The 72,089-nt window shown below is 41.3% G+C and overlaps 3 protein-coding genes across 3 annotated transcripts; all 3 read left to right on the forward strand.

The window, feature by feature from the left end:
- Nucleotides 1–5,335: 5,335 nt before the first annotated feature.
- Nucleotides 5,336–6,977, forward strand: LOC139285114 (E3 SUMO-protein ligase ZBED1-like). Its single transcript, XM_070905581.1, has 2 exons — nucleotides 5,336–6,210; nucleotides 6,323–6,977. The coding sequence occupies exons 1-2, from the start codon at nucleotides 5,336–5,338 to the stop codon at nucleotides 6,975–6,977; spliced, it is 1,530 nt and encodes a 509-aa protein (XP_070761682.1).
- Nucleotides 6,978–28,900: 21,923 nt separating this feature from the next.
- Nucleotides 28,901–30,714, forward strand: prmt3 (protein arginine methyltransferase 3). The gene is made up of 5 exons (XM_070905619.1): nucleotides 28,901–28,928; nucleotides 29,210–29,345; nucleotides 30,171–30,253; nucleotides 30,345–30,394; nucleotides 30,694–30,714. Exons 1-5 carry the CDS (start codon nucleotides 28,907–28,909, stop codon nucleotides 30,712–30,714), a joined length of 312 nt encoding a protein of 103 aa, XP_070761720.1. The 5' UTR covers nucleotides 28,901–28,906.
- Nucleotides 30,715–38,813: 8,099 nt separating this feature from the next.
- Nucleotides 38,814–39,714, forward strand: LOC139285143 (E3 SUMO-protein ligase ZBED1-like). Its single transcript, XM_070905631.1, has 2 exons — nucleotides 38,814–38,947; nucleotides 39,060–39,714. Exons 1-2 carry the CDS (start codon nucleotides 38,814–38,816, stop codon nucleotides 39,712–39,714), a joined length of 789 nt encoding a protein of 262 aa, XP_070761732.1.
- Nucleotides 39,715–72,089: the final 32,375 nt, after the last annotated feature.

The raw sequence follows: 72,089 nt of genomic DNA on the forward strand, positions 1-72,089 counted from the left end.
CTTGCTCAAGGACACTTCGACATGACAGGGGCAGCTGGGGATCGAACCCCCAACCTACTCTACTACTCTGTCTGTTATGAAACTACTGTGCACCACCCTAGGAAAAGCGACCGGGCTCTTAACTGTCGTAGTTGTTGTCATTGCAGCGGTTTTGAATTATTTCGACGACCCTGTTCTGGTTAAATATACCAGGTAAAGGACAGCGGAGCTTCTCTGCCAGCACATTAACGTTGATTTAGCTGCTATATAACACCAGATAACGCTAACGTTACACGTAACGTAGCTAAATGCGAATATAACTAAATGTTTTTAGCTGTTTAGCATATCTACTATCCAGACCTGTGGACCACAGCAGGACCGGTTTTTGCTATGGGCAATGTGGGCGACCGCCCAGGGCGCAATCTATGTGAGGGCGCACGAGCGCCCTCAAAAAAACAAAACAAAAAAAAAAAACTAAACTCAAAACAAAACTCGCCAGTTTTCTAGACTACCGCTCATTTGTCAAGTTAGTGGAGTGGGCGCTGGGGCGCCCTCATTGTCACGTCAACTTGCTGCTGAGAGTCATACAGGTTGTGTGTGTCCGAAGAGGCAAGGGGGAGGGGGGAGGGGGATCAACTTGCGACTGCAGAGGTTGGCAAGGGGGAGGGGGGCGAGGGATAGACTGATGCCAGGCCACACAACACAAACTGCTTCCAAATAAATTGTATTTCATAATTAACATAGACCCATATGCCTACACGTAATTGAGTGGGTTATGTGAAAAATGTAAAAAAAAAAAAAATCACCTACGTAAATTTGTCATCATCAGCATCAATCATACAGTTGCACAACAGATTTCGTATGATGATGTAATTGATGATTTTGCATCAAAGAAGGCTAGAAAAGTCAAGTTTTAGATTGCACTTCACACCTGTTGTTAATGTTAATGCCAGTTCTAAACAGGGCGAAAAACCCAGGTTGAAAAATTGTTTACTGCAGGAATCTTTTTTTTATGCTCCATAGAGTTGCCTTTTTTTTTGCTTTCTTCAGGGATTTTTCAAGCATGTGCAATTTATATACTGTATTTTATTTATTGATCTTGTTTTTTCTTTGTTCTAGTTCCGTTTTTGTATTTAAGATTATATGTAATAAAATAATACAAATAATATAATATATTGTTGTGTTGGTGGCGGGGTTTGGGGGTAAGTCCTTTTTTTGTGGGGCCGGGGGGGGGACCGCCTCTGCTCGGTCTAAACTGTATGCTCAAAAATACAGAAAGGAGTGGGAATCAAACCCTGAATTCAAAGGCTGGTTGAAGCCGTTTATTGACGATGATACACGGGCATACTGTCTGTATTGTAAAGCTGATTTCTACTCCGAACTTTGTGATATAAAAAAACACGACAACTCAAAAACATACTCAAAAGGCAAAGCCTTATAACAGTTCCACCCAGAGAATCAGAATCAGAAACTGTTTATTGCCAAGTAACATACATTGAAAGGAATTTGCTGTGGTCTGAAGGTGCTATTGTTTAGATAACAAATAAGTAGAATATAAAAGCTAAAATAAGAATAAGAATGAAAATAAAAATTAAAAATAAGATAAGATAAATAACAACAGTGCAGTTACCAGAATAAAGTAAAGTGTCCAGATAAAGTGTCCAGTAGGGGGTGGGTGCGTTAATGTAACGCAGTGGGGACAGGGGTGATGTACGTTAATATAACGTATAGCTTGTGTTTGTGTTCTGGGGCGGGGGGGGGGGGGGGGTGGTCAGTGAGAGTTTTTCAGGTTGACTGCAGAGGGGAAGAAACTGTTTTTGTGGTGGGAGGTTTTGGTCCTGATGGACCGCAGCCTCCTGCCAGAGGGGAGGGGGTCAAACAGATGGTGTCCGGGGTGGGAGGGGTCGGCAGCGATCTTCCCTGCTCTCCTCAGGGTCCTGGAGGAGTACAGGTCCTGAAGAGATGGAAGGTTGCAGCCGATCACCCTCTCTGCAGAGCGGATGATACGCTGCAGTCTGCGTCTGTCCTTGGTGGAGGCAGCAGCGTACCAGACGGTGATGGAGGAGGTGAGGATGGACTCTATGATGGCAGTGTAGAAGTGAACCAGCATTGTTTGTGGCAGGTTAAACTTCCTCAGCTGCCTCAGGAAGTACATCCTCTGTTGGGCTTTCTTGATGAGGGGGCTGATGTTCAGCTCCCACCGGAGGTCCTGGCTGATGATGGAGCCCAGGAAACGGAAGGACTCCACAGTGTCCACTGGAGAGTCACACAGGGTGATGGCTGCCATTAATGAGTTAAAAAAAAGTGACTCTGCAAAAAAGGCTGGAGCCACCATGGCATTAGCTATTGCCGAACACTGTTCCATGCTGGCATGTGATCACATTGGGGAAGCATGTAAAGCTGCTTTCTCAGACTCCACTGCTGCTACTCACTTCAAAATGCACAGGACAAAGTGCACGGAAATGATTACTGGTGTTCTAGCACCATACTTTCTAAAGTTGTTTCAGCCTCCTCCTCGATGAGTTGTAAGTGTTTCTAAGTCCCTGGGGGTTGTGATAAGGTACTTTAGTGACACCAAACACACAATTGTCTCAACATTTCTGGGGCTTGTTGAGTTGGAGGGAGGAGATGCCAGATCTATAGCTCGAGCTGTTGTGGCTTTCCTGGAGAAGTGTTGTCTGAAAAAAGAGAAACTCCTGGGGATAGGGACCGACAATGCCTCCGTTATGACGGGGATTAACAATGGGGTCCATAAAGTGCTGAAGGAGGAGTATGGCCTCAAAGATCTGGTTGATCCATCCTGTATGTCCGATATGCTCTGAAGTTGTCTGGTGAGGCTTGCTATGAGCACAAGCTGCCTGATAATGTTTTGCAGCATTTTGGCACATCAGCTGCTTACTCATTTAAGTCAGCTCCCTCAGTTGCTGAACCTGAGATTTGTTTTGGTGTGCATTTTTTATTTATCCTAGATATATGGGATTAGTAGGACCTAATTAGTATAATAACTAAACTTTGTCTTTGTACAGGAAGTAGTTTTTCAGAAAAAGTATGGCCTCATATGAGGACAGTCGATTTATTTTTGCATTTAAAAACGATACAAAATAATGTCAATTACTTTCCCTGAACAGCCTTTTGTCTTTAACCTTCTCTAACAAGCCTCCTCTAACAAGCTCCTCTCCCAAAAGCAGTCTGTCTGCCTGTCCAGAACAGCCCTACTTGCCTTTGTGAAATGCTGCAAAGCAGTTGCGTTCACTTTGCAAGCAAAGGAACACATTGCATTTCATGCACCGCACACGGGATTTCCCAGGGCAGCCTTGTCCTCGGCAACGCATTGGATTTTTCAGGTCGGCCATCTCCGGGAGGTGAGCAGCAGAATATGTGCGGACAGAGACATGTGGGACTGGGGTGATCCGAGATCTTTTGCCTGGTTGTGGAAGGTGTGCATTCTCTTCCTCTGCATGTGCGACATGAGCATCTTCATCAAGAACGTCACACTTATTGAGGAATACCTGAGCCACTACCATGCGAAACTCAAGAAACTTCATGATAGCCTTTCTTGGAGTACCATTTTTCTGGTTATCTTGGCGATACAGCAGCCAGCTGTTGCCAAGAGCAAGATCCGTGAAGTGCATCAGCATGCGAATTGTCCACTTCTTGGTGCGGACACTCATTCTGTAGTAGCTTATCATTCTGTCTGACATGTGTTAGACATGCGTTATTGATGGCACAATCAATAACGTAAAATAGTCCCAATGTCCTCAAACGAGGACTTCATGTTTAGCGACGTAGCAGTTTGCTACTACTGCTAAAATTTGTAAAATTTGCATGCCATATGAAACTACAGACGTTATTGTGCAAAGATACACTAGTTTCAACCATGAAATATGATTTGGATTTTTACCTTGCCCATTTTTCTATCGGGAGTTGCTGTAGAAAGTTCTTGTTGGTATTCCTGCCATCTTGCTTTCACTGAAATGGGTGTATGTCGTTATGTCACAACTAGATGATGCGGGCAGCGTCTCTAAATGAGGCCAGTGGGTCGAAGTTTTCAAAAATGAAGTATCATGGTGTAGAAAGCCAAAAATGTAATGTCTACATATGAGGACACAGGGTCTCAGGAGGATAGAAAGCCTTGACCAAAATGAAGATGAACTACTCTTTCTGTGAGCCAGCACAGCGTGTGTGTGTGTGGAGGGGGGTCTGAAAAAAGCAAACAATGAACCTGAATTAGGGCCAGACTAGTTACCATCATTTTCTCACATTGCCATTGACAGTTTTTTGGAGCATAAGGTTAGAAACTAAACCAAACTTAAGAAAACTAAATTAAAAAAAACAGAAACCTGGATACAGGAGGAGGGTTGGACGTAGAGCAATTCCACCCCACATAACAGTCTTTTGATTAAATTTGATATTCTAACATTTAATACAGGAAAAATTAATTTATGTAACGTGGGTCTAGACACAGCATTTAAGTCATGAAGTTACTTTGAGAAGTGATGGCCTATTTCAACGGCAAAATAAAAAAAAACAAACCAAGAATCAACAGAAGGAAGTTCATTTGTAGTTCTAAACATCTTTAGGGTGTTTTTTACTCACTTTTTGGACGTTATTCTTCTCTCCTACAGCGTCCATTACAATGACATGCAAATAGCCAATTATGCAAATTAGGCGTCATTCAGCGACTTTTAGGACAGCCAATAGCTACTTTCCTTCAAAGTAAGGGGGGAGAAACAAATATAATACAAGGGTTAAAGAGGACCTATTATACTTTTCCATATTTTCTGTCATGTACTTTAGTAATAAAACAAGTGCGCATGCGCCGACCGTGCATGCAGCCTGTTACAGTTAGCGCAATACATGTGTGTGTGTGTATATATAAATATGTGTGTGTGTATATGTGTATATATATATATATTAGGGGTGGGACTTTAATGCGTTAATTACGATTAATTAATTAAAAAAAAAAAAAACGCGTTAAAAAAATTAACGCATTTAATTGCAGTTTGCATTCCAAACAACGCGGAACGTTTGTCACTGCACGATTTCCTGGTACACCGATTACACTGGTGCACACAGCTGAGCTCGGCTAACGGCTACCAAAATGGAGGAATCTGACGAAAGCTCTTTGCTAGGACTGATGGAAGGAAAATTTAATTTCAAAAAATTATCCGATGGAAGTATTGACAAAAGTGTGGTTTTATGCAAATTGTGCAAAAAAGAGTTTGCATACCACCGAAGCACGTCAACCCTACGGTATCACCTTTATGCAAAGCATGTTGCAGCGAGCACAGAGCCAGGCACTAGCAGTCCCGGTCCGAGTACGAACAAGCGGTGTCGGCAGCCCAAACTCGATGAAATGTCTGGCTTCAGGACCAAAATGAGTAAGACAACATCGGACAGACTCACAAGTTCACTCGCAAAATGGATTGCGCTGGACTGCAGACCGCTATTAGTGGTGGAAGATAAGGGGTTAGAAAATGTGCTACAGATAGCGACATGTGATCCAACTTTTCAACTGCCGTGCAGAAAGACTATTTCCGGCAAAATTCAACAGCTTTATGACACTGAAAAGCAAGCAAAGTTGGATGCATTGCAGAAAGCTGAATTTGTGGCTCTGACTGGGGATCATTGGACCTCCGTTAGTAATTCTAATTACGTCGGTGTCACTGCACACCTTGCTGATGTCACAGAAGGAACATGGCATCTACAGTCTTTTGCCCTGACTGTGCAAAAGACAAACACCAGACACTATGCTGAAAACTGCGCTGAGCAGTTTCTCTCTGTGGCAGAGGAATGGGGAATTCAACAAAAGGTCACCACAATTGGGACAGACAGTGCACGAACCATGATGGCTACAGCAAGACGTCTCCCATTCCAACACATGCCTTGTGTTGCTCACATCGTGCAAAGAACCATCACTGTTAGCCTTGCTGATAGTGGGTTTAGTGATGCTTTAGCAAAATGTCGCAAGATAGTGGGTCACTTTAAACACAGCCCTGCTAATACAGATGAACTACACCAGGAGCAAACTAGACTGGGACAAGAAAAAGAGTCACTCATTCAGGATGTTTCCACAAGGTGGAATTCAACGCTGGATATGATTTCTCGTCTACTAAAGAATCAAGAGGCTGTTTTTGCTGCTTTAGCCAAACAGAAGCACAAACTAGTCATATTGACTCCATCAGAGCTGGTAAAACTCCAAAAGCTGGCGACTGTCCTTGGGCCATGCAGGTAAATAAAACTATTTTTTAATAGGATTTATTGTTACTGTTTATTTAAAAAGCTCTATAGTTGAAATTTATTTTGTAGATTAATAATTACTTTCCTGAACTGTCTCCTGCAGATTTGTGACAGAGCTCCTTGGAGGAGAGACATATGTCTCATGTTCAGTGGTTTTACCTGCTCTCTGCCACCTGTGCCACACGATGGAGGTCTCCGATGATGACTCAGCCTACATGGTGAAATTCAAGACTGCGTTCAAAAAGGACTTATCCCAACGTAAAGCTACACTCAACCATGAATGGCTCAAAATGGCTACTGTGCTCGACCCACGCTTTAAGGATTTAAAGTGTCTTGCAAGGGGAGAGCGGGCAGAGGTTTGGACCAGCCTTGAGGCTCTGCTGCAGGAACAGCGTCAAGGTACCACCACACAGGAGCCAGCAAAGAAAAAGAGCCTCTTTCTCTCGCCATTGTCTTCAGAGTCTGATTCAGATGAGGAAGCCCTGTGTAACAGGGCCCTGAGTTTGTACAGAGCAGAATCCACCATCAGTGAGACAGACTGCCCATTGCAGTGGTGGTCCAGTCGAGCAGGGACCCACCCACAGCTGTCTGTCCTAGCCCACAAGTATCTGACTAGCCCTGCCAGTTCTGTCCCATGTGAGAGGCTGTTCTCACTTGCAGGTCACATAGTAACAAAAAAGAGAGCTGCCTTGAGCTCTGAAAATGTGAACAGGCTAGTTTGTCTAAGCAACTGGCTGAAACAGAGGGAGGCGAAATAGGCATGGAGGTATTGGGAGGCCAATGGGTTTGTTATTTTTTGCACTAAAATGTCAATTGCACTGTTATAGCGCAACTGCACTGTTATAGCCTAATGTACAAAATAAGTTGTGCTCAGGGTATTTGGAGTTTAAAGGAGATTTAAGCCTGTCAAATGACCATTTATATTTCTGGTTGTTTTACCAGAAGAAGAGAGAAGTAGAGATTGCACTTTATGTTGAATTGTTTGTTGTTGTTTTTTTGTTTTTTACCATTTAAAGGCAAAACTGTTCTGAAAAAGTACTAAAGTACTTAAAATGGCACTTTAACTTTGGGTCAATTAAATTTTGGCCAGAGATATTTTCTTTCTCTGATTTGAATTGAAATGCAATTCAATTTATTTTTTCAGACATTAAAAGAGCTTGGGTTTACAGTATTCAAGTCTGTGTCTTTTATTTGATTCAGTGTTCTACTAAAATCCATTTAAATTAAAAAATGTTGCTTTTGGGGGCAAATATTGTTATGCGATTAATCGAGATTAATTAATTACAAAGCCTCTAATTAATTAGATTTTTTTTTTAATCGAGTCCCACCCCTAATATATATATATATACACTTCTCACAATAAGTTAGGGATATTGTTATTTACATGAGTGCTTGTCCTATTTGGTCTGAATTTTAATGAAATAAGTAAAAGTTCCCTTTGATATTACTAATAATGAATGAGAAGAAACACCATTTTCATTAGTTTGATATTTATTACCCCAAAAATTTAGACAATAACAAGGATAGCCCCAAATAACAAAAATTGACAATGTCAGTAGCGGGTGTTTCCACCATTTGCCGCAATGACAGCTTGACAGCGACGTCTCATGCTCCTCACTAGCCTCATGATGTTGTTCTGAGGCAATGCGTTCCACTCTTCCACAAGTGCTACACGCAGTTCTGCCAGGTCACGTGGGGGTGGGGTACGATCATCCAGTCTCTGCTTCAGCTGGTCCCAGACGTGCTCTATGGGGTTCAGGTCAGGGGACATCGCCGGCCATACCATATGAGGCACTCCGACTTCCTGAAGTCCAGCTGTGACAATTCTGGCACGATGTGGTGGAGCATTATCATCCATGAACAGAAAGTTGGGGGTGTGCTGGTGGAATTGGGGGATGATGATGGGTTCTATGATGTCTCTGAGGTAAGAACGTGCAGTGACTGAGCCATCTACAATAACCAAATCTGTTTTGCGCTGACTGGTGATGCCTGCCCAGACTGTTGCACCTCCTCCACCAAAGCGAACCCTGGGGACCATGTTGACCTCGGCGTATCGCTCACCTCGCCTTCTCCAGCAACGCTGACGACCATCATTTCTGTGCAAGGTGACCCGACACTCATCAGTGAACAGGACGGTAGACCACTGCTGCGTTGTCCAGGTCACATGGTCTTGTGCCCACTGCAAACGTTCACGGCGGTGTCTTGGTGTCAGTGGAGTCACCTGCAACGCTCGTCTGGCATTCAAGCCAAAGCGGTGGAGTCGGTTGCGAATGGTTTGTCTGGAAACCCTAGTACCCCTCACATCTCGTAAACGGGCCTGCAGCTGTGTGGCAGTTACATAACGATGTCTGAGTGCATAGGTCCTTAGGTACTGGTCATCGTTGCGGTCTGTCACTCGTGGGGCTCCACTCCTGGGTCTGTCGCGAACTCTGCCAGTAGTTCTGTGTCTTGATGCAAGTCTGCTGATGACACTTTGAGACACACCAAGTTCACGAGCAACATCTGACGGCCTGCCACCGACCCGAAGGCGCGCTATGGCCAGGTGGCGCTGCTCGAAAATGAGGCGTGTCTATCACCCCAATACAATTGCCTCCCTATCCCAAAAATCTCTGAAGTGAAACAAACACTGTATGTATGACATCCACTGAGTCTCTCACAATATCCCTAACTTATTGTGAGTAGTGTATATATATATATACACATGTATGTAATGTCAGCACCCACTGTCATCCCTACAATACTGATATCAAGGCATTCAGTCAAAGGTGTCATATTTGATTTTGTCCAGGGCCTATACTGAAGAGTAACCAATGTCCTGCCATGTATCTTTGTTGTTGGCTAGTTTGTAAATGACACTATGGAATAAACAAATTATACAATGCTACTGAACGTGTCCTTTTAACTGGGGATAGCACAGATGTGTAATCTTGAATATACTAACTGTTGGGGCACAGCTGATTCAGTGTGTGTTACTGAAATCACTAACCTTTTGTTTCATTAATTTTGCCAAGTGAACCAGTTTACTGTCCTATTAAACCTATATTTGGGGATAATGAAAACTTAAAGCCTTTAGAACTTGAAACACTCTGTCCCAGTATCTTTTAAAATGTTTTGGAAAAATGTACCTGATCGACGTCCCTACAGCAAACATTCTCCAAAGCTTCTGGCATGGAGGCATAGTGGCCACACATGCGCCTGTTTATACAGATACTCAGTTTTACTACAACATATAATATTCTATACAATTTTCTATCCATGATTTGGAGGCTATGTGAAATTGTAGCCACAGTCAAGGAGGATTTGCTATAAAATAAAGCACGTTGTCAGTGCTTAGGATGGATGATCCATCAGTAAAGTTGCATCGTCTGATTTCATCTGTTACTGACGTGTAACCTCTGAAATAGAAGTGTGCTGTGTATTGATTCATTATTGATTAATTCCTGGCGCTGTCCATGGTGCTGAAGTAGCAGACGGATTTGTAATTGTGACTGTTTCCTCTCTGTCCCAAAACAAACCCCCCCCCTCGTTAAAAATGAACAAATCGGTATATGTGTAATGTATAATATCAGTAATAAGTTACCAGTGCGCTGCGCTGGATCTGCAGGTAGAGAAGCCGTAGAGGCACCGGCAGCGTCTCCCACATTGTTTATACATATCATGTACAAGTGAATATGGTCTGATGAGCCTGACCCCCGTCTCATTGGTGTCCTCGTTTTCAGGAGAAGGAGGTGGTGAAAAAACCTCCACCTCGTAACTTGCGTCAGACTGACTGCTATCGCTATCCATCGTAATATCCATGCTAATGATATTGACTATTGACCACACCCCCGTTCTCTGTTTGAGAAAAAACGTTTACTGACAACCAGGACGTGACACTGGCTGGAGTGGGGCTTTAATATTATTATGTCACTGTTTTTCCCACTCAACCACAAAATCAAAGAATGCCAAACTGCAAATATAACACATTTGGGGGGCCTGACTTTGATTCAAGTAACGTGGACCTTGAGGTTCCAGGTGAAAATGACCTAAAAGGGTCAACTTTCTTTTTCGCCAACCTCATGTAGGTTTCAAACCACTGATGTTTCCATAAGCAGGACCAATTGTTTCTTTGAGTGCTTCTTATATTTGGTTTGTTTATTGTGACTGAAGCTGTTGTATGTTATTGCATGATTCCTGCTTATGCATTTTTTGAAATATGTCACTTTCTGCCTCATTTAAGTTTCTTTTTCTATATAAAGCCAGTATTGTGGCTTTGCAATGATGCAGCATATATGGGCCATTCTACCGAATTGGTTCAAATTCAGAGTTGGAATTTTTGTGAAAAAAGATCTTAGGGGCACATATATAGTATTTGAACAGTCAACTTTCACATTGTATTTTCTAACTTTTCCAAAATATTTTTCCTTTCCTAAATTTTGTCACAACCGAAACACAAACTTACATTAGAATAAAAATAATTATATTAACCTATTCATATTTTTTTCTATTCCCTACTGTACAGAGTATTTTCAAAAATTAATATATATGGTTTCTGCATCAAAATTAATTTAAATTAATTTTTAGCAGAATTTAATATTTATTTTTTCTAAATGTATCAAAATTTAAACGCTATCTTTCCTTGTAAAATGTATAAAGTTGATCATATTGACTCCATAATTCATCATTGCTTAAAGCACACATACACTTAACCAATCATTATCATAACATCTGGGTTGATGATTCAATACATTTTATTTTTGTTAGAACACCTGTTTTTTCGGTAGTGACTGCACTGTTTCGGTAGTGACCATACTGTTGCTGTAGTTACAGTCGTACTTTTTTTGAGAGTGGCATCCTAATCACTTAACTCTTTTTGCTATATTTTAACTTTTTACATGTCTTACAACAACTGAAACTTATTTATTCATCATTAAATGAATAACAATGGTTTATCTTCCAGATGAAATTTTTATTGGAATGACAAACAATAATGTTCAATAATCAATGAAATAATTTTTTTGTGTGGCAAACCATTTAACAAAACCATGCTTTCAACACTGCAGGGCATCACTGCATGACATTTTTAAGTAAAAACAGTAAGGTGCAATCATTAAAATAAAGTTTTGCAACTTAAACAGTGTTCTCTCAAGGCAGACTATATGCTTTACAAGCATATAAAAAGAAAGAAAAGCTTATTTTCTCAGGTCTGGTGTCAACTTCAACTTCAACCTCAGACATTGTTTTCTGTATTTTTCCTTCTTCTTCTTCTTCATTTCTTTGAACTTCATCTTTAACTTCTGTATTTTTCTGTAGTTGCGTGTTCTTGCACTTTTCAACCTCTTTTGTGCTGAAGAGCTACGCACTGGTGTCTGATCTCCTTCGCTAGAGGTGCTAGGTGGTGAGGAAGCTCGGCAAAACATCTCCATCTCTATGTTTTTTCAGGGACATCCTATGGTCTTGCTGTCTTTTCCTCCATGCTCTTCTGACATGTCTTTGCTCTCTGATTGATAAGTCGTTTATGGATTTCAGCTTTCCTTCTTCCCTCCGTGTCTTATTTGTTTCTCTTTCCTTTTTTAAATATTCTTGGTATTTCATTGGGTCATTCTTTACTCTTTGTCTATACTCTCTCAGTCTCTCTGCTTGACTTTTTGCCATTTTGGTGTTATCTCTCCCTAAATATAAAATAAAATAAAAACTTCATCAGAATTATCTATTTATGAGATATGTATAGATGTATTGTATTATGTAAGACTTACTTTAATCAAAAATGAACATCATATTGTCACTACCGAAACCATCATGTCGCAACGAAAACCTTTTCATATGTTTCGGTAGTGACTGTTTCGGTAGCGATGTTTTATGCTAGTTTTTAGCATAACTCAACAATGCTTGGCACAACATGGCTACCAAAAACAGTTTTGAACATGTATACAGAGATAAAAAACACAACATTAAGCATTAAAATCAAAAGTGCTTATTTCATTGCAGAAATTATGTGTTTGGTAGTGACAGTCCTTAAAACCACACACTGATTTTTAGACTTTGGAAGGCATGTACTTAAAAATGTTGTAAACTAACTACTCACCATGTGGCCATGGATGAACAGGAACGTAATGTCTCTTCTTGGTAAAATTTCTGGGGGTGTGGCTAAAACCAAGCCCTGCCTACATGCTGAAACTCTTTGTGTTTCGGTAGTGACATGAAAACTTGGGACAGGATTTTTTGCATAACAAATTTTAATTTTTTAAAAATCTACAAAATCAATCTAAAATTCCAACTACCCTTTAATAGAAATCAAAAAGATCTATTAAAATAAAATATTTAGGAAAATTTCAAAAATCATTTAAATGTTATTTTCATGAATTGAAATTTAGGAGTCAGAGGTTGGGACAGCCACCTCCCAATAGAAAGTGACATATAAAAGATAATTTTTTATGTATTAAATTTAATGGTATCTCAATTTATGTCTTGTGATAAAATAGATCATAACATGATATTAGTATGTATGTAAGGTCTGAACACTTTATTGTTTTTTTAAATATGATTTTCATTGCGGGACAGCAATTTGAACCAATTCAGTATAATGGCCCATATAACAACGTGGAATTCTTGCACATTCTGTAATTTGTACAATGTTTGCACTATACAATACTTGTTTGAAAAGTAGGTTTTCTTTTGATGTACATTAAAGCTATGTCATGGCACCCAAAACCCCGAAAGTTTCTCTGCAGTTTATTGCTGATGTTGAAATTCAAGGAGGAAATGTCAAAGTGTTTCCTATTTGTGTTGAGTTCAATCTTTTTTGTTTCATGGTTCCTGTTTTATTTTGTTACTTACTCTCCTTTCGTTTCGGTCTACTTCACTTCCTGCCTTTGTGTGTTTTCCCGCCTGTGTGATTGTCTTCACCTGTCCTGATCAGTTTCACCTGCCCCTCGTTATCCCCACCTGGCTTCTGTGTTTAGTCTGTGTTTCCCTCTCTCCGGTGCCAGTTTGTCGTATGTTGTTGCCGTGTGTGTTACCTGTATTGGCTGCAGCAGCCTCCTGCTTCCCTGGCTCCACCTATCTCCAGTCCCGACACCGGCCTCCGGCTCAGCTTCCCTGTCGCCGGTCGCTGGTCTCCGGCCCTGCCCTCCATCCGCCTGTCCCCGGCCTCCTGAGGGACTCCGTGTGTCTGATCATCCTCCAGAGCATCTACGCATGTCCTCCTGCCCGTCCTCCACCCATCTGTCCAGCCCAAAGACGGTCCGCCTGAGGCTTCCTGCTCATTCTGCCTAGCACTTTGCCATCACAGCTGTGACAGGAAATATGTAGATTTTAGGGTACTATTGCAAGATCAAAAGGATGTAAGTTGTTTAGTTATATAACTGAATGTTAAAATATCCAAAGTTGTGCATATTTTTATATTATATTGTATGTCTATACTTTTGAAACACCCACTATATTTTGTATTCATTGGGGATGTATATAGTTGAGTTTATACTTTTCAGAGCCAAGTTTGCTTCAACATTTTAGAGCAAAAATATAAGAAATGATAATGAATGTATTAAACCAGGGGTGTCAAACTCATTTCACATCGCGGGCCGCATACGGCCTAGGAAGATGTCAAGTGTGCCGGACCATTAAAATTGTAGCATACTCAGCTATAAATAACAAAAATGTCATGTCTTTCCTTTGTTTTAGTGTAAAGAAGTACAAGAACATTAGGAAAAAGTTGATATTTAATGAACTATTCTTTTACAAAACATTTCATGAAACACCTCAGATTTCTTTAGAGAAACGTGCAATTTACTTTTATCATTCACATGTATGCATTGCAACTGATCCCATTGATTGTACAAAGGCACAAAACTTTAACAAGCAATTGGTATTGAAAAATATAGTAATGCACTTTAAGATTAAATGAGACTTATAAAGAAAGGACTTTTTAAACCATTTACACATGTGCATATAAAATCTAAATTGAATCCCTGCCTACACCTTACAAACTAAAGAGAGTGCTATTAAATGTGTAAGGAAGAAAGTATTCACCTGTCCTGTAAACTTCAACTTGTGTAAACTTCATACATGAAACATACATACACACACAATGCATGCTGACAATTTATGGAGTTGCATGAACAGTAGCATTCCACCATACTCTTTGGTAGTGAAGCTGTTGAATAACATTAAATTGCACATTTATTTTCATCACCACAGTAAGGATTCATTTTCACAGAGCTGTATTCTTTCAGTGCAAACAGTGTCCAAGGCAGCATTTTAAAGGCGTTAGTCTAGTCTAGACTGCTTTGTTTTTGTTCCTGAAACTTGGCATCTTTTGGCCTGCACAAGTGCATCAACATCAGGTGTCATGTCCTGACTAGCTGTCACTCTCAGAATGTCATTTAAGTGCTTGTGTGTGAGCCTTGAACGCATTTTTGTTTTATTGATGTTCATTACTGAGAAAATGTGTTCACAAAGGTAGGTTGTCCCAAACATGCACAAAATTGTTGCAGCCAGGGCTGTTAATTTGGGGTACCCTGGCAATAGATACTGATAAAATGTGTCCAGACCTACGGAGGCAAATTTGCCCTTCAAATCTGCGTCACATTGCAAATCAATTATTTCTAGCTGGATGTCGACAGGCACATCAGAAGCTTTAACTGTGAAAGGTGAGCGAAAAACTGAAAATTCTGTCTCAAGTTCACCAAATACCTGAAAACGTCTCTCAAACTCCCACAGCAATCCTGCAATCTTGTCTTTGTACCGTTTCACGTCCGCATCAGGTCTGGTCACACGCACGTCTCTCAGACAGGGGAAATGAGCAGGGTCGCCACTTGCCAGTTGCGTCTCCCACAAAGTCAGCTTCAACTTGAATGCATGTATGTTGTCATAAAACTGTGTGACAACTTTTTTGCGGCCTTGCAACATTTTGTTCAGATTGTTCAAGTGTTCAGTAATATCAACCAAAAATGCAAGGTCCTGCAGCCATTCCTGAGATTGTAATTCCAACACCGGTTTTCCTTTTTTCTCCATCAACTGTCCGATTTCCTCTCGTAGATCAAAGAAACGCCTCAGCACAGCACCTCGGCTTAACCATCTCACTTCAGTGTGGTATGGCAGGCTATGGGTAATGTTACTGTCACTGAGAAGGCTGTCAAACTGACGATGATTCAGACCTCTGGCTCGGATGAAATTTACAGTTCCAACAACCACCTGCATTATGTGGTCCATTTTTAAGGACTTACAACACAATGCCTCCTGCTGCAAAATACAGTGAAATGTCCAGAAACCATCTCCTCCATTAAGGGCTTGTACTTTCTCTCTGAATTTTGTCACGACACCTGCTTTCTTTCCGATCATTGATGGCGCACCGTCTGTAGCCAGGCTGACAGCGCGGGACCAGTCCACTCCGACTCTGTCCAGTGCACCGACGACAGAGCTGAAAATGTCCTCGGCTGTTGTGGTGTCAGTCATAGGCACCAACTCAAGAAACTCTTCACTGACAGTCAATGTCTCATTAACTCCACGAATAAATATGGCCAGTTGAGCCACGTCTGTGATGTCAGTGCTCTCATCAATTGCAATGGAAAATGCAACGAATGACTTGACTCTCTGTTTCAATTGGTTGTCTAAATCTGCCGATAGTTCCGAAATCCTCTCTGCTATGGTATTCCTCGTCAGGCTAATATTGGCAAAAGCTTGTCGCTTCTGGGGACATACGAGTTCAGCCGCCTTCATCATGCATGTTTTAACAAACTCACCGTCGGAATACGGCTTTGATGCTAATGCTATTTCGCTAGCAATTAGGTAGCTGGCTTTTACTGCTGCTTCACTGACTTCTCGGCTCTGGGTGAAAGTGGATTGCTGTTTTCTCAGACCCACCAGCAATTCATTAATCTTCTCTCTTCTCAGTTGTCCTTGCAAGCTGTTGTATTTTTCGCCGTGAAGAGTCTCATAGTGGCGCCGAATATTATATTCCTTAAGTACCGACACTTGTTGCAAACACACCAAGCACAAAGGTTTCCCGTGTATCTCCGTAAATAAATAAGACCTGGTCCATTTTTCTTGGAAAATTCTACACTCTGTATCCACTTTTCTTCTTTTTGATAATGACATTTTGGCTAATGAGGGTGTAGCGGGCAGGTAGAGAACAGGGTAGAAACAACGTTGTACCAAACAGCAGATGGCGCATTGATACCATCTGCTGTTTGGTCTGTCTCAGCGATGCGGCGTGTCTTCTACTCTGACCAAAACAGTGCGCCCCTAGCGGATAATTCTTGAAAAGCATTTCATTTAAAAAATCAAATCCAAGTCTTTTATGGATTTTTTCACTTTCAAATTCATCCTGCGGGCCTGATAGAACCTCCTTGCGTATGTTTGACACCCCTGTATTAAACTATATACACAGATTTTGAAAGTGACCATGAAGCGATTGAAACTGGTTACAATGGACACACCAAAATAATAAATGTATACAGTGTTTGTTTCCTACTTCATATTGTTGATTTATTGAAAGGAAGAGAAGGTAGGAGCTGTTTCATCAAGTTTACATTATTTAAGTTCATAACAGTTTCCTTACTAAGATGAAACAACAAAAACTGTCGGTATGTGTAGGTAGTTTTTGAAATAGAAAATTTATTACAACTAAAAAAGTTATTTTACAACACCTGACAACATTTAGGTTCAGCAATCAAAGCCAGACAAAGACTCAGGTTCATCAAGTATAATGCATCTTTGTCTTTAAATGTTTCAAGTATTAATTGGAATATTAGAGATGACAATAAATAAAAAATAATCATTTAAAAATGTTTTTCTCTACATATTTTTATTGTATATTTCTGTTTTAAAACAATGTATATTGAACATTGTTTTGGTTGCTGTAATTGTTCATCCTGTCAAAGAGATTCCCTTTTTAATGCCGTTTCAATGGAAGACATGTGAGACTTATGTGAGTTTCTTCCAGGTCTTCACCAAAGCGAATGGCTTCAGCAGTTGCAGTTGGTCAAATTAGGTGGGCATCATCCAAGTCTCTTTTGTATATAGCACACTGTGAAAATGGTGATTAGAGGAGCTGAAACTTGAGGTACTCCAGCATCAGTGGTAGAAGAAATATTCAGATCCTTTACTTAAGTAAATGTATCAAGACGACGCTGTGAAAATACTCCATTACAAGTGAAAGTCCTGCATTGACAATGTTACTGAAAGTATTAAAGTAAAAGTACTCAATGCAGAAAAATGTCCCCTGTGACTATCATACTAGTATAGACTATATCATTAGACTATTATTACTCAGGCATTAATGTAAAAGCAGGATTTTACTGTTGTAGTTGGTTGAGGTGGATCTAACTTTTACATTTTTTAACTATTTTGTATAAGACTACAAGTAATGATTATCTTCATTATGGGTTCATCTGCTGATGAACCTGCTGATGAACCATGACATGTTTTTGCATGAAAAATGACTTAAATGATTATTAAAAGTGCCGGTTATTTGTTGACATTAGCGAAAGAGAGGCTCGGCACTCAGGAGCGTGCATAACGTCACCACCTTTCAATTTTCCTTTACATAGAAATCAGACCACAGGCTCACACATTGGCAATAAAAAGAGATTAATACATGTAAACTGCTGCCTATTGTTACATATTGTACCTTTAAGTAAGTTTTACTTGCGATGGAGTATTTTTACAATGTGGTATTGCTACTTTGATTTAAGTAAAAGTACATCTTCCACCACTGGTGATATATGTTTAACCTTTTACTAATCTACTTCTCCTGCACCCCTGATGAAAACTGTGCAGGGCTGGATATCATATTATCAAAGGGTCTGAGTAAAGATCAGTATTCAGTATCAGTGTTGATTTATAAGAAAAGAAAACAAACATCGACAGTAGATTTAGAATCCTGGTGTTCTATTCTCTGACATCATAATCGACTCATTTGCATATATGCAGGTGCACAGAATTCCGGCTTCATTCGAGCATCAACCTTTGAAGAGTTAGGTAAGACCTCTTTACACCTCTGATAAAACTACGGTTTTACTTGGCTTTTTTTGTTTCGTAGTACTGTACTGTATTGGGGAAGGAGTACGTGTATATTCCTCATGTTGTTCTGTCAAGTAAATTACTTTTTTCATTAGTTACTTTCCAAATGACATTACAATAAGATGTGCATCTTTTGCTGTGATCAGGAGGTGCGAATGCGCTTTTTGTCTCGCACAACATCATTTTAAGTTGTAAACTTTGCTTTACTTGTTGCCTAAATTGCATGTGTGCAAAATGGACTGCATTTGTAGTGTGTCATTGCACTAGAGGGAATTTCACATTGACTGAAAGGTTTGCAGTCCTTGCACTTGTGGTCTTTTGCAGTTCCTTTCACAGATACCATGAAAATGAAAGATTATTTAATGGGTATTTTACTAAATATGACTCCTCCATTCTGCCAGTTTCCTGATCACAAGAAAAGGTTTTCTTGTAATGTGACAGAAAAAGCTTCTCTTGAACTAATAGTGGAAAACAGTGTTTTCTGTTTTCTTGTAGCACTGGGGTTCATGTTCACTTTTGTTTTCTTCTCATTATTATCACCAAATGTAGTTATATTATTATTATTTGTATTATTGCTGTAACCACATTTGGTAGTAGTGGAAGTTCACTGTCATTTGTTGTATTAAGTGCACCAGTTCCAACAATACTATGTTAATGAATATAATGATTTAGATATGTAATATGTCAGTTACATCTTGAATACTGATACTATTAAATTTAGGTCAGTGAGAATGTTAGTCAGTTGATTATGAAAGAATTTGATCAGTGTGCTTCTTGAAAAAAAATCAGAATATCAGTCTAATGATTGCTGTTTGTGTTTTTGTGTCTGCAGTTCAAAATGATTGCGAGAGCGTTCAAGCAGCAAGTGGTACCACTAGCAAGACCTCGGACTCCAGGAGATACCAAACAAGGGGGTGAGAGCCCTTTCTCTCCTGGAGTCCTCAACCCTCCCATGATCTGGAAGGGGCCCGAGCGAAGGGGTGTAGGTCCTTCGTCTCGTGGCTCTGCCAACCCTTTCCAGATCTGGGAGAAGCGCGGACGGAGGGGTGTAGGTCCTTCGTCCTCTGAAGAAAATCCAGGACAGAGGGGTGAGAGCCCTCTGTCCTCTGAAGACAGTGGAGGACGAAGGGGTGAGAGCCCTTTCTCTCCTGGAGTCCTCAACCCTCCCAGGATCTGGAAGGGGCCCGAGCGAAGGGGTGTAGGTCCTTCGTCTCGTGGCTTTGCCAACCTTTTCCAGATCTGGGAAAAGCGCGGACGGAGGGGTGTAGGTCCTTCGTCCTCTGAAGACAATCGTGGACGGAGGCGTAAGAGTCCTTCGTCCCCTAATTACAGGCCTTCCATTTCCTGGGAGGAGCATGGACGGAGGGGTGAGAGCCCTTCGTCCTCTTCGGACAATCGAGGACAGAGGAGTGAGAGCCCTCTGTCCTCTGAAGACAGTGGAGGACGAAGGGGTGAGAGGCCTTCGTCCTCTGAAGAAAATCCAGGACGGAGGGGTGAGAGCCCTCTGTCCTCTTCGGACAATCGAGGACGGAGGGGTGAGAGCCCTCTGTCCTCTGAAGACAGTGGAGGACGAAGGGGTGAGAGGCCTTCGTCCTCTGAAGAAAATCCAGGACGGAGGGGTGAGAGCCCTCTGTCCTCTTCGGACAATCGAGGACGGAGGGGTGAGAGCCCTCTGTCCTCTTCAGACAATCGAGGACGAAGGGGTGAGAGGCCTTCGTCCTCTGAAGAAAATCCAAGACAGAGGGGTGAGAGCCCTCTGTCCTCTTCGGACAATCGAGGACGGAGGGGTGAGAGCCCTCTGTCCTCTGAAGACAATCCAGGACGGAGGGGTGAGAGCCCTCTGTCCCACATGGATATCAAAGAGTGGATGAGGAGGTCCTGGCTCCGTGTCCTGGACTGGGAACGGAGCCGGGAGGAAAGAGAGAAGAGACAGAGGGATGAAGAGAAGAGAAGAAAGGAGCTGGAGGAGCTTAAACGCGAGAAGGAGAAGATGAGATGGTTTTGGTACGAGATACATGAGTGGGACAAGAAAAGGCAGGAGACAGAAGAGACACTGAGGGGTGAAGAAGATGGAACACAGCGTGAGAAGGAAGAGTGCATGAAAAAGTTAGGAATAGAAATGCAGGAGTTGGGACAGAGAATGCAGGAGAGCAAAAAGAGACTGAAAGATGAAGAAAAACAAAGACAGGAGCAGGAGGAGCTGAGACGTAGGAAGGAAAAGGAAGAGAGGATGAAAAGGGCCTGGTTGAACATACTAGAGGAGGCCCAGAGAAGAATGGAAAGACAAAGACTGGAGAGTGAACCACAAAGAGTGGAGAGTGAACGACAAAGACCAGACAGAGAAAGACAAGAGCCGAAGGGAAAAGAAAATCAGGAGCCGGAAGAGACAACCAGCCAGCAGAAGGAAGACAAGTGGGAAAAGAAAAAAACAAAACTATGGGAGAAGGAGAAGAGGAGAAGAGAGAAGTGGGAGAGGAAAGAGAGAGACAGACAAGAGAAGGAGGAGAGACAAAGAGAGAAAAGGGCAAGGAAGGAGAGACAAAGACAAGAGAAGAAGGAGAGAGAAATAGAGAAAATGCAGGATAAAGTGCTGCAGAAGAAGGAGAAGCAGGAGAAGAAAAGAGAGAAGAAGGAAAGGAAGGAGAAGAAAAAACAGGAGAAGCGGGAGGAGAGTGAAAGGCAGGAGATGGCCAAGAAGGAGAGGAAAAGACAGGAGAAGGAAGAAAAAGAAAAAGACAAGAAAGAGAAGAAAGAGAGAGAAAAACAAGCCAAAGAAGACAAAAAACAACAGAAGGAGGAGAGAAGAAGGGCTCCAGATGTTGGCTTCCTGAAAAAAGTCAAATTCAGACTGAACGCGCCAAGGGCAAAAACCACCAAGCCCAGCTGGAGCTACGTGGAGGACTTTAGCTCACTTAATGGTAAGAAAATCAATTCTCCTTCTTTCACATTAAGTTTCATAGAAGCATGCATTGCCTCCCATAGATCCACGGTCAATTGTAATTGTTGAAATGATGCCTGATAGGTTTGAATGTTTGGTATTTTGTTTTAATTAAGCAAATTAATTCATATTAGCTACATGACCAGCATGACGTCAACATTGTGGGAAATACTATTTGGTTTCTTGCCAAGAGTTTTAAGATCAATACCACTCTCATGTCTGTACTTTAAAGGATGGCTTCACATCTTTCAGTGGTGAAAAACTGAATCCAAATACATTTACCCAAGCACTGTACTTGAGTGCAATTCTCAGGTACTTGTACTTTACTTGAGTATTTACATTTTGTGCTACTTTATACTTCTACTCCACTTTAATTTGGAGGCAAATATTGTGCTTTTTACGCCACAACATTTATTTGGCAGCTTTAGTTACTAGTCATGTTGCAGATTCAGATTATTAATACAAAATATTAAACAACAATACAAGAGCACAGCTAGAATAGACTGAGGACAAGGTGTATTTGGACAAGTGTGTTATGTGTCGATTGTTTGATGACAAAATGAAGCCAAACCAAACCAAAAAGCAGTAGGAACAGTGGGAATAATATCCAAATACTAAAAGTAGGGCTCAGTTATTATATAGGCCTTTCTTAAGTATGGTTTGCATTTTTCATATGATCTGGAAAATAAATGGATAATCCTCCTGTTTTTTATTTTCGTATTGAAGAAAAATAACAAATCCCTGACAAGATGCCCGTGACCAAACGTGTCATTCATAATTTACAGAGCTAATTAATAATGTGTGGATTCTTTTTAAAGATAACAATAAGTATGACTTTTCTCATTGTGTCTAAAAAGATTTAATTCTCACAAAGTTGCTCATGTTATCCTAAGCTGCAGACATGGAATAATAGTGTAGAAGCTGCAGTATCTGCAGGAAACCGCTCATCAATGACAGGAAGTTAATATGCATCTATAAGCACCATTGAGACTCCTATTTGTTAGAAGCCTTGTTTTAATCCCACAGTGGGCACATGTTCCTTCTGTCTCTGATATAATCATCATGGAAATCAGTCATCTAGAAACATAGATGACTGATTTCTATTGTTGACTCTTCCCTGTTGGGAGGGGTGCAGGTGTGAAACTGGACTCCAAACTTAACCTATCATATGCTGTTCATTTCAGGCGACACTGCACCAGACCGTTAGACGAGAGGCAAGGAGAGAGGACGAGAGTAGAGGCAGGCGTCAACATGGCAGGAGGTCAGATAACAGCGCAGAAAGACAGCTGTGTCCAGGTGACGTGAAAATAATGTTCACTTTGAACGTTGGTACACTTGTACAGTCTGTTAGGATAACATATTTGGTGCCAGCTCCAGTACTTGTCCTCAACAGTGTCCTCCTTGGTGCACTGCTCTTTTGGGGTGCTGCACCAGTGCATTCTTAGTTGGGGGGGGATTTGCTCCATTCTTCATCCTTTCTTCGCGCACAACTCAAGACGAACTCGATCGATGTTGAGTTGGCTGCTGGTGCAATGTCCAGCTCTGACGCATGCACACTGGCTCAGACCACAACATCTGTGTCCACAGTGCACAGGGTGATCCCTTAAATCCTCTTCTTGCAGCATCCGCCGCATGGAGCAGCATCCTTATCTGCCTCTTTAAGCACGCAAGGGGCAGATAAGGATGTCTAACCATGAGCTCTATGAACCTGTCCAATCTGGATTCAAAGCACAGGACAGCACAGAGACCGCCCTCATCAAAATCACCTCCTCATCGCTGCTGACTCCGGCCACATCATCATCCTCATCCTCCTGGACCTCTCTGCAGCCTCTGACACAGTTTCCCACACCATCCTCCTCAACTGCTTATCTGAATACCTAGACCTCGCCGGCACGGCTCTCTCCTGGTTCCAGTCAAGCTTGGACCCCTCCTTTTTACCATCAGATCACACCACCACAGCGTCAGCTTCCACTGCTGCGACAACCAACTCGACTTCAGCACTAAACCATTGTCGCGGCAATCCGAAAACCTGATGCTGTCTGGAGTCGGTGAGATGATGGCAGGGAAATACCCAAACACAATATCAATTTCTTTATTGCTTGCAAGCAAGAGTGACCCCATACGTACATGGGAGAGACTGCAGAACAAACGTTACATTACACGTACACATATTTATTTTAAGTACTAGACTTTTGTGGTACGGTATATATATATGTGTAATGTAACGTTTGTTCTGCAGTCTCTCCCATATACGTATGGGGTCACTCTTGCTTGCAAGCAATAAAGAATTCTTGGGAACTAGAGATAAAGACAGATATTGTGTTTGGGTATTTCCCTGCCATCATCTCACCGACTCCAGACAGCATCAGGTTTTCGGATTGCCGCGACAATGGTTTAGTGCTGAAGTCGAATTGGTTGTCGCAGCAGTGGAAGCTGACGCTGTGGTGGTGTGATCTGATGGTAAAAAGGAGGGATCTAAGCGTGACTGGAACCAGGAGAGAGTTGTACCGGCGAGGTCTAGGTATTTAGATAGGCAGTTGAGGAGGATGGTGTGGGAAACTGTGTCAGAGGCTGCAGAGAGGTCCAGGAGGATGAGGATGATGATGTGGCCGGAGTCAGCAGCGATGAGGAGGTGATTTTGATGAGGGCGGTCTCTGTGCTGTGCTGTGCTTTGAATCCAGATTGGACAGGTTCATAGAGCTCATGGTTAGACATCCTTATCTGCCCCTTGCGTGCTTAAAGAGGCAGATAAGGATGCTGCTCCATGCGGCGGATGGTGCAAGAAGAGGATTTAAGGGATCACCCTGTGCACTGTGGACACAGATGTTGTGGTCTGAGCCAGTGTGCATGTGTCAGAGCTGGACATCGCACCAGCAGCCAACTCAACATCTATCGAGTTCGTCGAGTTGTGCGCGAAGAAAGGATGAAGAATGGAGCGAATCCCCCCCAACTAAGGATGCACTGGTGCAGCACCTCAAAAGAGCAGTGCACCAAGGAGGACACTGTTGGGGACACGTACACTGCAACATCATGGCTGGCTGCCAGGGGGCAGGAGACCGTGAATAAAAGGTTCAACAACAACAATCAACTTCTGAAAATGTTCAGGGCCCCAAACTGTACAAGTGTACCACGTTTCATGCTTTTCTAAAAAAGTGAACATGTCACCTGGACGATACTATGAGGAGGCAGTAAAAGTCAGGGTCAGGGTCAGGGAGTGGTTCAGTTAAAAGGGGATCGAAATAATTTTAAAATCAAAATAAATCATAGGCTCCAGCCCTGGTGGTACCCTTCAATAAAAGTTCCAGCTCTGCAGCCATACTCACTGACAGGAAGTTCAGGGAGGAAATCCAAGTAATAGAACCAGATTCCTCAAAGTATTTAGGTGAGCAGGCTAACAGCATTGAGGGGCCACCAGAAGGCAGGAGCTGGAACAGATGGCGGCAGATCATCATCTAGAGGTCCAACTATGACCTTTTTTAATCCAGCAAAACTTAATTAGGACGGCTGTAATTCTGTCACCTGCTATAATTCTTATTGAATACATTTTTATGAGCCAGCCACTTAGAAATCCTCCCAAGCAACCACCTGATAACATGCAAGGTGTTGCTGACTTTATTGTCTGAAAGGGGGAGAAAGAAAAGTGTACAATATGAGAGTAAAATGCATTATCCAACAACAACAACCTGTTAACAGGCCAGGTGCTGTTGGCTTCAGTTCAGAAAACTGTGTGAATGTCCAGACAGGAAGCATGAGATGCATGTTAGATGACAGCAGTAGCAGCAGTAGAAGTTGTAGTATCTACTGTTTAATCTTGTGCAGTGTTGCTTTACATCAGAACTGTAAAAATACATGTAAAGTAAATATGAGTGACACATCACTGCAGAATAGAGCAAGTCCCAGTCCTGCATGTTGGCATTTCAGTTCATTCATCCTCTTTACCAGTCACAGGCCTGAATCACAAATACAGTTCATCAGTGTTCAGGTGGCAAAAGTGGCCGGCCACTTATCAGAGACACTGAACGTGACGCCACGCTTAACATGACATCACGTGTCATAGCATGACAGCAAATGTTTAGAAACCTGAAGAAGGTAAATGAGGCAGTTGGGAAGAATCCTGAGTCCCAAAAGTATTGATTCTGCACCAAACAGGTCAGGCACAACAGGGTCATATCACACGTAAGAAAGGGTCACGTATGGAAGACTGCTTAACCTATGACGGGTAAGACCCCCCTGTGTAACCTGGGGACAACCTAAGACAGGTACAGCCACGAGTACTTGACCTCGACGCCACTGTGAGCAGGCACAGTGTGCGAGAACACTGTGACTTGTGTTTCTGTACAATGTGCAGGAACACAGGACATGGCTGAAAGAAATTTAAGAATAAAATGTTAAAAAAAAACAAAAAAAACAGGCAAGTATGGAAGACTGGTTCACCTATGACGGGTAAGATCCCCCTGCAGAACCTGGGACAACCTAAGACAGGCACAGCCACGAGTACTTGACCTATTTGCCACTGTTGGCAGGCACAGTGTGCAGCACTACGTCTCATGTTCTTGCATAAGAACACGAGACTTGATTTGGAAATAGTGTAAATAAAATGATGGTGGTTTGAGGAGGACTCAGAGTGTGCTCTGCTCTTGAGTGGCGCATGTCTGTTGATACTTGGGACCGGGAGGAACACCCGATCACTGGTCTCTTAATACTCTTCAGGGTCTGATGCCCCCCCTAAAAGTAGGATCTTGATAAACACTGATAATGAGTGGACCTGAGAGAACACCATGGCACCTACATGAGGATTATAGTTACTACTTAGACTTACATATAACTGCCTACCAAAGCCTGAAACGCCTACAAGACGTTTTAAGAATGAAAAATGGCCGTAATGGCCTCAAGGGTAAGAAATGTCAACATGCAGATTCAGCCTAATGGGGTTAGCTTGCTATCACGTGACATGTCATATAGTCACGTCTTTCCATCAATATGTATCGACTACTAATACTTCTACTGCTGCTGCAAATATAGATGCTGCTCTGGTAAATACTCAGTGCTTCTATACAGAGAAAGAGAAAGGTGACAGGACAGCTATTGATATAAATAAATGATGATGAATGTCTGTCAGTAGTGCTCCTCCTCTGCCAAGAACAGCCCTGCCTCTTGCTCCTCAGTCCTCTAACTGACTGTGGCCTCCTCCAGCTCCTCCGCTCTACTTCCTGAGAAGACTTTCCCTCCTGCCCTCCAGGAGGCGCTATAAATAAAGAACAACTAAAATGATATTGTTGTCTCATTGCATTGATTTATATTTGTGTGTGTAGATTATATCTTTTATCATGGAAGGAGCTGCTAATATTGCTTGTTGAACTCCAAAACTCCAATTAGTCCAATTGCATATGAATAACTCTAGACGGGTGTAGTCTGTATATGACCGTGATGTCCTGCATATGATCTTAATTATGAAAAATGTATCAATCTTTGAATAAAATAATATAGTTGAGTTAGCATAAAGCATCATATCTATTTTCAAAAATGTAATTTTCAGTGTAAATAGACAGTTAAGAACAGTGGAATGGAGATAGACGACGTACCATCAAAAAGTACTTACACAAACTGACCAGCAGGTGTCGCACTGCGTCTGAACTCTTCATTAACAGGTCGAGCTATAGTGTTGAACCTAAGGAATGAAACAGTTTGCCTGCTGGTCTTTGACTCGCTCCAACACTGTGTTGGTTTAAAACCAAACTAAAGACTTTTCGCTGGAGCATTTCACATCTTAAAGGTTCTATATGGACTTTTCAGAAAGTCTGGGATTTTACTGACACCGGTGGCCGTTAAGGCGGAGGCAGAAATTGTATTTTGGGTGGGCCATCTTTTCCCAGAAAACTGTATGAAACGTCGGAAGAAGAAAAAAGAACAAACATAGAGTAAATGAAACACAAGCGACCCGTTTACTTTGCAAAGCTCTGCATCACAAAGGCAGCAACAGCAAAACACTGCCTATCCAACAGAGCATCAGTCTGTAAAGGCTGAACACAACAGGTCACACAAAAAGTGTCTTTTAGGTGTCTTTATAACCAGCCGGCTGCGCATTGGCTCTACAGCCACTGTTAATTATATTTTATAGCACAAAGCGGCAACTAAACATGAATCCAGACAGCAGGAGAAGGTGTTCACTTACACAGAAATCGCACATTAACATTAACATTTAAAGTCGAGATGAAATTCCATTTTAACCCTTTTTAGAGCACATCCCCAGTCATATTGTGCACCTATCTCTATCTGACAATATATGCCAAAAAAAATACAAAAAATCAATTTCTTTATATTCTTAAATCAAAATCCAATCGTGTTTTATTTTCCCTGTAAAACAAAATATGACGTGTGCTTACATAAGCTTGAACCGACCAATAATATCATGACGTCCACCCGTCAATCAATCAACTTTTAGCGGCACAGAGCTAACATTCATTAGCTAGCTAGCAACAGACGTGTCCACGTCTTAATAGGCTGGAAACGCAACGTTGACATATCATCAATAGTTGATGCATTAGCTAATGTGTTCGCAAACCGTTACCTATTTATATGTCCAGCAGACACGGAGCGACATTGGCATTAATTAAAAGAGTCGTATTTCTGGTCTCATGTTGAATATAAGTCCATTCACTTTCCCTTTACCTCAGGCATACAACAACGTTACTGTATGTCATCATATACAATAATACACATACTACATATACCGGGAGGGGGGGGGGGGACAAAGACACTGCTGGTGTCAGACTGTCTTTGCTGGTAAATACTGTAGCAGAGGCCGTTTTGTGAGGCCTCCAACACTTAAAGCTTTCTGAGTTAGATGTTCTTTTCTTAAAAACTGTACATTCATTTATAGAAATCTAAGAGTTGGGAGCGTTTGCCAAATGTCAGTCTTCAGAGGTGGATAACTTTTATATTATTTTTGGAGACCACCTCAAACACCCTCTTAGGTTTGGCTTATGTTCTAATATTAGGAAGAATTCAGAGTGACCAGAATTGGCCTGTGAAACATCTTCAGTCTTTTGACCCTTTAACATCCAATTTTCTTTGTTTTCTCTTAAGTAGCTTTAAGGTTGGAAATATCTAATTCCACACTGCCTGACAGCATCACATATACATTCTGTATTACCTTACTCAAACTCTTCATTGAGCATGTATGATATCTATATATACACCTATATTAATTATAATGGTTAAGCCTATATATTTATACATAACCTATATCATGTATAGGCTATATGATGTAGACTAAAAAATTTTAACCCACAACAGTTTTTTATTCCATTCCATCAAATTGAGCAAATCAGCATAATGTTACACACATTTCCCCCTAATCAGACTGAGATATTCTATGGAAATGTTGGTATCTCCACTACAATTTATAAAGTTACGTGGATTTGTGGTAACTGAACCACGAGTTTAAACCCTTTTCAGTTAATCAAGAGACTGATGGTGTTGCATCAAAACAAGACAGTATTTGAGCACCTGGAAAAGAAAACAAACACCCAGACTCATTTTCACTTGTTCTTCACTTGTTTCACTTCAAATGCCTTACATTTTTTTATATTTATCAAACTATCCGAGTTGCAATACACAGACGTGTCATAAATGCAACTTTGGCGACATCGTGTGGTGAATATCTGGAAGTGCCTCCTCTGACTCTGCCCGCCCCTTCTTTACGTCACCAAACGTCACCAGGAAGTCCGCTGAAACCTAGGCGACATCATGGCCGAATACACAGACCCACGTGAGTGTGGTAAATAGCAAATTTAAACCCCAAAACTGTTGCTGCAAAAAAATCCAAGCGCTAATTTTTGCTAGCGACAGTTTCTTTTACGTTCACAGTTAATTAACGTTGTCTTTAGTTGCGTTTCACGATGCGTTAACAGCCTTTTGCCCAACTGTAACGGTTGCACCGCTAATGCTAATTTATCGAGGGAAAGTAATTAGCTTACTTCAACACTGCCAACGTGACAGTGTGGCGTCGTGGCTCTTAGGTGCAGCTGTAATGAGGTTTCATTTTGACAGGCGGTGATGGAGCTGCCGAGGAGATGCCCGAGCTCTCTGACTGTGACGATGACGACATTGATGATGATGAAGAGCAGTGGCAGTGGCTGGAGGAGGACAGTCAGACAGTTAACGTTACCTGTCTGTTCTGTGACAGGTGAGATGACTTTGCACTTCTAGAGGAAACAGGCCGCAGACTTTTACCACAGCCAGCATTTTTAGAAATGCACTGGATATGTGGATGAATCAGAGTTTTCTTTTTAAATGCCCTGCAGTGATTTCCCTTCCTTCAGCCTTCATTAATATTTTCAGCCTCTCCCTTCATTCATTTTAGTCATAAATGGTAATAAGACAGTCACATTAGCTGTAATTAAGACATACAATGGTATGAGGTTTTCAAACAGGTGGCCAGGCTGAGTCATCAAGCGCAATATTAACTGTTTATATAACCCTCAATAGATTTCTGATGCTGTTATTAAAGTTATCAATTCCTGGAGTATAGAGGATGTTTTCATACGGCCAAACTATGCATATGTCATCTATTCTAATCTAAAGTAAGCCCCCTTAAAGTTTTTTGACCAGAAATAATAGTGACAAATTTCCCGAGAACATAAAGTAGAAAAGCAATTGGGATTTTCTGCACAAATTTAAATGTACATGTCTCCACATAACTTGCCAAAAGCACAAGAATGGCTCCGCAGATCTGAGGTTGTCTGTGTTTCCGTAGTAACCTTTAAAGACTGATGCTACATACATCTACTTGGTGTTTGTGTCTGACCTCCAGTAAACAATTTGCGATGCATTCTGAAAATCCCAGAGGTTTTCCCCAAATTCAGAAAAACTAAAATAAAACAGGAAGCTGTTCTTTTTATTCAGGATAATCCACACACACCAAAACCAGTTGTCATTTGGACTATTTCTAATTCTTTGTATGTAATTTCCTGTACTGAGAATCGTAACGTTTTCGACTTTTGTGTTTCAGGTTGCTGAGCTCTGTGCATGCCACCCTGCAGCACTGCACAGCTGAGCACCAGGTCAACCTTGTAGACGTGATAAGGAAACACAGTAAGCAGACACCGATGCCCTCTGCGACACTGAAGAAGCAGGCGATTATTCCGTTTTGTTGAAATGTCTCACCCTTCCTTTCCTCTTTTAGATTTAGATGACTACGGTTACATAAAGATGATCAACTTCATCCGGTCAACAGTAAGTACATATGCTGTAAATGTATATATTGTTGAATTTCTCTGATGTTTGTTCATGGGACATGGGGATTGTTAATATGTCATCCAGAGAAATATGAGAAAACATCTGCTCAAAGATAGTAAGTTAATGCAGTACAACTTAAAAAAAAAAAAAGTGCACTAGTATTAACATTGTAGTGTTGTGATAGGTTTTGTTTGAATGCACGCTTGATCATCAGTTTAGCACAGTGCTCAGAGGCCTTCTGCGCCATTCTTCTCACCCTTTTTCGTTTAGTATCAAATTTTTCTCCATGTCTCAAGGATGGTAAAGTTGAATGTTGATTCCTCACAGACTCCTTACGAACAGAAGATGGAGAGCCGCATAAAGGATGCCTTATGCTGTTGCTTTTTCTTCCATAGTATATTTCAAATGGAGACCTCCAGCCTAAAACTTCTTTAAGATCCTCATTTAGCACTCTTGAGTATACAGGTAGGTGCTTGACCCAGTTAACTCCTTTCCTTTGAAATTTCACCAGATCATACATGATCTTCTTTCTTAGCCACCTGTGTGTCCTCTCGACCTTTCCTTGGCTTTGTGGATGATATGGTGAACTTTCAATTACTTTCACTTGCAGAGATCTCATTAGAATTTTCACCACCCCTTTAAACTCAGTCCCTTGGTCATGTTGTAACACTTTGGGTGGTCCATGTTCACAATAAATCTTGTTAAGGTGTTTGGCAATTTCAACACTACTTTTTCTTTTCAATGGTTTCAGCCACATGTAACGACTAAACACATCCATCACTGTGAGAATGTAACGGTATGAAGCCTGACCATAACTAATTTTCATTTTTCCCATGTCCAATAGGTCAATTTGGTGTCGATCTTGCACTTCTTTGGCTTGAATGGTCATCAAAGGGGGCTTATTCAGAAACTTTGCATTTTGAAGTTGGTAGCACTCAGTTTTGTTCAAGATTTCCTGCACCTTTCTTTCACTTACGCCACTATGATGCATTTTCAGTCGTTTGCTCAACTTTATTGCTCCAGAGCCCTTGGTATCATCTAGACCCTTTTTAACAACACAATCAACATTAGAATGTAACATGACTGGCTTGCCGGCACACAGCAGTGTCTGCAGGGTGCAGGTCAGGGTTATAATTAGCAGACCTACAAGGGGGACAAAAGAGGGAAAATGTTGAACTCCCAAAACTAAACTGCATTTTGTGCCTTTCTTTGCACTTTTATTTTATTTGTGGAATTTCATTGCAAGTACTAAAATATTTTATCTTGAATTAATATTTAAGAAGGTATTTTAATGATTACAATTTTGATAACCCACCACCACCTGTGGCCTCATAGTACCAAAATTCACACTGCTTTACGAATGTTGATCTTATGTTATAGCCCTAGATTTGTCTCAATAGAGGATGCTATCTTTAAAGAGGACGCTGCTTTTATAGGAATACTGAAAAACAAGGTTTTAACAAATTCATTATGTATTCGCACCTATAATAACATTTTTAGCCTTTTAATAGCTATTTGGATGCTTACTATTTATGACTGTGTTAATTCATCGCATGGAATGTTAGGTATTCAGCTTCACTCATTCAGCCAATGGTTTACAGTGACTTCACACAGGGAAGGTGTTGCTCTCTCATCCACCATTCTTCATATGGCTAGGAACTAGGAAAAAGTGAATTAGTAAGTTAAACTAATTAGACTTACAGTGAAGGGTGAAGCACAGCTATCAAAGCGGTTGTTCACAATGAAGATCTACCCACGGAATAACACATGAGAGGGGTGAACAGAGAGGCAAGCTTTGAAGCAGCTTGGAACTGTAAAGTTTGGCATTCATCTGAAACCATTTTAGACCAAAACAGCAAGTTATTTGTTATCCAAATTAATTGAGATCTGCAAAGTACAGTTTATGTTCTTACAATGACAAAAAAAAGTTCAACCCCAAAGTTTTATTGGCATTTAAAATATGGATGGTTCATAACTTTTCATTCTTTCTGTTAAAAAGCCCTATAATGTACATTAGTCTACTCAAAACAGTAAAAAAAATGAAGGGTTCCACCCAGTGTAAGACCATATGCTGGTGCAGTGGGCCCTTCCTTCTGATGCATATGTTATTTTGTTTCCAACTCATTCCACTATGTAAATAATATACATTATTAACCAGAATACCTCATTCATTGTGATCTGGGATGTGTTGTTTAAATGTTCACTTTAGTTTTTTGAGCAGTGTATTGAAGTTTTTTTTGTGTGTGTGTGGGGTTTTTTTTTTTGCACATGCACAGCTTTCCTTCAAATTTGTCCTGCTTTAAGTTATTAACTTTTAATATGCACCTAGAGGCATATATTTGAGTTTTACTCAAAGCTTTTTTTTCCAAACTGTTTTTAATGCAGTGAGCATAACTTGGACAATGCAGGTTTAAATTCAGTCATATAATTTCTTATCAAGGGCAAAACATCTACATATCTTTAGATCAACTGTAAAATGTCTTCATCCTTCCATATAATCAATTTCACAGATAATATTTGGCACAGTTTTTTCATACCTGGCATCATGTTGAACTCCGTTGGCTGTCTCAATTAAGCATGCAAGCAGCACATGATCTTTGTAGAACTGAACGGTGCAGCAGCCAATCAGATTACACCCCCCCCCCCCCCTCCCCTCCCTGGCTGGGTGACAGACGGTGTAAAGAGCTTTGAATTTGGCCACAAGTTATTGGCCTATATAATTCCAAACTTCAAATAGGCAACTAATGTTATATTTGGAGTATTCTGTCATACATAGATTTATTAGGCTACATAGCTCGAAGGGAAATTGCATAAAAATCAATAAAAGTCACTCTTGTCTAAATTCATTGTTTAACGAACAACAATAATAGATATTATTACATAATGCACCATGTTATTACATTTCCCAGCAAATAAAAAAGTTGCAAGTGCATTTTGTAATAATCTTCTCAAAATGTAATAACTTATTACGTAATGCGGCAAAATTTATTACATAATGCGTTGGGGCAGTTTATTACGAAATGCGGCAGTTTATTACAAAATGCGGCTTTATTACAAAATGAAATAAAGTTATTACATTTTGGACGTTTATTACAAAATGCACCGTTATTACAAAATGCGGCTCAACAGGGTCTTTCAAATTTCAAGTGCGCATGCGCCGCCATATAGCGCATTCTCTATGGTGGAAAGTGAGGATGAGGATCGTTCTTCCTCTAAGCTGTTACGACTTCATACCAAATAAATAAAATAAACAAGCCTTGCAGTGAGCTCGTGCCGTCTATCAAGTGACATATCGACGACCACGATCACTTCTGATCTTGTCCTCAGTCTATCAAGGAAGCAGGAAGAGCGCACACCGTCTGTATGATGAAGCAACCAGGAAGTGTTCTAGCAATTTAATAGTTGCTCCTAGTAATGTAAATGGTAAATGATCTCACTTATATAGCGCCTTTCAACCTTCACAAGCGCTTTACAGCTAAGTCTCATTCACCCATTCTCTCACACACCAATGGCGACCGAGCTGCCATGCAAGGTGCTGGTCTCCATCAGGAGCAACTTAGGGTTCAGTGTCTTGCTCAAGGACACTTCGACATGACAGGGGCAGCCGGGGATCGAACCCCCAACCTACTCTAACCAGCTTTACCTCCCGTGCGACAGTGCTAACCACTGCGCCACCATGCCGCCCCTGTTGTCTGTTATGAAACTACTGTGCACCACCCTAGGAAAAGCGACCGGGCTCTTAACTGTCGTAGTTGTTGTCATTGCAGCGGTTTTGAATTATTTCGACAACCCTGTTCCGGTTAAATATACCAGGTAAAGGACAGCGGAGCTTCTCTGCCAGCACATTAACGTTGATTTAGCTGCTATATAACACCAGATAACGCTAACGTTACACGTAACGTAGCGAAATGCAAATATAACTAAATGTTTTTAGCTGTTTAGCATATCTACTATCCAGACCTGTGGACCACAGCAGGGCCGGTTTTTGCTATGAGCAATGTGGGCGACCGCCCAGGGCGCAATCTATGTGAGGACGCACGAGCGCCCTCAAAAAAACAAAACAAAAAAAAAAAACTAAACTCAAAACAAAACTCGCCAGTTTTCTAGACTACCGCTCATTTGTCAAGTTAGTGGAGTGGGCGCTGGGGCGCCCTCATTGTCACGTCAACTTGCTGCTGAGAGTCATACAGGTTGTGTGTGTCCGAAGAGGCAAGGGGGAGGGGGGAGGGGGATCAACTTGCGACTGCAGAGGTTGGCAAGGGGGAGGGGGGCGAGGGATAGACTGATGCCAGGCCACACAACACAAACTGCTTCCAAATAAATTGTATTTCATAATTAACATAGACCCATATGCCTACACGTAATTGATTGGGTTATGTGAAAAATGTAAAAAAAAAAAAATCACCTACGTAAATTTGTCATCATCAGCATCAATCATACAGTTGCACAACAGATTTCGTATGATGATGTAATTGATGATTTTGCATCAAAGAAGGCTAGAAAAGTCAAGTTTTAGATTGCACTTCACACCTGTTGTTAATGTTAATGCCAGTTCTAAACAGGGTGAAAAACCCAGGTTGAAAAATAGTTTACTGCAGGAATCTTTTTTTTATGCTCCATAGAGTTGCCTTTTTTTTTGCTTTCTTCAGGGATTTTTCAAGCATGTGCAATTTATATACTGTATTTTATTTATTGATCTTGTTTTTTCTTTGTTCTAGTTCCGTTTTTGTATTTAAGATTATATGTAATAAAATAATACAAATAATATAATATATTGTTGTGTTGGTGGCGGGGTTTGGGGGTAAGTCCTTTTTTTGTGGGGCCGGGGGGGGGGCCGCCTCTGCTCGGTCTAAACTGTATGCTCAAAAATACAGAAAGGAGTGGGAATCAAACCCTGAATTCAAAGGCTGGTTGAAGCCGTTTATTGACGATGATACACGGGCATACTGCCTGTATTGTAAAGCTGATTTCTACTCCAAACTTTGTGATATAAAAAAACACGACAACTCAAAAACATACTCAAAAGGCAAAGCCTTATAACAGTTCCACCCAGAGCAAGCTGCCATTCATGAGTTAAAAAAAAGTGACTCTGCAAAAAAGGCTGAAGCCACCATGGCATTAGCTATTGCCGAACACTATTCCATGCTGGCATGTGATCACATTGGGGAAGCATGTAAAGCTGCTTTCTCAGACTCCACTGCTGCTACTCACTTCAAAATGCACAGGACAAAGTGCACGGAAATGATTACTGGTGTTCTAGCACCATACTTTCTAAAGTTGTTTCAGCCTCCTCCTCGATGAGTTGTAAGTGTTTCTAAGTCCCTGGGGGTTGTGATAAGGTACTTTAGTGACACCAAACACACAATTGTCTCAACATTTCTGGGGCTTGTTGAGTTGGAGGGAGGAGATGCCAGATCTATAGCTCGAGCTGTTGTGGCTTTCCTGGAGAAGTGTTGTCTGAAAAAAGAGAAACTCCTGGGGATAGGGACCGACAATGCCTCCGTTATGACGGGGATTAACAATGGGGTCCATAAAGTGCTGAAGGAGGAGTATGGCCTCAAAGATCTGCTTCATCCATCCTGTATGTCCGATATGCTCTGAAGTTGTCTGGTGAGGCTTGCTATGAGCACAAGCTGCCTGATAATGTTTTGCAGCATTTTGGCACATCAGCTGCTTACTCATTTAAGTCAGCTCCCTCAGTTGCTGAACCTGAGATTTGTTTTGGTGTGCATTTTTTATTTATCCTAGATATATGGGATTAGTAGGACCTAATTAGTATAATAACTAAACTTTGTCTTTGTACAGGAAGTAGTATTTCAGAAAAAGTATGGCCTCATATGAGGACAGTCGATTTATTTTTGCATTTAAAAACGATACAAAATAATGTCAATTACTTTCCCTGAACAGCCTTTTGTCTTTAACCTTCTCTAACAAGCCTCCTCTAACAAGCTCCTCTCCCAAAAGCAGTCTGTCTGCCTGTCCAGAACAGCCCTACTTGCCTTTGTGAAATGCTGCAAAGCAGTTGCGTTCACTTTGCAAGCAAAGGAACACATTGCATTTCATGCACCGCACACGGGATTTCCCAGGGCAGCCTTGTCCTCGGCAACGCATTGGATTTTTCAGGTCGGCCATCTCCGGGAGGTGAGCAGCAGAATATGTGCGGACAGAGACACGTGGGACTGGGGTGATCCGAGACCTTTTGCCTGGTTGTGGAAGGTGTGCATTCTCTTCCTCTGCATGTGCGACATGAGCATCTTCATCAAGAACGTCACACTTATTGAGGAATACCTGAGCCACTACCATGCGAAACTCAAGAAACTTCATGATAGCCTTTCTTGGAGTACCATTTTTCTGGTTATCTTGGCGATACAGCAGCCAGCTGTTGCCAAGAGCAAGATCCGTGAAGTGCATCAGCATGCGAATTGTCCACTTCTTGGTGCGGACACTCATTCTGTAGTAGCTTATCATTCTGTCTGACATGTGTTAGACATGCGTTATTGATGGCACAATCAGTAACGTAAAATAGTCCCAATGTCCTCAAACGAGTACTTCATGTTTAGCGACGTAGCAGTTTGCTACTACTGCTAAAATTTGTAAAATTTGCATGCCATATGAAGCTACAGACGTTATTGTGCAAAGATACACTAGTTTCAACCATGAAATATGATTTGGATTTTTACCTTGCCCATTTTTCTGTCGGGAGTTGCTGTAGAAAGTTCTTGTTGGTATTCCTGCCATCTTGCTTTCACTGAAATGGGTGTATGTCGTTATGTCACCACTAGATGGTGCGGGCAGCGTCTCTAAATGAGGCCAATGGGTCGAAGTTTTCAAAAATGAAGTATCATGGTGTAGAAAGCCAAAAATGTAATGTCTACATATGAGGACACAGGGTCTCAGGAGGATAGAAAGCCTTGACCAAAATGAAGATGAACTACTCTTTCTGTGAGCCAGCACAGCGTGTGTGTGTGGAGGGGGGTCTGAAAAAAGCAAACAATGAACCTGAATTAGGGCCAGACTAGTTACCATCATTTTCTCACATTGCCATTGACAGTTTTTTGGAGCATAAGGTTAGAAACTAAACCAAACTTAAGAAAACTAAATAAAAAAAAACAGAAACCTGGATACAGGAGGAGGGTTGGACGTAGAGCAATTCCACCCCACATAACAGTCTTTTGATTAAATTTGATATTCTAACATTTAATACAGGACAAAATTAATTTATGTAACGTGGGTCTAGACACAGCATTTAAGTCATGAAGTTATTTTGAGAAGTGATGGCCTATTTCAACGGCAAAATTAAAAAAAACAAACCAAGAATCAACAGAAGGAAGTTCATTTGTAGTTCTAAACATATTTAGGGTGTTTTTTACTCACTTTTTGGACGTTATTCTTCTCTCCTACAGCGTCCATTACAATTACATGCAAATAGCCAATTATGCAAATTAGGCGTCATTCAGCGACTTTTAGGACAGCCAATAGCTACTTTCCTTCAAAGTAAGGGGGGAGAAACAAATATAATACAAGGGTTAAAGAGGACCTATTATACTTTTCCATATTTTCTGTCATGTACTTTAGTAATAAAACAAGTGCGCATGCGCCGACCGTGCATGCAGCCTGTTACAGTTAGCGCAATACATGTGTGTGTGTGTATATATAAATATGTGTGTGTGTATATGTGTATATATATATATATTAGGGGTGGGACTTTAACGCGTTAATTACGATTAATTAATAAAAAAAAAAAATAACGCGTTAAAAAAATTAACGCATTTAATCGCAGTTTGCATTCCAAACAACGCGGAACGTTTGTCACTGCACGATTTCCTGGTACACCGATTACACTGGTGCATACAGCTGAGCTCGGCTAACGGCTACCAAAATGGAGGAATCTGACGAAAGCTCTTTGCTAGGACTGATGGAAGGAAAATTTCATTTCAAAAAATTATCCGATGGAAGTATTGACAAAAGTGTGGTTTTATGCAAATTGTGCAAAAAAGAGTTTGCATACCACCGAAGCACGTCAACCCTACGGTATCACCTAAATGCAAAGCATGTTGCAGCGAGCACAGAGCCAGGCACTAGCAGTCCCGGTCCGAGTACGAACAAGCGGTGTCGGCAGCCCAAACTCGATGAAATGTCTGGCTTCAGGACCAAAATGAGTAAGACAACATCGGACAGACTCACAAGTTCACTCGCAAAATGGATTGCGCTGGACTGCAGACCGCTATTAGTGGTGGAAGATAAGGGGTTAGAAAATGTGCTACAGATAGCGACATGTGATCCAACTTTTCAACTGCCGTGCAGAAAGACTATTTCCGGCAAAATTCAACAGCTTTATGACACTGAAAAGCAAGCAAAGTTGGATGCATTGCAGAAAGCTGAATTTGTGGCTCTGACTGGGAATTCAACGCTGGATATGATTTCTCGTCTACTAAAGAATCAAGAGGCTGTTTTTGCTGCTTTAGCCAAACAGAAGCACAAACTTGTCATATTGACTCCATCAGAGCTGGTAAAACTCCAAAAGCTGGCGACTGTCCTTGGGCCATGCAGGTAAATAAAACTATTTTTTAATAGGATTTATTGTTACTGTTTATTTAAAAAGCTCTATAGTTGAAATTTATTTTGTAGATTAATAATTACTTTCCTGAACTGTCTCCTGCAGATTTGTGACAGAGCTCCTTGGAGGAGAGACATATGTCTCATGTTCAGTGGTTTTACCTGCTCTCTGCCACCTGTGCCACACGATGGAGGTCTCCGATGATGACTCAGCCTACATGGTGAAATTCAAGACTGCGTTCAAAAAGGACTTATCCCAACGTAAAGCTACACTCAACCATGAATGGCTCAAAATGGCTACTGTGCTCGACCCACGCTTTAAGGATTTAAAGTGTCTTGCAAGGGGAGAGCGGGCAGAGGTTTGGACCAGCCTTGAGGCTCTGCTGCAGGAACAGCGTCAAGGTACCACCACACAGGAGCCAGCAAAGAAAAAGAGCCTCTTTCTCTCGCCATTGTCTTCAGAGTCTGATTCAGATGAGGAAGCCCTGTGTAACAGGGCCCTGAGTTTGTACAGAGCAGAATCCACCATCAGTGAGACAGACTGCCCATTGCAGTGGTGGTCCAGTCGAGCAGGGACCCACCCACAGCTGTCTGTCCTAGCCCACAAGTATCTGACTAGCCCTGCCACTTCTGTCCCATGTGAGAGGCTGTTCTCACTTGCAGGTCACATAGTAACAAAAAAGAGAGCTGCCTTGAGCTCTGAAAATGTGAACAGGCTAGTTTGTCTAAGCAACTGGCTGAAACAGAGGGAGGCGAAATAGGCATGGAGGTATTGTGAGGCCAATGGGTTTGTTATTTTTTGCACTAAAATGTCAATTGCACTGTTATAGCGCAACTGCACTGTTATAGCCTAATGTACAAAATAAGTTGTGCTCAGGGTATTTGGAGTTTAAAGGAGATTTAAGCCTGTCAAATGACCATTTATATTTCTGGTTGTTTTACCAGAAGAAGAGAGAAGTAGGGATTGCACTTTATGTTGAATTGTTTGTTGTTGTTTTTTTGTTTTTTTACCATTTAAAGGCAAAACTGTTCTGAAAAAGTACTAAAGTACTTAAAATGGCACTTTAACTTTGGGTCAATTAAATTTTGGCCAGAGATATTTTCTTTCTCTGATTTGAATTGAAATGCAATTCAATTTATTTTTTCAGACATTAAAAGAGCTTGGGTTTACAGTATTCAAGTCTGTGTCTTTTATTTGATTCAGTGTTCTACTAAAATCCATTTAAATTAAAAAATGTTGCTTTTGGGGGCAAATATTGTTATGCGATTAATCGAGATTAATTAATTACAAAGCCTCTAATTAATTAGATTATTTTTTTTAATCGAGTCCCACCCCTAATATATACATATATACACTACTCACAATAAGTTAGGGATATTGTTATTTACATGAGTGCTTGTCCTATTTGGTCTGAATTTTAATGAAATAAGTAAAAGTTCCCTTTGATATTACTAATAATGAATGAGAAGAAACACCATTTTCATTAGTTTGATATTTATTACCCCAAAAATTTAGACAATAACAAGGATAGCCCCAAATAACAAAAATTGACAATGTCAGTAGCGGGTGTTTCCACCATTTGCCGCAATGACAGCTTGACAGCGACGTCTCATGCTCCTCACTAGCCTCATGATGTTGTTCTGAGGCAATGCGTTCCACTCTTCCACAAGTGCTACACGCAGTTCTGCCAGGTCACGTGGGGGTGGGGTACGATCATCCAGTCTCTGCTTCAGCTGGTCCCAGACGTGCTCTATGGGGTTCAGGTCAGGGGACATTGCCGGCCATACCATATGAGGCACTCCGACTTCCTGAAGTCCAGCTGTGACAATTCTGGCACGATGTGGTGGAGCATTATCATCCATGAACAGAAAGTTGGGGGTGTGCTGGCGGAATTGGGGGATGATGATGGGTTCTATGATGTCTCTGAGGTAAGAACGTGCAGTGACTGAGCCATCTACAATAACCAAATCTGTTTTGCGCTGACTGGTGATGCCTGCCCAGACTGTTGCACCTCCTCCACCAAAGCGAACCCTGGGGACCATGTTGACCTCGGCGTATCGCTCACCTCGCCTTCTCCAGCAACGCTGACGACCATCATTTCTGTGCAAGGTGACCCGACACTCATCAGTGAACAGGACGGTAGACCACTGCTGCATTGTCCAGGTCACATGGTCTTGTGCCCACTGCAAACGTTCACGGCGGTGTCTTGGTGTCAGTGGAGTCACCTGCAACGGTCGTCTGGCATTCAAGCCAAAGCGTCGTTGCGAATGGTTTGTCTGGAAACCCTAGTACCCCTCACATCTCGTAAACGGGCCTGCAGCTGTGTGGCAGTTACATAACGATGTCTGAGTGTCCTTAGGTACTGGTCATCGTTGCGGTCTGTCACTCGTGGGGCTCCACTCCTGGGTCTGTCACGAACTCTGCCAGTAGTTCTGTGTCTTGATGCAAGTCTGCTGATGACACTTTGAGACACACCAAGTTCACCAGCAACATCTGACGGCCTGCCACCGACCCGAAGGCGCGCTACGGCCAGGTGGCGCTGCTCGTCCGTTAAGTGACGTCGTGTGTTCATGGCTGTTTGAATGATGAACTTGGAATGACTTACTGACAATACCAGCTTTTTATACCCACAGAATGTTGAAATTGATGCCACATTGAAAAGGGTTGTCTTTTGGTATTTTTTGGTATTGGCCCCAATATGTAAGGCACACTGTACACAGTGAGACCATTACGTGGAAAACACAAAATGAGGCGTGTCTATCACCCCAATACAATTGCCTCCCTATCCCAAAAATCTCTGAAGTGAAACAAACACCGTATGTATGACATCCACTGAGTCTCTCACAATATCCCTAACTTATTGTGAGTAGTGTATATATATATATACACATGTATGTAATGTAAGCACCCACTGTCATCCCTACAATACTGATATCAAGGCATTCAGTCAAAGGTGTCATATTTGATTTTGTCCAGGGCCTATACTGAAGAGTAACCAATGTCCTGCCATGTGTCTTTGTTGTTGGCTAGTTTGTAAATGACACTATGGAATAAACAAATTATACAATGCTACTGAACGTGTCCTTTTAACTGGGGATAGCACAGATGTGTAATCTTGAATATACTAACTGTTGGGGCACAGCTGATTCAGTGTGTGTTACTGAAATCACTAACCTTTTGTTTCATTTATTTTGCCAAGTGAACCAGTTTACTGTCCTATTAAACCTATATTTGGGGATAATGAAAACTTAAAACCTTTAGAACTTGAAACACTCTGTCCCAGTATCTTTTAAAATGTTTTGGAAAAATGTACCTGATCGACGTCCCTACAGCAAACATTCTCCAAAGCTTCTGGCATGGAGGCATAGTGGCCACACATGCGCCTGTTTATACAGATACTCAGTTTTACTACAACATATAATATTCTATACAATTTTCTATCCATGATTTGGAGGCTATGTGAAATTGTAGCCACAGTCGAGGAGGATTTGCTATAAAATAAAGCACGTTGTCAGTGCTTAGGATAGATGATCCATCAGTAAAGTTGCATCGTCTGATTTCATCTGTTACTGACGTGTAACCTCTGAAATAGAAGTGTGCTGTGTATTGATTCATTATTGATTAATTCCTGGCGCTGTCCATGGTGCTGAAGTAGCAGACGGATTTGTAATTGTGACTGTTTCCTCTCTGTCCCAAAACAACCCCCCCCCCCCCTCGTTAAAAATGAACAAATCGGTATATGTGTAATGTATAATATCAGTAATAAGTTACCAGTGCGCTGCGCTGGATCTGCAGGTAGAGAAGCCGTAGAGGCACCGGCAGCGTCTCCCACATTGTTTATACATATCATATACAAGTGAATGTGGTCTGATGAGCCTGACCCCCGTCTCATTGGTGTCCTCGTTTTCAGGAGAAGGAGGTGGAGAAAAAACCTCCACCTCGTAACTTGCTTCAGACTGACTGCTATCGCTATCCATCGTAATATCCATGCTAATGATATTGACTATTGACCACACCCCCGTTCTCTGTTTGAGAAAAAACGTTTACTGACAACCAGGACGTGACACTGGCTGGAGTGGGGCTTTAATATTATTATGTCACTGTTTTTCCCACTCAACCACAAAATCAAAGAATGCCAAACTGCAAATATAACACATTTGGGGGGCCTGACTTTGATACAAGTAACGTGGACCTTGAGGTTCCAGGTGAAAATGACCTAAAAGGGTCAACTTTCTTTTTCGCCAACCTCATGTAGGTTTCAAACCACTGATGTTTCCATAAGCAGGACCAATTGTTTCTTTGAGTGCTTCTTATATTTGGTTTGTTTATTGTGACTGAAGCTGTTGTATGTTATTGCATGATTCCTGCTTATGCATTTTTTGAAATATGTCACTTTCTGCCTCATTTAAGTTTCTTTTTCTATATAAAGCCAGTATTGTGGCTTTGCAATGATGCAGCATATATAACAACGTGGAATTCTTGCACATTCTGTAATTTGTACAATGTTTGCACTATACAATACTTGTTTGAAAAGTAGGTTTTCTTTTGATGTACATTAAAGCTATGTCATGGCACCCAAAACCCCAAAAGTTTCTCTGCAGTTTATTGCTGATGTTGAAATTCAAGGAGGAAATGTCAAAGTGTTTCCTATTTGTGTTGAGTTCAATCTTTTTTGTTTCATGGTTCCTGTTTTATTTTGTTACTTACTCTCCTTTCGTTTCGGTCTACTTCACTTCCTGCCTTTGTGTGTTTTCCCGCCTGTGTGATTGTCTTCACCTGTCCTGATCAGTTTCACCTGCCCCTCGTTATCCCCACCTGGCTTCTGTGTTTAGTCTGTGTTTCCCTCTCTCCAGTGCCAGTTTGTCGTATGTTGTTGCTGTGTGTGTTACCTGTATTGGCTGCAGCAGCCTCCTGCTTCCCTGGCTCCACCTATCTCCAGTCCCGACACCGGCCTCCGGCTCAGCTTCCCTGTCGCCGGTCGCTGGTCTCCGGCCCTGCCCTCCATCCGCCTGTCCCCGGCCTCCTGAGGGACTCCGTATGTCTGATCATCCTCCAGAGCATCTACGCATGTCCTCCTGCCCGTCCTCCACCCATCTGTCCAGCCCAAAGAAGGTCCGCCTGAGGCTTCCTGCTCATTCTGCCTAGCACTTTGCCATCACAGCTGTGACAGGAAATATGTAGATTTTAGGGTACTATTACAAGATCAAAAGGATGTAAGTTGTTTAGTTATATAACTGAATGTTAAAATATCCAAAGTTGTGCATATTTTTATATTATATTGTATGTCTATACTTTTGAAACACCCACTACATTTTGTATTCATTGGGGATGTATATAGTTGAGTTTATACTTTTCAGAGCCAAGTTTGCTTCAACATTTTAGAGCAAAAATATAAGAAATGATAATGAATGTATTAAACCAGGGGTGTCAAACTCATTTCACATCGCGGGCCGCATACGGCCTAGGAAGATGTCAAGTGGGCCGGACCATTAAAATTGTAGCATACTCAGCTATAAATAACAAAAATGTCATGTCTTTCCTTTGTTTTAGTGTAAAGAAGTACAAGAACATTAGGAAAAAGTTGATATTTAATGAACTATTCTTTTACAAAACATTTCATGAAACACCTCAGATTTCTTTAGAGAAACGTGCAATTTACTTCTATCATTCACTTGTATGCATTGCAACTGATCCCATTGATTGTACAAAGGCACAAAACTTTAACAAGCAATTGGTATTGAAAAATATAGTAATGCACTTTAAGATTAAATGAGACTTATAAAGAAAGGACTTTTTAAACCATTTACACATGTGCATATAAAATCTAAATTGAATCCCTGCCTACACCTTACAAACTAAAGAGAGTGCTATTAAATGTGTAAGGAAGAAAGTATTCACCTGTCCTGTAAACTTCAACTTGTGTAAACTTCATACATGAAACATACATACACACACAATGCATGCTGAAAATTTATGGAGTTGCATGAACAGTAGCATTCCACCATACTCTTTGGTAGTGAAGCTGTTGACTAACATTAAATTGCACATTTTTTTTAATCACCACAGTAAGGATTCATTTTCACAGAGCTGTATTCTTTCAGTGCAAACAGTGTCCAAGGCAGCATTTTAAAGGCGTTAGTCTAGTCTAGACTGCTTTGTTTTTGTTCCTGAAACTTGGCATCTTTTGGCCTGCACAAGTGCATCAACATCAGGTGTCATGTCCTGACTAGCTGTCACTCTCAGAATGTCATTTAAGTGCTTGTGTGTGAGCCTTGAACGCATTTTTGTTTTATTGATGTTCATTACTGAGAAAATGTGTTCACAAAGGTAGGTTGTCCCAAACATGCACAAAATTTTTGCAGCCAGGGCTGTTAATTTGGGGTACCCTGGCAATAGATACTGATAAAATGTGTCCAGACCTACGGAGGCAAATTTGCCCTTCAAATCTGCGTCACATTGCAAATCAATTATTTCTAGCTGGATGTCGACAGGCACATCAGAAGCTTTAACTGTGAAAGGTGAGCGAAAAACTGAAAATTCTGTCTCAAGTTCACCAAATACCTGAAAACGTCTCTCAAACTCCCACAGCAATCCTGCAATCTTGTCTTTGTACCGTTTCACGTCCGCATCAGGTCTGGTCACACGCACGTCTCTCAGACAGGGGAAATGAGCAGGGTCGCCACTTGCCAGTTGCGTCTCCCACAAAGTCAGCTTCAACTTGAATGCATGTATGTTGTCATAAAACTGTGTGACAACTTTTTTGCGGCCTTGCAACATTTTGTTCAGATTGTTCAAGTGTTCAGTAATATCAACCAAAAATGCAAGGTCCTGCAGCCATTCCTGAGATTGTAATTCCAACACCGGTTTTCCTTTTTTCTCCATCAACTGTCCGATTTCCTCTCGTAGATCAAAGAAACGCCTCAGCACAGCACCTCGGCTTAACCATCTCACTTCAGTGCGGTATGGCATGCTATGGGTAATGTTACTGTCACTGAGAAGGCTGTCAAACTGACGATGATTCAGACCTCTGGCTCGGATGAAATTTACAGTTCCAACAACCACCTGCATTATGTGGTCCATTTTTAAGGACTTACAACACAATGCCTCCTGCTGCAAAATACAGTGAAATGTCCAGAAACCATCTCCTCCATTAAGGGCTTGTACTTTCTCTCTGAATCTTGTCACGACACCTGCTTTCTTTCCGATCATTGATGGCGCACCGTCTGTAGCCAGGCTGACAGCGCGGGACCAGTCCACTCCGACTCTGTCCAGTGCACCGACGACAGAGCTGAAAATGTCCTCGGCTGTTGTGGTGTCAGTCATAGGCACCAACTCAAGAAACTCTTCACTGACAGTCAATGTCTCATTAACTCCACGAATAAATATGGCCAGTTGAGCCACGTCTGTGATGTCAGTGCTCTCATCAATTGCAATGGAAAATGCAACGAATGACTTGACTCTCTGTTTCAATTGGTTGTCTAAATCTGCCGATAGTTCCGAAATCCTCTCTGCTATGGTATTCCTCGTCAGGCTAATATTGGCAAAAGCTTGTCGCTTCTGGGGACATACGAGTTCAGCCGCCTTCATCATGCATGTTTTAACAAACTCACCGTCGGAATACGGCTTTGATGCTAATGCTATTTCGCTAGCAATTAGGTAGCTGGCTTTTACTGCTGCTTCACTGACTTCTCGGCTCTGGGTGAAAGTGGATTGCTGTTTTCTCAGACCCACCAGCAATTCATTAATCTTCTCTCTTCTCAGTTGTCCTTGCAAGCTGTTGTATTTTTCGCCGTGAAGAGTCTCATAGTGGCGCCGAATATTATATTCCTTAAGTACCGACACTTGTTGCAAACACACCAAGCACAAAGGTTTCCCGTGTATCTCCGTAAATAAATAAGACGTGGTCCATTTTTCTTGGAAAATTCTACACTCTGTATCCACTTTTCTTCTTTTTGATAATGACATTTTGGCTAATGAGGGTGTAGCGGGCAGGTAGAGAACAGGGTAGAAACAACGTTGTACCAAACAGCAGATGGCGCATTGATACCATCTGCTGTTTGGTCTGTCTCAGCGATGCGGCGTGTCTTCTACTCTGACCAAAACAGTGCGCCCCTAGCGGATAATTCTTGAAAAGCATTTAATTTAAAAAATCTAATCCAAGTCTTTTATGGATTTTTTCACTTTCAAATTCATCCTGCGGGCCTGATAGAACCTCCTTGCGTATGTTTGACACCCCTGTATTAAACTATATACACAGATTTTGAAAGTGACCATGAAGCGATTGAAACTGGTTACAATGGACACACCAAAATAATAAATGTATACAGTGTTTGTTTCCTACTTCATATTGTTGATTTATTGAAAGGAAGAGAAGGTAGGAGCTGTTTCATCAAGTTTACATTATTTAAGTTCATAACAGTTTCCTTACTAAGATGAAACAACAAAAACTGTCGGCATGTGTAGGTAGTTTTTGAAATAGAAAATTTATTACAACTAAAAAAGTTATTTTACAACACCTGACAACATTTAGGTTCAGCAATCAAAGCCAGACAAAGACTCAGGTTCATCAAGTATAATGCATCTTTGTCTTTAAATGTTTCAAGTATTAATTGGAATATTAGAGATGACAATAAATAAAATATAATCATTTAAAAATGTTTTTCTCTACATATTTTTATTGTATATTTCGGTTTTAAAACAATGTATATTGAACATTGTTTTGGTTGCTGTAATTGTTCATCCTGTCAAAGAGATTCCCTTTTTAATGCCGTTTCAATGGAAGACATGTGAGACTTATGTGAGTTTCTTCCAGGTCTTCACCAAAGCGAATGGCTTCAGCAGTTGCAGTTGGTCAAATTAGGTGGGCATCATCCAAGTCTCTTTAGTATATAGCACACTGTGAAAATGGTCATTAGAGGAGCTGAAACTTGAGGTACTCCAGCATCAGTGGTAGAAGAAATATTCAGATCCTTTACTTAAGTAAATGTATCAAGACGACGCTGTGAAAATACTCCATTACAAGTGAAAGTCCTGCATTGACAATGTTACTGAAAGTATTAAAGTAAAAGTACTCAATGCAGAAAAATGTCCCCTGTGACTATCATACTAGTATAGACTATATCATTAGACTATTATTACTCAGGCATTAATGTAAAAGCAGGATTTTACTGTTGTAGTTGGTTGAGGTGGATCTAACTTTTGACTACAAGTAATGATTATCTTCATTATGGGTTCATCTGCTGATGAACCATGACATGTTTTTGCATGAAAAATGACTTAAATGATTATTAAAAGTGCCGGTTATTTGTTGACATTAGCGGAAGAGAGGCTCGGCACTCAGGAGCGTGCATAACGTCACCACCTTTCAATTTTCCTTTACATAGAAATCAGACCACAGGCTCACACATTGGCAATAAAAAGAGATTAATACATGTAAACTGCTGCATATTGTTACATATTGTACCTTTAAGTAAGTTTTACTTGCGATGGAGTATTTTTACAATGTGGTATTGCTACTTTGATTTAAGTAAAAGTACATCTTCCACCACTGGTGATATATGTTTAACCTTTTACTAATCTACTTCTCCTGCACCCCTGATGAAAACTGTGCAGGGCTGGATATCATATTATCAAAGGGTCTGAGTAAAGATCAGTATTCAGTATCAGTGTTGATTTATAAGAAAAGAAAACAAACATCGACAGTAGATTTAGAATCCTGGTGTTCTATTCTCTGACATCATAATCGACTCATTTGCATATATGCAGGTGCACAGAATTCCGGCTTCATTCGAGCATCAACCTTTGAAGAGTTAGGTAAGACCTCTTTACACCTCTGATAAAACTACGGTTTTACTTGGCTTTTTTTGTTTCGTAGTACTGTACTGTATTGAGTACGTGTATATTCCTCATGTTGTTCTGTCAAGTAAATTACTTTTTTCATTAGTTACTTTCCAAATGACATAACAGTAAGATGTGCATCTTTTGCTGTGATCAGGAGGTGCGAATGCGCTTTTTGTCTCGCACAACATCATTTTAAGTTGTAAACTTTGCTTTACTTGTTGCCTAAATTGCATGTGTGCAAAATGGACTGCATTTGTAGTGTGTCATTGCACTAGAGGGAATTTCACATTGACTGAAAGGTTTGCAGTCCTTGCACTTGTGGTCTTTTGCAGTTCCTTTCACAGATACCATGAAAATGAAAGATTATTTAATGGGTATTTTACTAAATATGACTCCTCCATTCTGCCAGTTTCCTGATCACAAGAAAAGGTTTTCTTGTAATGTGACAGAAAAAGCTTCTCTTGAACTAATAGTGGAAAACAGTGTTTTCTGTTTTCTTGTAGCACTGGGGTTCATGTTCACTTTTGTTTTCTTCTCATTATTATCACCAAATGTAGTTATATTATTATTATTTGTATTATTGCTGTAACCACATTTGGTAGTAGTGGAAGTTCACTGTCATTTGTTGTATTAAGTGCACCAGTTCCAACAATACTATGTTAATGAATATAATGATTTAGATATGTAATATGTCAGTTACATCTTGAATACTGATACTATTAAATTTAGGTCAGTGAGAATGTTAGTCAGTTGATTATGAAAGAATTTGATCAGTGTGCTTCTTGAAAAAAAATCAGAATATCAGTCTAATGATTGCTGTTTGTGTTTTTGTGTCTGCAGTTCAAAATGATTGCGAGAGCGTTCAAGCAGCAAGTGGTACCACTAGCAAGACCTCGGACTCCAGGAGATACCAAACAAGGGGGTGAGAGCCCTTTCTCTCCTGGAGTCCTCAACCCTCCCATGATCTGGAAGGGGCCCGAGCGAAGGGGTGTAGGTCCTTCGTCTCGTGGCTCTGCCAACCCTTTCCGGATCTGGGAGAAGCGCGGACGGAGGGGTGTAGGTCCTTCGTCCTCTGAAGAAAATCCAGGACAGAGGGGTGAGAGCCCTCTGTCCTCTGAAGACAGTGGAGGACGAAGGGGTGAGAGCCCTTTCTCTCCTGGAGTCCTCAACCCTCCCATGATCTGGAAGGGGCCCGAGCGAAGGGGTGTAGGTCCTTCGTCTCGTGGCTTTGCCAACCTTTTCCAGATCTGGGAAAAGCGCGGACGGAGGGGTGTAGGTCCTTCGTCCTCTGAAGACAATCGTGGACGGAGGCGTAAGAGTCCTTCGTCCCCGAATTACAGGCCTTCCATTTCCTGGGAGGAGCATGGACGGAGGGGTGAGAGCCCTTCGTCCTCTTCGGACAATCGAGGACAGAGGAGTGAGAGCCCTCTGTCCTCTGAAGACAGTGGAGGACGAAGGGGTGAGAGGCCTTCGTCCTCTGAAGAAAATCCAGGACGGAGGGGTGAGAGCCCTCTGTCCTCTTCGGACAATCGAGGACGGAGGGGTGAGAGCCCTCTGTCCTCTGAAGACAGAGGAGGACGAAGGGGTGAGAGCCCTCTGTCCTCTGAAGACAATCCAGGACGGAGGGGTGAGAGGCCTCTGTCCCACATGGATATCAAAGAGTGGATGAGGAGGTCCTGGCTCCGTGTCCTGGACTGGGAACGGAGCCGGGAGGAAAGAGAGAAGAGACAGAGGGATGAAGAGAAGAGAAGAAAGGAGCTGGAGGAGCTTTTACGCGAGAAGGAGAAGATGAGATGGTTTTGGTACGAGATACATGAGTGGGACAAGAAAAGGCAGGAGACAGAAGAGACACTGAGGGGTGAAGAAGATGGAACACAGCGTGAGAAGGAAGAGTGCATGAAAAAGTTAGGAATAGAAATGCAGGAGTTGGGACAGAGAATGCAGGAGAGCAAAAAGAGACTGAAAGATGAAGAAAAACAAAGACAGGAGCAGGAGGAGCTGAGACGTAGGAAGGAAAAGGAAGAGAGGATGAAAAGGGCCTGGTTGAACATACTAGAGGAGGCCCGGAGAAGAGCGGAAAGACAAAGACTGGAGAGTGAACGACAAAGACTGGAGAGTGAACGACAAAGACCAGACAGAGAAAGACAAGAGCCGAAGGGAAAAGAAAATCAGGAGACGGAAGAGACAACCAGCCAGCAGAAGGAAGACAAGTGGGAAAAGAAAAAAACAAAACTATGGGAGAAGGAGAAGAGGAGAAGAGAGAAGTGGGAGAGGAAAGAGAGAGACAGACAAGAGAAGGAGGAGAGACAAAGAGAGAAAAGGGCAAGGAAGGAGAGACAAAGACAAGAGAAGAAGGAGAGAGAAATTGAGAAAATGCAGGAGAAAGTGCTGCAGAAGAAGGAGAAGCAGGAGAAGAAAAGAGAGAAGAAGGAAAGGAAGGAGAAGAAAAAACAGGAGAAGCGGGAGGAGAGTGAAAGGCAGGAGATGGCCAAGAAGGAGAGGAAAAGACAGGAGAAGGAAGAAAAAGAAAAAGAGAAGAAAGAGAAGAAAGAGAGAGAAAAACAAGCCAAAGAAGACAAAAAACAACAGAAGGAGGAGAGAAGAAGGGCTCCAGATGTTGGCTTCCTGAAAAAAGTCAAATTCAGACTGAACGCGCCAAGGGCAAAAACCACCAAGCCCAGCTGGAGCTACGTGGAGGACTTTAGCTCACTTAATGGTAAGAAAATCAATTCTCCTTCTTTCACATTAAGTTTCATAGAAGCATGCATTGCCTCCCATAGATCCACGGTCAATTGTAATTGTTGAAATGATGCCTGATAGGTTTGAATGTTTGGTATTTTGTTTTAATTAAGCAAATTAATTCATATTAGCTACATGACCAGCATGACGTCAACATTGTGGGAAATACTATTTGGTTTCTTGCCAAGAGTTTTAAGATCAATACCACTCTCATGTCTGTACTTTAAAGGATGGCTTCACATCTTTCAGTGGTGAAAAACTGAATCCAAATACATTTACCCAAGCACTGTACTTGAGTGCAATTCTCAGGTACTTGTACTTTACTTGAGTATTTACATTTTGTGCTACTTTATACTTCTACTCCACTTTAATTTGGAGGCAAATATTGTGCTTTTTACGCCACAACATTTATTTGGCAGCTTTAGTTACTAGTCATGTTGCAGATTCAGATTATTAATACAAAATATTAAACAACAATACAAGAGCACAGCTAGAATAGACTGAGGACAAGGTGTATTTGGACAAGTGTGTTATGTGTCGATTGTTTGATGACAAAATGAAGCCAAACCAAACCAAAAAGCAGTAGGAACAGTGGGAATAATATCCAAATACTAAAAGTAGGGCTCAGTTATTATATAGGCCTTTCTTAAGTATGGTTTGCATTTTTCATATGATCTGGAAAATAAATGGATAATCCTCCTGTTTTTTATTTTCGTATTGAAGAAAAATAACAAATCCCTGACAAGATGCCCGTGACCAAACGTGTCATTCATAATTTACAGAGCTAATTAATAATGTGTGGATTCTTTTTAAAGATAACAATAAGTATGACTTTTCTCATTGTGTCTAAAAAGATTTAATTCTCACAAAGTTGCTCATGTTATCCTAAGCTGCAGACATGGAATAATAGTGTAGAAGCTGCAGTATCTGCAGGAAACCGCTCATCAATGACAGGAAGTTAATATGCATCTATAAGCACCATTGAGACTCCTATTTGTTAGAAGCCTTGTTTTAATCCCAGAGTGGGCACATGTTCCTTCTGTCTCTGATATAATCATCATGGAAATCAGTCATCTAGAAACATAGATGACTGATTTCTATTGTTGACTCTTCCCTGGTGGGAGGGGTGCAGGTGTGAAACTGGACTCCAAACTTAACCTATCATATGCTGTTCATTTCAGGCGACACTGCACCAGACCGTTAGACGAGAGGCAAGGAGAGGACGAGAGTAGAGGCAGGCGTCAACATGGCAGGAGGTCAGGTGACGTGAAAATAATGTTCACTTTGAACGTTGGTACACTTGTACAGTCTGTTAGGATAACATATTTGGTGCCAGCTCCAGTACTTGTCCTCAACAGTGTCCTCCTTGGTGCACTGCTCTTTTGAGGTGCTGCACCAGTGCATCCTTAGTTGGGGGGGGATTTGCTCCATTCTTCATCCTTTCTTCGCGCACAACTCAAGACGAACTCGATCGATGTTGAGTTGGCTGCTGGTGCGATGTCCAGCTCTGACACATGCACACTGGCTCAGACCACAACATCTGTGTCCACAGTGCACAGGGTGATCCCTTAAATCCTCTTCTTGCAGCATCCGCCGCATGGAGCAGCATCCTTATCTGCCTCTTTAAGCACGCAAGGGGCAGATAAGGATGTCTAACCATGAGCTCTATGAACCTGTCCAATCTGGATTCAAAGCACAGGACAGCACAGAGACCGCCCTCATCAAAATCACCTCCTCATCGCTGCTGACTCCGGCCACATCATCATCCTCATCCTCCTGGACCTCTCTGCAGCCTCTGACACAGTTTCCCACACCATCCTCCTCAACTGCTTATCTGAATACCTAGACCTCGCCGGCACGGCTCTCTCCTGGTTCCAGTCAAGCTTGGACCCCTCCTTTTTACCATCAGATCACACCACCACAGCGTCAGCTTCCACTGCTGCGACAACCAACTCGACTTCAGCACTAAACCATTGTCGCGGCAATCCGAAAACCTGATGCTGTCTGGAGTCGGTGAGATGATGGCAGGGAAATACCCAAACACAATATCAATTTCTTTATTGCTTGCAAGCAAGAGTGACCCCATACGTACATGGGAGAGACTGCAGAACAAACGTTACATTACACGTACACATATTTATTTTAAGTACTAGACTTTTGTGGTACGGTATATATATATGTGTAATGTAACGTTTGTTCTGCAGTCTCTCCCATATACGTATGGGGTCACTCTTGCTTGCAAGCAATAAAGAATTCTTGGGAACTAGAGATAAAGACAGATATTGTGTTTGGGTATTTCCCTGCCATCATCTCACCGACTCCAGACAGCATCAGGTTTTCGGATTGCCGCGACAATGGTTTAGTGCTGAAGTCGAATTGGTTGTCGCAGCAGTGGAAGCTGACGCTGTGGTGGTGTGATCTGATGGTAAAAAGGAGGGATCTAAGCGTGACTGGAACCAGGAGAGAGTTGTACCGGCGAGGTCTAGGTATTTAGATAGGCAGTTGAGGAGGATGGTGTGGGAAACTGTGTCAGAGGCTGCAGAGAGGTCCAGGAGGATGAGGATGATGATGTGGCCGGAGTCAGCAGCGATGAGGAGGTGATGAGGGCGGTCTCTGTGCTGTGCTGTGCTTTGAATCCAGATTGGACAGGTTCATAGAGCTCATGGTTGGACATCCTTATCTGCCCCTTGCGTGCTTAAAGAGGCAGATAAGGATGCTGCTCCATGTGGCGGATGCTGCAAGAAGAGGATTTAAGGAATCACCCTGTGCACTGTGGACACAGATGTTGTGGTCTGAGCCAGTGTGCATGTGTCAGAGCTGGACATCGCACCAGCAGCCAACTCAACATCTATCGAGTTCGTCGAGTTGTGCGCGAAGAAAGGATGAAGAATGGAGCGAATCCCCCCCAACTAAGGATGCACTGGTGCAGCACCTCAAAAGAGCAGTGCACCAAGGAGGACACTGTTGGGGACACGTACACTGCAACATCATGGCTGGCTGCCAGGGGGCAGGAGACCGTGAATAAAAGGTTCAACAACAACAATCAACTTCTGAAAATGTTCAGGGCCCCAAACTGTACAAGTGTACCACGTTTCATGCTTTTCTAAAAAAGTGAACATGTCACCTGGACGATACTATGAGGAGGCAGCAAAGGTCAGGGTCAGGGTCAGGGAGTGGTTCAGTTAAAAGGGGATCGAAATAATTTTAAAATCAAAATAAATCATAGGCTCCAGCCCTGGTGGTACCCTTCAATAAAAGTTCCAGCTCTGCAGCCATACTCACTGACAGGAAGTTCAGGGAGGAAATCCAAGTAATAGAACCAGATTCCTCAAAGTATTTAGGTGAGCAGGCTAACAGCATTGAGGGGCCACCAGAAGGCAGGAGCTGGAACAGATGGCGGCAGATCATCATCTAGAGGTCCAACTATGACCTTTTTTAATCCAGCAAAACTTAATTAGGACGGCTGTAATTCTGTCACCTGCTATAATTCTTATTGAATACATTTTTACGAGTCAGCCACTTAGAAATCCTCCCAAGCACATCCTGATAACATGCAAGGTGTTGCTGACTTTATTGTCTGAAAGGGGAGATGCATGTTAGATGACAGCAGTAGCAGCAGTAGAAGTTGTAGTATCTACTGTTTAATCTTGTGCAGTGTTGCTTTACATCAGAACTGTAAAAATACATGTAAAGTAAATATGAGTGACACATCACTGCAGAATAGAGCAAGTCCCAGTCCTGCATGTTGGCATTTCAGTTCATTCATCCTCTTTACCAGTCACAGGCCTGAATCACAAATACAGTTCATCAGTGTTCAGGTGGCAAAAGTGGCCGGCCACTTATCAGAGACACTGAACGTGACGCCACGCTTAACATGACATCACGTGTCATAGCATGACAGCAAATGTTTAGAAACCTGAAGAAGGTAAATGAGGCAGTTGGGAAGAATCCTGAGTCCCAAAAGTATTGATTCTGCGCCAAACAGGTCAGGCACAACAGGGTCATATCACACGTAAGAAAGGGTCACGTATGGAAGACTGCTTAACCTATGACGGGTAAGACCCCCCTGTGTAACCTGGGGACAACCTAAGACAGGTACAGCCACGAGTACTTGACCTCGACGCCACTGTGAGCAGGCACAGTGTGCGAGAACACTGTGACTTGTGTTTCTGTACAATGTGCAGGAACACAGGACATGGCTGAAAGAAATTTAAGAATAACATGTTAAAAAAAAACAACCAAAAAACAGGCAAGTATGGAAGACTGGTTCACCTATGACGGGTAAGATCCCCCTGCAGAACCTGGGACAACCTAAGACAGGCACAGCCACGAGTACTTGACCTATTTGCCACTGTGGGCAGGCACAGTGTGCAGCACTACGTCTCATGTTCTTGCATAAGAACACGAGACTTGATTTGGAAATAGTGTAAATAAAATGATGGTGGTTTGAGGAGGACTCAGAGTGTGCTCTGCTCTTGAGTGGCGCATGTCTGTTGATACTTGGGACCGGGAGGAACACCCGATCACTGGTCTCTAATACTCTTCAGGGTCTGATGCCCCCCCTAAAAGTAGGATCTTGATAAACACTGATAATGAGTGGACCTGAGAGAACACCATGGCACCTACATGAGGATTATAGTTACTACTTAGACTTACATATGACTGCCTACCAAAGCCTGAAACGCCTACAAGACGTTTTAAGAATGAAAAATGGCCGTAATGGCCTCAAGGGTAAGAAATGTCAACATGCAGATTCAGCCTAATGGGGTTAGCTTGCTATCACGTGACATGTCATATAGTCACGTCTTTCCATCAATATGTATCGACTACTAATACTTCTACTGCTGCTGCAAATATAGATGCTGCTCTGGTAAATACTCAGTGCTTCTATACAGAGAAAGAGAAAGGTGACAGGACAGCTATTGATATAAATAAATGATGATGAATGTCTGTCAGTAGTGCTCCTCCTCTGCCGAGAACAGCCCTGCCTCTTGCTCCTCAGTCCTCTAACTGACTGTGGCCTCCTCCAGCTCCTCCGCTCTACTTCCTGAGAAGACTTTCCCTCCTGCCCTCCAGGAGGCGCTACAAATAAAGAACAACTAAAATGATATTGTTGTCTCATTGCATTGATTTATATTTGTGTGTGTAGATTATATCTTTTATCATGGAAGGAGCTGCTAATATTGCTTGTTGAACTCCAAAACTCCAATTAGTCCAATTGCATATGAATAACTCTAGACGGGTGTAGTCTGTATATGACCGTGATGTCCTGCATATGATCTTAATTATGAAAAATGTATCAATCTTTGAATAAAATAATATAGTTGAGTTAGCATAAAGCATCATATCTATTATCAAAAATGTAATTTTCAGTGTAAATAGACAGTTAAGAACAGTGGAATGGATATAGACGACGTACCATCAAAAAGTACTTACACAAACTGGCCAGCAGGTGTCGCACTGCGTCTGAACTCTTCATTAACAGGTCGAGCTATAGTGTTGAACCTAAGGAATGAAACAGTTTGCCTGCTGGTCTTTGACTCGCTCCAACACTGTGTTGGTTTAAAACAAAAGACTTTTCACTGGAGCATTTCACATCTTAAAGGTTCTATATGGACTTTTCAGAAAGTCTGTGATTTTACTGACACCGGTGGCCGTTAAGGCGGACGCAGAAATTGTATTTTGGGTGGGCCATCTTTTCCCAGAAAACTGTATGAAACGTCGGAAGAAGAAAAAAGAACAAACATAGAGTAAATGAAAAACAAGCGACCCGTTTACTTTGCAAAGTTCTGCATCACAAAGGCAGCAACAGCAAAACACTGCCTATCCAACAGAGCATCAGTCTGTAAAGGCTGAACACAACAGGTCACACAAAAAGTGTCTTTTAGGTGTCTTTATAACCAGCCGGCTGCGCATTGGCTCTACAGCCACTGTGAATTATATTTTATAGCACAAAGTGGCAACTAAACATGAATCCAGACAGCAGGAGAAAGTGTTCACTTACACAGACATCGCACATGTAACATATCCCTCGTGCATTCATTGCAGCCTACAGCCACTGTTGCTTCAGTCAGCTCACGAAAAACAAATCAGCACACACACAGTCCAGGTCCACACAGGGACATTGTTTGGAGTAAAGCAGCCGTCCTCCTGATAAATCCTGAGCTCCATCTGTTCCATCATCTCCATCTCCAGCTGTCTTAAGAAAAGATATATATAGCTAAAAGTTTCCTCTGGAGAGTTTCCTCTGTCCTGTCAGTACTGTTTTTAGTAGATTGGAGACAAGTCTTACCGGCATCTGTCAACTTCCCCACTCCACCATCTTTACACTCTCCTCAGCGTTCAGGCAGCCGGTCACTGCAGAAAAACCAGTCTGGAGGAGGAGGAGAGGGAGAACATACAGTAGCACAACACAAGTTCCACATAGAGATCCAACTCACTGGATTTTCTCTGGGGAAAAAAAGATAATAGCTTCTGTTACAATTAACACTCAATAAAATGGGGCATGGATCAATAGTTAATGTAATAAAATGACAGCACATCACATGGTGTATTTAGTGTTACCTTGTGAAATTGAGCCCTGGTTCTCAACTCAGTGTTTTCTCTGATATTCTTTGGATGGTGAAAACATGACACTGGTCTTTGCCATTGTCACTCTCACTGTTGTTGCTGATTTTTTCTTCATTCTGAGGACTCTATCAACAAAAGATGACAAGGACCCGGATCGCCCCGATGAAGACGACTTATATAGTGATGTTCCGGACTTGGTCTGTCCACGATCGGCTGTGTAAACCTGCTCCAGATGACTGGACTCCCCAAATTTGTATGTCTCTTCCAGCATAGTCCACCACAAAGATTTATATTTAACATTTAAAGTCGAGATGAAATTCCATTTTAACCCTTTTTAGAGCACATCCCCAGTCATATTGTGCACCTATCTCTATCTAACAATATATGGCAAAAAAATTACAAAAAATCAATTTCTTTATATTCTTAAATCAAAATCCAATTGTGTTTTTTTTCCCTGTAAAACAAAATATGACGTGTGCTTACATAAGCTTGAACCAACCAATAATATCATGACGTCCACCCGTCAATCAATCAACTTTTAGCGGCACAGAGCTAACATTCATTAGCTAGCTAGCAACAGACGTGTCCACGTTTTAATAGGCTGGAAACGCAACGTTGACATATCATCAATAGTTGGTGCATTAGCTAATGTGTTCGCAAACCGTTACCTATTTACGTATATATATATATGTATATATATATATATACACACACACACACACTGCTGGATATGTAATCATAATCTGTTACACACACATGGTTGCAGATATTTAGTCAAAGATGTATTAGAACATGGCTAACACAGTTCCACAAGTCACGGAAATATTAAACATGATGTACAGTTAAGAAGACAATCAATCATTTTAAATGATGATATCACGCCGATGCTGTCATTAAACTGTATTTATGTTGAATTTGTCAGACGATGTGGCGGTCATAAAAATTTGATCAGCAGCTTGCAGAGAGTTGGTTAACAGGTAGCTTAGCATTTATGAGCCGTGACCAAATCTATTTCTATCTGCGGTGCAGCAGCTTGGATGACATTTTAGCCATGATTAAATCACTAGGATATTTCTTCCTTGTTTGGTTGTCTGATAGCTGAGAAAGAAAAAAAATGTATGGAAGTTTAACGGGCTGACGCTCATTCGAGTCTCTGTTGCCTTCTCCAGATTTGACTTTTTTTTGGAGGATAGAGGGTCTTTTATTTATTTTTTTTAATTTCAGCTTTCACTTATGAGATTTAATGTAAAATAAATTTAAAAAAAAAACATAGCCGAAAATCTTAGCTTGAAATGCGTCATCTTCTCTTACAGAGTATCTTTGATAGGGTCTGTTGAGCCGCATTTTGTAATAACGGTGCATTTTGTAATAAACGTCCAAAATGTAATTACTTTTTCATTTCATTTTGTGATAAAGCCGCATTTTGTAATAAACTGCCGCATTTCGTAATAAACTGTCCCAACGCATTTTGTAATAAATTTTGCCGCGTTACGTAATAAGTTATTACATTTTGAGAAGATTATTACAAAATGCACTTGCAACTTTTTTATTTTCTTGAAAATGTAGTAACATGGTGCATTATGTAATCACAATTCTAAAGCATAGTTTATTTGTTTGTTAATTGTATTTTATTTTACTTTCAAGTATTTGTAAAAAGCTAGGCCTATTATTAGTATCACTGTATTAGCCTAGTAGCAGTACTTAGCAATTACTATCAGTACACTTTTCAAAGGTTGCATTCACAGAGAATATACTGTAAATTCCAGATTTTTTTTTGTTTTGTTTTGTTTGATGGAAATTTTCCTATTTTGTTTATTGGATACCAAAATCACATCAAGAATAGTTTAAAACGTCCAACAAACCTTATTATGCTTCTTATAATACAGAACAAAACTCTGGCCATCAAAATTTAATCCATTCGTAAACATTAACACATGCACATACAAAATAGAAATGCTGATGAATAGGTAAAGAACAGCTTTATTTATGCATTAACAGAACCTTTCAACAACAATACATGCAACCAACACATGCAGGCTTTTAACGGCCAATTTAAAATAATAATGAACCAATGAATATAAGTTCTACCTTAAACAACGTAAGTGTCTTCTGTACATGTTTAGAGAGCTGCAGTGACCAGCAAATTTCTCCACTAAGATTCATTTTTAAAAAATATGAAATTGCCTCAATAGGCTAAACAAACAACAAAATTTCTATTTCCAAAATATATCTGTAATTTCAAATTGTCCATGTCTAATATGTTTAATTACCAGCCAAGCCATAAACCACTTGGAATGTTTTCCGAACAGCTCCTTGAGTTTTAATGCCACGCCACCAAAGCGCCCTGCTGCTTTGTACAACCTTTGTACACTAATTGTGTGCTTTCCAACGACGTCCAACCCAAGGCTTCGGCTTAATGTTTCCCTTAGATAGATTGATGGATGGAATCGATCTGCAATGTCTTTAAAATGTTGAGACACTCTGTTGAACGTCCCAAGCATTGACATGTCATCCTCAAGGGTCATTTGGGTAATAGACTGAAACATTTCAGTCGGTAGGACAGGCTGAACAGGGGGTGCATTCGGAACAGGCTCCTCAGGCTCATCAGACAGGATAGGTGGGTCAGACTCGACTGGAGAGGCAGGCTGGAGAGGTGAAAGTGTGTTGTTGTCATATAACTGTCCTGCTTGAGCATCCAAAACATATTCTATAAATGGTGTGACTGGTCCCTCCAAACTCAGATAATGCTCTCCATGCCCCTCTGCCACATGACCAAGTACTAGCACTGGATTGTTGTAAGAATATATGTTTGACTCTGATACAATAGTTGAGGCATTGATTCCCAGAGAGGACATTACAAGAAACTGGACCTGGAAAATTTCAGATGCTCTTTGCAATGTAATGTGGTCACCATATGTTCCAGTTTGGGCCATTCTTTCCAAGTATCCATCCCAGTCATTGCCCTCCACAAAGTTGAACAAGGGTGTTCCATTTTCATTGTATGGATAATTCCTGAGGTCTTGGACAATTTCATCTCTTAAGGTTTCTGGTGATCTAAATATTCCAAGTGTGGATAGCTGGTCAGCCATGGCTGCAAACTGACAATTTCCATCTGGGTCAGGGTCATAGCGAATGCTTAACTTCATGGACATAAATTCCTTTAGTCTGTCTGTGTGTGTGTACTGAAACAAAAGTGGGTTTAGGCCTCTCTTTGATGGTGCTGTCTTGGGTTTTTTAGAGTGTGTCTTTTTTCGCAGCCGGGTAGCACTAGTTATATCCGACACAAAGAACCATTTTTGTGTTTGTTGGAGGGTCTTTGGGTCCCTGAAACTCACTTTGTATTTTGAGAGCTTTCACACACCTTACGTGATACTTTTTGGAGACTCGATGGGCACCATCCCTCACTCTGACCAAAACAGCGTCCTTAACCCTCTGGGCTCCATGCTGGCAATTTGTGTCCAGTTCACTTTCCTTTTTTTGACCATTTTAGCTGTGTTAATGCATATGGAATGAAATTTCCCAAGGGTCTGGATTTTTTTCTGTTTTTTTAATTTTCAATTTCAGCTCTTTAAATATATCAATAATATACTGTATACATCCAATTGTACAACTTGGCTCCATCATGGCCGCTTCTGACCAATTGAAACCCATGAAAACTACATTTTTTAATTCCTTGTTATTCACAGTATTAAATCATACAATTTAGGTAAAATTGCTTTCATTCTAAACTCAGCACTTGAAAATTGTAGTTTTTAATGTTTTCTACCAGATTGTGTCATTTGTCCATTTTTGGCCATGGGAGCAATTTCATGTAATATTCTTAGTTTCCAATAGGGGCGTATGATGGCTTACTGCACGCCAATGGAGCGAATGAATGACACAATTTTGACATAATTGTGATCTTAAGGATGTCAGATAATGATTTGTGTTTGTGCATGAAAAGAATTGTTCCTGTGCGTGAAATTGCAGCACAAATATGTATTGTATAGTTGCAGTGAATTTCTGTTGATGCAGGCTATTGAGCTTTAAGTTTCCCAGGAAAACTTGGCTTTGATGCACATGTTGAAAGCACCTGTAGCTTTGTTTTTTTTTTCATTAAAAAAATGCCACACACAACTACACAATAGCCCTTACACATCTAAATATCTACTCTCCAAAAAAAAAAAAAATCACAGGACATCTTGCAGAGGTCAAAGATGCAGCTACAGGGGAAACAAAAACAAACTCTGGCACTGTTTATAAATCTGTCCTGGTGTTTATGCAGGTGCAGTCAATACTAATGCTATAAGTAAGCCTAACAGCTCCCAGGTCATTTTTTCTCTGGCAAGATGGCAAGAAGGTCATGTTCACTGCTTCAAGCACGTGACTATGTGATGCAATCGGAGAGCGAAGATGGGGAGAAATCCTCTGCAGTTGAAGAAGAGACATCTTCTACCCAAGATGAGGACACATCCTCTCCTGAAGATGAGGGGACACCCTCCTCAGAGGATGGCAGCATCACCACTGACGATGAGGAGTACCGGCCAGCGCCTGATTCCTCTTCCTCAGGGGGTGAGGACAATACAGACACAGTGGTGGAGGCCGAGCAGCTAATGGCAGAGACAGTAGAAGCAGTGGCAGAGACAGAGGAGCTGGCAGCTGAGTGGATGTCTCGTGATGGGAGAATTATGTGGTTTCCCACCGCTAAAGAGACCCTGCACTACAATCCAGTACCCACTGGTATCACCCCAGGGTCCACCCTGTATGCAGTTGCCCGCATCAGCAGCCTGAGGTCTGCCTTTGACCTGTTTATAACAGAGGAGATCATTCAGCTGCTGTGTACCCACACAAACCTGCATGGGAGGCGAAGGTGTGGGGATTGGAGGGATGTGGATGAAGTGGAGATGAGAGCCTACATCAGGATTCTGATTCTGGCTGGCGTCTACCGCTCACCCTAACCCTAACCCAACTTCTTTACTTCGTTCGCCTTGGCAGAGGAACTCCTCAGATCAGAAATCAGTCCATCCTGAGTGGGAATCCTCTAAAACCCACCAACGGAGGGTGTTCCTGGAAGAGCTGGGGCACATGCTGGTGACCCCAGCAATTGCAAGACGGCCTTGACCCCCACACTCAACAGCCACTAATGCCATTGTTGCCGGGATACAGCAATCTGAATCAGAGCATGACCCACGGCCCACCAGCAAAATGAGGAGAAGGTGCGAACTGTGCACCTACAGGAGAAGAACGGCAACCACTTGCTCCAGCTGTGGAAAGTGTGTCTGCAAGGACCACTCTACTGTGGTTTGCACATCCTGCCGCCCTTGAGCATGCACACACACACACACACACACACTTATTGAAACACACTATTTAACGTTCTCTCTCTCTCTCTCACACACACACACAGACACACACACACACACATGCAGCTGTTGTTCTCTATAAAAATAAATGCTGCTGCTTTATTTTTCAAATCAAATTTAAAGGGTTAAAATTCTGAAATTGAATGAAATTTGGGATTTCATGGTCAGGACCGATTCTAATTTAAAAAAAAATAACTGTTGAAAGTAGAAAATAATCTTAATATGTGGTATTTTTTATAGCATTTTGTAAAAACAGGAGATGGCCATTTTTGTCCACGAACATGCTAAGTGGGAGTTTTTATGTTTTTTTGTCACTGTACAAAAAAGTAATGATGCATAAAAATTAATGATACTGCTAATTATTGACATACATTTAGCTGCGTGGATGGTTAAAAAATATATCAGGTAGCATGTATTATTTGTTAAAAAAAGTGATTTTATGCTTTTCTCCCTTATAAATCATTAGCATTATGTGATCTAACAGGCATTTAAAGGGTTAAAATTCTGAATTTGAATGAAATTTTGGTTTTCATGACCAGGACTGATGCAAATTTAAAAGATCTAGTTGGTGAAAGTGGAAAAATCTTTTAATATATATTAATTTTATAGCATTTTGGGAATGCAAACAGGAGGTGGCCATTTTTGGCCACAAACACGTTGAGTGGGAGTTTTATCTATTTTGCTTTCCCTGCACAAAAATAACAATGCATAATAATCAGTGTTGTTGTTAATCAGTTACATATCTCAGACTGTGCTATTGATAATACAAGAAAAACCAGTAGCACTGAGAATACAGAAAGTGGTCATTTTTGAGGTTGTTTTCCAACAAGTGCATTGTGCAAACAAACTGGCATTTGAAGGGTTAAAAAATTAAAAAGGAATGGATATTTTATACTTATGATAAGAACTGATGTTAGTTAAAGACTTTATGCAGTAAAAGTAGCAAAGAACATAAAAAATCTAAAAAATTACACCCTCAGTCTGTTAACAGACTGAGTGGATAGTGATTTTGAACAAAGCCAGAGGGTTAACATTGTAGTGTTGTGATAGGTTTTGTTTGAATGCACGCTTGATCATCAGTTTAGCACAGTGCTCAGAGGCCTTCTGCGCCATTCTTCTCACCCTTTTTCGTTTAGTATCAAATTTTTCTCGATGTCTCAAGGATGGTAAAGTTGAATGTTGATTCCTCACAGACTCCTTACGAACAGAAGATGGAGAGCCGCATAAAGGATGCCTTATGCTGTTGCTTTTTCTTCCATAGTATATTTCAAATGGAGACCTCCAGCCTAAAACTTCTTTAAGATCCTCATTTAGCACTCTTGAGTATACAGGTAGGTGCTTGACCCAGTTAACTCCTTTCCTTTGAAATTTCACCAGATCATACATGATCTTCTTTCTCAGCCACCTGTGTGTCCTCTCGACCTTTCCTTGGCTTTGTGGATGATATGGTGAACTTTCAATTACTTTCACTTGCAGAGATCTCATTAGAATTTTCACCACCCCTTTAAACTCAGTCCCTTGGTCATGTTGTAACACTTTGGGTGGTCCATGTTCACAATAAATCTTGTTAAGGTGTTTGGCAATTTCAACACTACTTTTTCTTTTCAATGGTTTCAGCCACATGTAACGACTAAACACATCCATCACTGTGAGAATGTAACGGTATGAAGCCTGACCATAACTCATTTTCATTTTTCCCATGTCCAATAGGTCAATTTGGTGTCGATCTTGCACTTCTTTGGCTTGAATGGTCATCAAAGGGGGCTTATTCAGAAACTTTGCATTTTGAAGTTGGTAGCACTCAGTTTTGTTCAAGATTTCCTGCACCTTTCTTTCACTTACGCCAGTATGATGCATTTTCAGTCGTTTGCTCAACTTTATTGCTCCAGAGCCCTTGGTATCATCTAGACCCTTTTTAACAACACAATCAACATTAGAATGTAACATGACTGGCTTGCCGGCACACAGCAGTGTCTGCAGGGTGCAGGTCAGGGTTATAATTAGCAGACCTACAAGGGGGACAAAAGAGGGAAAATGTTTAACTCCCAAAACTAAACTGCATTTTGTGCCTTTCTTTGCACTTTTATTTTATTTGTGGAATTTCATTGCAAGTACTAAAATATTTTATCTTGAATTAATATTTAAGAAGGTATTTTAATGATTACAATTTTGATAACCCACCACCACCTGTGGCCTCATAGTACCAAAATTCACACTGCTTTACGAATGTTGATCTTATGTTATAGCCCTAGATTTGTCTCAATAGAGGATGCTATCTTTAAAGAGGATGCTGCTTTTATAGGAATACTGAAAAACAAGGTTTTAACAAATTCATTATGTATTCGCACCTATAATAACATTTTTAGCCTTTTAATAGCTATTTGGATGCTTACTATTTATGATGTGTTAATTCATCGCATGGAATGTTAGGTATTCAGCTTCACTCATTCAGCCAATGGTTTACAGTGACTTCACACAGGGAAGGTGTTGCTCTCTCATCCACCATTCTTCATATGGCTAGGAACTAGGAAAAAGTGAATTAGTAAGTTAAACTAATTAGACTTACAGTGAAGGGTGAAGCACAGCTATCAAAGCTGTTGTTCACAATGAAGATCTACCCACGGAATAACATATGAGAGGGGTGAACAGAGAGGCAAGCTTTGAAGCAGCTTGGAACTGTAAAGTTTGGCATTCATCTTAAACCATTTTAGACCAAAACAGCAAGTTATTTGTTTCTCAAATTAATTGAGATCTGCAAAGTACAGTTTATGTTCTTACAATGACAAAAAAAAGTTCAACCCCAAAGTTTTATTGGCATTTAAAATATGGATGGTTCATAACTTTTCATTCTTTCTGTTAAAAAGCCCTATAATGTACATTAGTCTACTCAAAACAGTAAAAAAAATGAAGGGTTCCACCCAGTGTAAGACCATATGCTGGTGCAGTGGGCCCTTCCTTCTGATGCATATGTTATTTTGTTTCCAACTCATTCCACTTTGTAAATAATATACATTATTAACCAGAATACCTCATTCATTGTGATCTGGGATGTGTTGTTTAAATGTTCACTTTAGTTTTTTGAGCAGTGTATTGAAGTTTTTTTTGTGTGTGTGTGGGTTTTTTTTTTTTGCACATGCACAGCTTTCCTTCAAATTTGTCCTGCTTTAAGTTACTAACTTTTAACATGCACCTAGAGGCATATATTTGAGTTTTACTCAAAGCTTTTTTTTCCAAACTGTTTTTAATGCAGTGAGCATAACTTGGACAATGCAGGTTTAAATTCAGTCATATAATTTCTTATCAAGGGCAAAACATCTACATATCTTTAGATCAACTGTAAAATGTCTTCATCCTTCCATATAATCAATTTCACAGATAATATTTGGCACAGTTTTTTCATACCTGGCATCATGTTGAACTCCGTTGGCTGTCTCAATTAAGCATGCAAGCAGCACATGATCTTTGTAGAACTGAACGGTGCAGCAGCCAATCAGATTACACCCCCCCCCCCCTCCCCTCCCTGGCTGGGTGACAGACGGTGTAAAGAGCTTTGAATTTGGCCACAAGTTATTGGCCTATATAATTCCAAACTTCAAATAGGCAACTAACGTTATATTTGGAGTATTCTGTCATACATAGATTTATTAGGCTACATAGCTCGAAGGGAAATTGCATAAAAATCAATAAAAGTCACTCTTGTCTAAATTCATTGTTTAACGAACAACAATAATAGGTATTATTACGTAATGCACCATGTTATTACATTTCCCAGCAAATAAAAAAGTTGCAAGTGCATTTTGTAATAATCTTCTCAAAATGTAATAACTTATTACGTAATGCGGCAAAATTTATTACATAATGCGTTGGGGCAGTTTATTACGAAATGCGGCAGTTTATTACAAAATGCTGCTTTATTACAAAATGAAATAAAGTTATTACATTTTGGATGTTTATTACAAAATGCACCGTTATTACAAAATGTGGCTCAACAGGGTCTTTCAAATTTCAAGTGCGCATGCGCCGCCATATAGCGCATTCTCTATGGTGGAAAGTGAGGATGAGGATCGTTCTTCCTCTAAGCTGTTACGACTTCATACCAAATAAATAAAATAAACAAGCCTTGCAGTGAGCTCGTGCCGTCTATCAAGTGACATATCGACGACCACGATCACTTCTGATCTTGTCCTCAGTCTATCAAGGAAGCAGGAAGAGCGCACACCGTCTGTATGATGAAGCAACCAGGAAGTGTTCTAGCAATTTAATCGTTGCTCCTAGTAATGTAAATGGTAAATGGTAAATGATCTCACTTATATAGCGCCTTTCAACCTTCACAAGCGCTTTACAGCTAAGTCTCATTCACCCATTCTCTCACACACCAATGGCGACCGAGCTGCCATGCAAGGTGCTGGTCTCCATCAGGAGCAACTTAGGGTTCAGTGTCTTGCTCAAGGACACTTCGACATGACAGGGGCAGCCGGGGATCGAACCCCCAACCTACTCTAACCAGCTTTACCTCCCGTGCGACAGTGCTAACCACTGCGCCACCATGCCACCCCTGTTGTCTGTTATGAAACTACTGTGCACCACCCTAGGAAAAGCGACCGGGCTCTTAACTGTCCTAGTTGTTGTCATTGCAGCGGTTTTGAATTATTTCGACGACCCTGTTCCGGTTAAATATACCAGGTAAAGGACAGCGGAGCTTCTCTGCCAGCACATTAACGTTGATTTAGCTGATGTATAACACCAGATAACGCTAACGTTACACGTAACGTAGCTAAATGCGAATATAACTAAATGTTTTTAGCTGTTTAGCATATCTACTATCCAGACCTGTGGACCACAGCAGGGCCGGTTTTTGCTATGGGCAATGTGGGCGACCGCCCAGGGCGCAATCTATGTGAGGGCGCACGAGCGCCCTCAAAAGAACTAAACAAAAAAAAAAACTAAACTCAAAACAAAACTCGCCAGTTTTCTAGACTACCGCTCATTTGTCAAGTTAGTGCAGTGGGCGCTGGGGCGCCCTCATTGTCACGTCAACTTGCTGCTGAGAGTCATACAGGTTGTGTGTGTCCGAAGAGGCAAGGGGGAGGGGGGAGGGGGATCAACTTGCGACTGCAGAGGTTGGCAAGGGGGAGGGGGGCGAGGGATAGACTGATGCCAGGCCACACAACACAAACTGCTTCCAAATAAATTGTATTTCATAATTAACATAGACCCATATGCCTACACGTAATTGATTGGGTTATGTGAAAAATGTAAAAAAAAAAAAAATCACCTACGTAAATTTGTCATCATCAGCATCAATCATACAGTTGCACAACAGATTTCGTATGATGATGTAATTGATGATTTTGCATCAAAGAAGGCTAGAAAAGTGATGGTTCGCCCAGGGCGCAAATCTAGCCAGGACCGCCTCTGCTCGGTCTAAACTGTATGCTCAAAAATACAGAAAGGAGTGGGAATCAAACCCTGAATTCAAAGGCTGGTTGAAGCCGTTTATTGACGATGATACACAGGCATACTGTCTGTATTGTAAAGCTGATTTCTACTCCAAACTTTGTGATATAAAAAAACACGACAACTCAAAAACATACTCAAAAGGCAAAGCCTTATAACAGTTCCACCCAGAGCAAGCTGCCATTCATGAGTTAAAAAAAAGTGACTCTGCAAAAAAGGCTGGAGCCACCATGGCATTAGCTATTGCCGAACACTGTTCCATGCTGGCATGTGATCACATTGGGGAAGCATGTAAAGCTGCTTTCTCAGACTCCACTGCTGCTACTCACTTCAAAATGCACAGGACAAAGTGCACGGAAATGATTACTGGTGTTCTAGCACCATACTTTCTAAAGTTGTTTCAGCCTCCTCCTCGATGAGTTGTAAGTGTTTCTAAGTCCCTGGGGGTTGTGATAAGGTACTTTAGTGACACCAAACACACAATTATCTCAACATTTCTGGGGCTTGTTGAGTTGGAGGGAGGAGATGCCAGATCTATAGCTCGAGCTGTTGTGGCTTTCCTGGAGAAGTGTTGTCTGAAAAAAGAGAAACTCCTGGGGATAGGGACCGACAATGCCTCCGTTATGACGGGGATTAACAATGGGGTCCATAAAGTGCTGAAGGAGGAGTATGGCCTCAAAGATCTGCTTCATCCATCCTGTATGTCCGATATGCTCTGAAGTTGTCTGGTGAGGCTTGCTATGAGCACAAGCTGCCTGATAATGTTTTGCAGCATTTTGGCACATCAGCTGCTTACTCATTTAAGTCAGCTCCCTCAGTTGCTGAACCTGAGATTTGTTTTGGTGTGCATTTTTTATTTATCCTAGATATATGGGATTAGTAGGACCTAATTAGTATAATAACTAAACTTTGTCTTTGTACAGGAAGTAGTTTTTCAGAAAAAGTATGGCCTCATATGAGGACAGTCGATTTATTTTTGCATTTAAAAACGATACAAAATAATGTCAGTTACTTTCCCTGAACAGCCTTTTGTCTTTAACCTTCTCTAACAAGCCTCCTCTAACAAGCTCCTCTCCCAAAAGCAGTCTGTCTGCCTGTCCAGAACAGCCCTACTTGCCTTTGTGAAATGCTGCAAAGCAGTTGCGTTCACTTTGCAAGCAAAGGAACACATTGCATTTCATGCACCGCACACGGGATTTCCCAGGGCAGCCTTGTCCTCGGCAACGCATTGGATTTTTCAGGTCGGCCATCTCCGGGAGGTGAGCAGCAGAATATGTGCGGACAGAGACACGTGGGACTGGGGTGATCCGAGATCTTTTGCCTGGTTGTGGAAGGTGTGCATTCTCTTCCTCTGCATGTGCGACATGAGCATCTTCATCAAGAACGTCACACTTATTGAGGAATACCTGAGCCACTACCATGTGAAACTCAAGAAACTTCATGATAGCCTTTCTTGGAGTACCATTTTTCTGGTTATCTTGGCGATACAGCAGCCAGCTGTTGCCAAGAGCAAGATCCGTGAAGTGCATCAGCATGCGAATTGTCCACTTCTTGGTGCGGACACTCATTCTGTAGTAGCTTATCATTCTGTCTGACATGTGTTAGACATGCGTTATTGATGGCACAATCAATAACGTAAAATAGTCCCAATGTCCTCAAACGAGTACTTCATGTTTAGCGACGTAGCAGTTTGCTACTACTGCTAAAATTTGTAAAATTTGCATGCCATATGAAGCTACAGACGTTATTGTGCAAAGATACACTAGTTTCAACCATGAAATATGATTTGGATTTTTACCTTGCCCATTTTTCTGTCGGGAGTTGCTGTAGAAAGTTCTTGTTGGTATTCCTGCCATCTTGCTTTCACTGAAATGGGTGTATGTCGTTATGTCACCACTAGATGGTGCGGGCAGCGTCTCTAAATGAGGCCAATGGGTCGAAGTTTTCAAAAATGAAAGCCAAAAATGTAATGTCTACATATGAGGACACAGGGTCTCAGGAGGATAGAAAGCCTTGACCAAAATGAAGATGAACTACTCTTTCTGTGAGCCAGCACAGCGTGTGTGTGTGGAGGGGGGTCTGAAAAAAGCAAACAATGAACCTGAATTAGGGCCAGACTAGTTACCATCATTTTCTCACATTGCCATTGACAGTTTTTTGGAGCATAAGGTTAGAAACTAAACCAAACTTAAGAAAACTAAATAAAAAAAAACAGAAACCTGGATACAGGAGGAGGGTTGGACGTAGAGCAATTCCACCCCACATAACAGTCTTTTGATTAAATTTGATATTATAACATTTAATACAGGACAAAATTAATTTATGTAACGTGGGTCTAGACACAGCATTTAAGTCATGAAGTTATTTTGAGAAGTGATGGCCTATTTCAACGGCAAAATTAAAAAAAACAAACCAAGAATCAACAGAAGGAAGTTCATTTGTAGTTCTAAACATATTTAGTGTGTTTTTTACTCACTTTTTGGACGTTATTCTTCTCTCCTACAGCGTCCATTACAATGACATGCAAATAGCCAATTATGCAAATTAGGCGTCATTCAGCGACTTTTAGGACAGCCAATAGCTACTTTCCTTCAAAGTAAGGGGGGAGAAACAAATATAATACAAGGGTTAAAGAGGACCTATTATACTTTTCCATATTTTCTGTCATGTACTTTAGTAATAAAACAAGTGCGCATGCGCCGACCGTGCATGCAGCCTGTTACAGTTAGCGCAATACATGTGTGTGTGTGTATATATAAATATGTGTGTGTGTATATGTGTATATATATATATATTAGGGGTGGGACTTTAACGCGTTAATTACGATTAATTAATTTTAAAAAAAAATAACGCGTTAAAAAAATTAACGCATTTAATCGCAGTTTGCATTCCAAACAACGCGGAACGTTTGTCACTGCACGATTTCCTGGTACACCGATTACACTGGTGCACACAGCTGAGCTCGGCTAACGGCTACCAAAATGGAGGAATCTGACGAAAGCTCTTTGCTAGGACTGATGGAAGGAAAATTTCATTTCAAAAAATTATCCGATGGAAGTATTGACAAAAGTGTGGTTTTATGCAAATTGTGCAAAAAAGAGTTTGCATACCACCGAAGCACGTCAACCCTACGGTATCACCTAAATGCAAAGCATGTTGCAGCGAGCACAGAGCCAGGCACTAGCAG

The sequence above is a fragment of the Enoplosus armatus genome, chromosome 1, assembly GCF_043641665.1.
Source record: "Enoplosus armatus isolate fEnoArm2 chromosome 1, fEnoArm2.hap1, whole genome shotgun sequence".
In the NCBI taxonomy this organism is placed as follows: domain Eukaryota; kingdom Metazoa; phylum Chordata; class Actinopteri; order Centrarchiformes; family Enoplosidae; genus Enoplosus; species Enoplosus armatus.

Coding starts and splice junctions, on each gene's coding strand:
- LOC139285114 (XM_070905581.1), top strand. CDS start 5,336: ATGTCTGGCTTCAGGACCAAAATGAGTAAGACAACATCGGACAGACTC. Junction 6,211..6,322: donor ACTGTCCTTGGGCCATGCAG/GTAAATAAAACT, acceptor TGTCTCCTGCAG/ATTTGTGACAGAGCTCCTTG.
- prmt3 (XM_070905619.1), top strand. CDS start 28,907: ATGGCCGAATACACAGACCCAC. Junction 30,254..30,344: donor AGACGTGATAAGGAAACACA/GTAAGCAGACAC, acceptor TTCCTCTTTTAG/ATTTAGATGACTACGGTTAC. Junction 30,395..30,693: donor TCAACTTCATCCGGTCAACA/GTAAGTACATAT, acceptor CCATGTCTCAAG/GATGGTAAAGTTGAATGTTG.
- LOC139285143 (XM_070905631.1), top strand. CDS start 38,814: ATGATTTCTCGTCTACTAAAGAATCAAGAGGCTGTTTTTGCTGCTTTA. Junction 38,948..39,059: donor ACTGTCCTTGGGCCATGCAG/GTAAATAAAACT, acceptor TGTCTCCTGCAG/ATTTGTGACAGAGCTCCTTG.